General features: G+C 40.8%; 2 protein-coding genes across 5 annotated transcripts; both read right to left on the bottom strand.

The window, feature by feature from the left end:
* Window positions 1-13830: 13830 nt before the first annotated feature.
* On the bottom strand, window positions 13831-28241 carry POGLUT3 (protein O-glucosyltransferase 3). 4 transcript variants are annotated; one of them, XR_011680258.1, is made up of 9 exons: window positions 27933-28241; window positions 22973-23170; window positions 22316-22602; window positions 21320-21536; window positions 19796-19992; window positions 18608-18802; window positions 17463-17567; window positions 14990-16634; window positions 13831-14854 (listed from the first exon to the last, which is right to left on the bottom strand). XR_011680258.1 is itself a non-coding variant. In XM_071434144.1 (9 exons), exons 3-9 carry the CDS (start codon window positions 23067-23069, stop codon window positions 16509-16511), a joined length of 1224 nt encoding a protein of 407 aa, XP_071290245.1. In that variant the 5' UTR covers window positions 23070-23166; window positions 23573-23674; window positions 27933-28070; the 3' UTR covers window positions 13831-16508. The 4 variants fall into 4 exon arrangements, 3 of the variants coding, with proteins under 3 accessions (XP_071290245.1, XP_071290246.1, XP_071290244.1); XM_071434144.1 differs by adding an exon at window positions 23573-23674 and having other exon boundaries at window positions 13831-16634; window positions 22973-23166; window positions 27933-28070; XM_071434145.1 differs by adding an exon at window positions 23573-23671 and having other exon boundaries at window positions 13831-16634; window positions 22973-23166; window positions 27933-28070.
* Window positions 28242-34537: 6296 nt separating this feature from the next.
* On the bottom strand, window positions 34538-70217 carry EXPH5 (exophilin 5). The gene is made up of 7 exons (XM_071434135.1): window positions 69942-70217; window positions 52545-52702; window positions 48466-48537; window positions 48219-48363; window positions 43563-43611; window positions 41873-41999; window positions 34538-40300 (listed from the first exon to the last, which is right to left on the bottom strand). Exons 1-7 carry the CDS (start codon window positions 70058-70060, stop codon window positions 35001-35003), a joined length of 5970 nt encoding a protein of 1989 aa, XP_071290236.1. The 5' UTR covers window positions 70061-70217; the 3' UTR covers window positions 34538-35000.
* Between the last annotated feature and the right edge of the window lie 340 nt (window positions 70218-70557).

Here is a 70557-nt window from a genome sequence, read left to right as displayed (position 1 = left end):
GATTTCCCATAGAGATAGATCCTGATTTCTAGAAGACCAAATGTTTAGTTGTAGGTGTTTCTCAAGTCACTGCAGAGAAAACAGTGGCTTTGGAAACTCTATCCAAAAAGTGCTCTGTACAGAGCAGACTATATAAAATAAACAACTAGTAAGGCAGTTGTGCTTCTCATGACTCACCTGTAACGTCCAGACACCTTCCAGTCATCCTACCCCTGAGCTCACCTTTGCCTGGACACTACTGTTGGATTTGGGCCCATCAAGCCAAAGGAAAACCTGAAATTGCATAGTTGTACAATAGCTGAAGCTTGTGGTGTGCACATTCTTCAGCATACCTTCCCAAGCCACTGTTCTTTCAAGGGAATTTAACTTCATGCATTTTATCAACACAACCAGTCATTGTTAGACAGGGAGTTACATTTTTTCTTCAAGTCTCCAGCCCTGCTTCCAAGCCCTTAAACATGCCATCGAAGTTCTGGATATCACTTATCAATAATCAAGATGTTTTGCCTAAATGAATACCTCTCATGGGCAGCTCCCCAAACAAATGTTTTCATGGAGGAGAGACTCTTGGAGTGCCCTGACCTGTGTTCAGACAGCTGGCACGTCAGGACTAGACCAGTACTCCTTGGTTAAGATTTTCATTTCACAAAGTTTGCCAAGATACCTGAAATAGCTCACACATTATATAAGCCTTTAATTGAAAAGTAACATCACCTTACTCAAAAACTAAAAGTCAGTTACTCTAATCAGACATAAAAAGGAAGCAAGGTCCAACCAACCTTGCTTAGTATCTCTTACCCTGTCTTCACATTGGTTTGCATTTCCTTTTCCCCCAGACTCTCTGCACTCACAGCCCAATGTATATAAACACTGTTGAGCCAAACCCCAGGCTATCCACTGTCCCTTTTGCACCGTTTTTGAAACGAGCTCTCTGACAAACCAAAGCTGAGAAAAAGCCAAGTGGTGCTGCCTGAAGCTGAGCCCATAAAGTGGGTGATGACTGAGCAGTGTGGGGCATCAGGGGTCCAGCTTGCTTGACCCATGGCCCTTGTGCTCCCTCACCCCTTTGGTATTGAGCAATTAAGGCAAAGACTTCAGTTAAGCAAAATCCAAGGTGAACTCTATGGTTCTTTAGGGCTCAGGGCTGATGCTGCAGACAAGCCCTGTGGTTTGGCTTCATCTTCCCTAAAAGCAATACTGACTGTGACAAAACATCCCCTCACAACATCCTGTCCTGAGGAAATTCTGTGTTGTGAACTGCCAGAAGTGAAGCACACAGCCTGGGACAGGGAGAGAGAACAATCACAGTTCAGAGGAAATTACTTCACAGGCAAAACGTATTTAAGTAAATGTCACTGAAACAGGTTAAAGATTAAAAAATCCTGGTAATAAAAGCTAAAAATAAAGGACCAGTTTTTAACAACTTTTGCAGCTTTTAGTATAAAGTTTGAGCATTAATTCAGCAATTCTTCTACTGTGCAGAAGCCTTGTGCTGTGCTCTGAAGTAATGTATTCTGAAAAACTAAGTTATTGTAAATTCATTTTGAGCAGGACATTGACATTGGCATTTATAATCAGCAGAGTCCGCTATAAAAGCAGCTGACATGCTGACATTTGCTTTTTCAGTCAGGCAGTGCTTGTTTAGTCAGCTTTTCTGCTGAAATTACAACTTCACATCACAACAGAGTAGGGAAGATACAAACAAATACTAGAAAAATGACCATTTAGTGTTTGTATCCATTGGAAAAAGGTCTTTCTCAGAGAAAAAGAGAACTTACTGGTGCTACATCTGGTCCTGATACGAAATCTGTTTCTCCTTCTTGAAAGGGAGTAAAAGCTTCGGTTCCACTGAAGTTATGGTGTGGATATGGATTATATTGTGACTTAATAAACTGGAAGTCTAAACAAGAGTGGAAATGCAAGTAAATAAATAATTTACATCTTTAAAATTCCTCTATACATATACCTGCTACAAATCCTTATAACACTAACTTAAAACTTTAAAACAACCAAATAAAATCAAAGCTAGAGACAGTTCTATTTGTGCTGCAGAAATGGAGATACAAGCAAATGAAATTTCCTTAAGATGGCACATCTAACAAGGTAGTTTCTGTAATTATGAGACATATCTGATATCAATGCTCTGGGGTTTGAGTCTTTTTATTTTACTTAATAATTTCCACTTCATATTGTTCCATAGTTTAAAATAAAAAATTATTCCTCAAAAAGTAAGTTGGTTGGCAGATTTTTTCTAGACAACAGTGAGTCCTAAATCACATCAAACCATTTCAATCATCTCAGTGTAAAGGAAAGGAGAATCTGGGCCTTTATATGATTTTGTTTTGGTTTTTAGACTTGCCTCACTACCTTAATCAGTTTATTATGTTAACACACCTATGCATTGCATAATACATAAGTAGATCATACACACTAAGAGCCCCTTTGGCTATGTCAAAACACAGAAACTGATGCCCTATCAGCACACAGCTGTCCTACCAGTGTAATTAAAACCAGTTTTAAATCAATTTATTTAGGTCTGTGAAAAGCACTGTGGTTTCAAACCTCCATGTGACATACACCTCATTGTAATTATCTCTTATCTGTTCACCTTAATTCTGTCATTTACACACAAGGTCTCGTAAAGCACTGACAATACACGAGGGATTGTGTCAAGGCAGATGTTATGTACAGAAAGATAAATACAAACCTTTGAGCCTCTGCTCCTCCTCAGGATATGCAACAATTACTTCAAGCAAAAGTGTCCTGTCATCATTCAGCTCCAAATTACCAGCTTTACTTTATGTAAAACATGGAAGTCAGCTTGTGGGCTCCCTGTTTCTCACTGTTCTTCTCAACCACTTTCCTTCTCACTCCTACACTGTTTTCTGAGTCTTTGTTGTAATGGCTATAAAGTACTTTTTTTTTTTTTTTAAATTTCAAAAGCCCTTACTGAATGTGGTTCTCAGGCTGTCCCTCCCCTGCTTCACTCATTGTTTTCTGGTTTCATTGCAGCATCTGCATTACAGTTGTAGCTGAGGGGTCTTTTTATACCTTGTTGCTATGAAAGAACTACTCATCTCATAATTATAGGAATGCTTGAAGCTTTTAAAATTAAATAATGCTTTAAGAATTTGCATGTCTACAAAACAATTTTAAGGAACTAATATGATTGTATGAAAAATATTTTTACATTTCTGTTGCATTTTCCAGTTACTCTTTATTAGAAATATGAGTATCTCAGTACAGGAGTGATCCAATTGACTACACATCAAGGAGTTAAATGGATTTCTTAACTGGAGGAGGAGGCTGTTACAACATGTTCTCTATATAAAATAAGTAATTTACTTTTATTGCTGGCTGTCACAATGCATTTAACATATCCAATTTATGAATAACTCATTATTTTGATATTGGTCTTCCAAGTCTCTCTATGAGGTAACTAGAATTTACTGAAAAATGCATTCTCATCCACTCAGAAACTGCTTCCTTGTTGTAGAGTTGCTCAATATTTTATGATCTGAAAGTGATTTATCCTTGCAGATTCAAGAAAAACAGCTGGTTCCTATTAAAGATTCATTATACCACTCCCATGTATTGATGTATGGCCTTTGTCAGTTTTTTGGGGTTTTTTAACAAGAAGACATTATTTCCTAATATTGGAAGTGTTAAATAGAAAGAAAGCGCTGCAAAGGACTGCATTTGCAGTCATTGATTAATTGCGTCTCTCCAAAAAGTACAATCAGAACCAAAATAAACTTAATTCTAAAATAATTAAGTGCACAGGCAGCAGTGTTACAATCCTGCTTAACTAATCCCTATGCCAACAATAAAACACAATAAAACCAGTTAAATCCTTAGAGTAATTCAAAAGTATAGATGTGCCTAATGCTTCATTTTCCTTGTGTATAATTGAATTGAGGTATACTAATTCACTATATTGTGTGCATAACCCAAAGTTAAATAAGGAAGAAGAGGTTTGAGACAGAAATCAAATCATTATAGAAGAAAAGCAGAAATTTAGTAAAAATGCCAGACATCTGGGAAACAACCTAACTTCCTTTCAGCAATTTCAGGTGAGGCAGCCATAATACTTAGTTAAATAGCCCCAAAGCATTAGATATTTACATAGGACTATGATTTTTCATGTTATTTAAACACCAAAAATCAAGAGACAAGCATTTTATGTCTAAATCAAAGCAGACCCGTGTAGTAAGATATTTCAAGTAAAAGAACATTTAAGCACCTCATACCATTTTTCAAGTCTCCCTGTAGCACCCATGCCAGAAGCCTACAGTCCACAGGCTCCCTCTGTGGCTGCCAAAGCTGGAAAGTTTCTTCCCCAGAGAAATTTTACAAGAGCCAAGATATTAATTGCCCTGCAGAGATCCCAGTTTCTTGCTGCTGACTACAGAAAAACCTTGAACAACTCTTCCTGATGTATCTCTGCCAAGGGACCAAAGACAGGTGGAATAAATCTGGCCATCAAGAGTCTGCCATAAGAATCAGGTGTGGCTGAAATCAACAGAGAAACTAAGCTTGAGCTGGGGAAAAAAAAAAAAAAAGAACAGCTGTGATTTAGTAAAAGCAGAACCCCCACAAATCTCTAAGTCAATAACACTGCAGAGATTGAGGATTTAGGAATCTAGTTTTATCCACTTGGACTTGCTTTGCTGAACACATTTAGTGAATGCAAATGTTCTTAATGCTTTCGTGCAGTGGCAATTTTGTGCATCCAGAATGGATACCACAGAGAATTCCCCATATGGTAAAGTGATGCTCACCATACCTCAGTACCTAGCCTGATTTTGATGACAGTGTCTTATGCAACACCTAGCAACTCTGTCTGCAAGGAAAGATAATGATCTGTAATGCTTGCATCCTACAGAGAAATTAGGTCAGAAAGTATTCTACTGTGAATATTCTGCTTCAATTACTTGGCAGTACTTGCAGAAACAGGCTCTCGATCAGGTTTAGGCCCTTTAGTAGAGAAACTAGAAAACTTGCAAAGCATAGTGAGGTTTCTAGCAGGCAGACAAAGCTGCCTAAAGAACACAGCATCTTTAGTCTCCCAAGAATAAGCAAAGGAAGTCAACTTGGCCTATAAATATTTTCATAATTATCAAGCAGCTTTCAAGTGGCTTGTAAGAGATGAATTCCAGTCCATCATAATTAACTCTAAAAGACAGCTGCCTTCTGTGTGCTTAGTTTCTTCTGTTCTTCCTTCCCTTTAGTTTTGTCTTTACTTTGATGTTCAGCTTTGTTTTCCCTTGGATCACAGTTTCGGTTTTCAACCTCACAGAGCATCCGTAACTGTGGGACCCAGAAAAGACTAGGGGCAATCAAAAGTAACTGTCTGAGTTAAATTACTGTAATGAGCCTGATTTTACAACCCTATGCCACAACTATAAAGCAGTGGGACAGCCAGTAGTGGAACCCAACAGGCCACTCACTAGTAGAATGTCCCTTACTTTGCATTGGATTCCCTAACTTGTACAGCCCTCATCTCCTGAGGGTAAATGCTCCTCACCAGAAGAGGAAGATCTGTTCCTCTAACACCTGCAGGTTCTTTGCTGTAAAGGAATATATGGGCACCCTGCAGAGAAGTGCAAATATACAAAAAAAAGGTCTTTCTAACTTACTGTTGTGGAAAAAAGCTGTGAACAGATTTTCCCACTCTAACCTTAGATAATTTTAGAACTTGAAATGATCTAATAAATCACATTCATGTAAGAGAAACTGAACACATTTTTAGAACAAATATTTAATTTTTATATTAGAGTAAGCTAACAGTGAACAAGCTTTTACAGAGAAGTATGCATTGGTATAAAGTACAGTCCCACATTCACTACATAGAAAGCAGTTGAAATAGAGCATCTAGATTCCTGAATTTATTTTTCCTAAAAGTAACCACTGGGTGAAACTCAGCTCTTTTTCTCCAGCTTAGAATTTACAGAGATACTCTGAAAAATAATGTTTTAGTCCTACACAACTTTCTTTTTTAATAAAATTAGCTCATCATATCCACATCCTTTTCTAAGCTAATTCTTTTCTAGCTATAAGTAACTACTTGTGACCCTTGAAGAATCCTTTTCCTCCTCCTTTTTAAGTAGTAAGAGAGGATATGTGTATGGTTGATGAATTAGAGTCATCTGATGGACAAGCAAGCATGTAGGATAGGTCCTCACTTCTGGAAGAATGACCTCTATAAGTACATGACCCTGAATTAAAAACAAAAGACATGCACAGAAGGAAAAAAAGCAGGAATAACAAAAGGCAAAGCAGGCAGGAGCAGGTTTGTGAATGGTCTTTCACAAGAGCTGGTCCAGAAAACAGACTTGAGTACCATCAGAGAGCAAAAAGGAGATGAGAGGTGAACAGGATACCAGTGAAAGTTTGAGCAGTTCTGTGATCATCCTTGAGGTGGGATACACACAATTTCATGCTCTCAGGCACATGGCGTGACTCGTGGGGTGTCCTTTGCAGGGCCAGCAGCTGGACTCAGTGATCATTGTGGGTCCCTTCCAATTGGCAGCTTTCAAGCAGATCACAGAAAGCCATTCCTGAACAATGAAAACTATCCCCATTTTAGATTTCTGAGTCCATGTATCTTTCCACAGTGCTTGTTTTCCCCCTCAGCCTGACACTCAGATGTAAGCTGCAACATAAGCTGAAACTCGTGTCATGGCTTGACAAATTTGCTTCCCACCAGCTGGGAATGAGCAGAGAAATCCACCTTTTGCTTTGAGGATCAAGCCAGGAGGAGGGGGTGACTCACAGGGAGCTGGCACTCCCACAGCCAGCCCTGTCTGCTCCAGGCCCAGGGTGTCTCGTGGCTGCCAGGGAGTGACTCTCGGTCATTTTTTCAAAAATTTTTTATTTGTTTACTATGATACTTCTTCTCTTACTGAATAGTTCTAGATTTTAATTTAAAGTTGCATCAAGAACATTCAGGAAGGAGAGCACTGGTGAGTATCTTCCCTATCAGAGTATCCAATTACTTAAAGAATAATAAAAGAAAACAATAGCTATTGCCAACAAAGTAGATTTTGTTACTGAGTTCAATGACAGTTGTAGACATGCAATTGAATCTCCCAATAGATCAATTTTTAAATGGATGTGTATATCCATTTGTATTTTTATGTAATGTCCATCAGTTTGGTAAGTAAGCAGAATCTCTGTTTCTGAAATCAGAGATTACCAGATAAGCAAATAAATACACTGGTTTCTGGATAGCCTGTGACCAGTTGGATATAGTAGCAGCATGTGTACTACTTTGACTTCCTTTGTCAGTAATGTGAAGACCTGAGAAATAACTATCATATTCACACTGGTGATCCAGCCTCAGGTAATGGGAAATTTTAAATGTATCAGAGAAAGAAGAAACTTTATTTCATTTTAATTTATTAATCCTTCTTATCATGTAGCATATTATCCTGTATTGTTTAATTTATCACAGGCAAAAAAACCTCGAACAAACCAAACCCTAAAGTTTTTTTATTTTAAAATAAAAAAGTTATATATGGTTAGTGCTATTAGATCAGTTAGATGGATAAAACCAGGTAAATAAAAGAGGAGAATGCCTGTACTGATTAAGCGAGGAGATACTGTTCCACAAAACCTGTTGCCTTTTATATAACAGTTTCAAAATCCTTGATTGAAGAAGAGGACATAAAGCACAGGAGAAAACACACCCTAGATTTGCTGATGATATTGCAACTTCTTTTCAAAGACAAAGACTTTGAAACAGCGATCAAAAAGCTGTGAAAGTAATAGAAAGTCTGTTTGAAAGTAGGCCCAGCTACACTCACAAGATAGCTTTTGAAACTACTCAGGCCAGTTGTAAGAGACAACTCTTGCCAGAGGCCCTCATCCCCATCAGTACTCCAAATTAAAATTTATTACAGAAAGCAATTACATGTAATTTAACATTAAATTAAAATGCAAAGCTAAATCCAGACAAGTATTAGTCTGACAATATAGGGAAAACACAAATGTAGGTGCAATATTATACAAATAAGGCAGCTGTAACTATAAATATATGGCATTGTTCCATGGAAAAACAGAGAGGACCCTGTAATAAGCATTGGTTTAACTGAAAATACAAGGGCTGATTTCCCTGCTGTGAGTGAATGCTTGATCCTGGGGAAGTGCCAGGAAAGCTGTCCCTGCTCTCAGACCTTAAGATATCAGCCAAGGGAATAGCTGCTGGCTCCCTGATGGGAGCAAGTGTTCCTGTGAAGGGAAACACTAGTTTTGTAACTCATGATTTGTTTGCTTTGCTTGCTTTCTTTCCCAAAGGAAAATCTGTCTCAGCAATTAGTGAACTACTGATCATTCATGAATTGATGATTTTTTTCAAGAAGGGGAAGAGGAGAAACTTTATAGGTTCAGATTCAACTCAATATACAATATTTTGTGTGAAAGGGAGCCTTAGCTTCATTTCATTCTGTCTTCTTTTCAGGAAACCTCTTTTAAGTCTTTGAGCACTATCAGAATATATCCATGTAATCAGAAAATGCTTCTTTCCCACGCAATTGGTGAGTATGGAAAATTTTAACCATTTATTAACTTGGGATAATGTAGTATAGTGATCCACTTCAAGAAGTCTAAAATTATTAATACAGTTAATTAATACAGTTTTGCAGTAAAAGCCAGACCATTTTAAGTGAGAAGCCCCAAAAAATGTCTGAATTTTTTCTTATTAAATTGGGTTACTTAAGTGACCAGTATCATAACATATTTTCTGTTTTTGTATAGAATTAAGAATTTTTCAGGAACAGACCATTTAGTTCTCAGAAACAAGTAGGAGACTACAGTCTGATACGATGCAATTTTCAAGGGCCAGTTTGAGTTCAGTGGGTGCTGATGTTGCCTCCGTTGCCCTGAAAATCACAGTTCATCATCCACATTCATTGGGCTCTTCATATCTGGGCAGAGGTTGTTAAAATTTTACTTGATGGTGTAACCATGAGAAATAATTCTAACTGACAAGGAACTAAATTTTATCTCCATATCTTTGCCAGTTACACATATAATTTCTTATTTGCTTTAGGGTTTTAGCTGCTCTTGACTAATGATGGAGTGGTTCAAGGGAATTGATTGAGGGGACAAATTGTTAAGTTATCAAGTTCTTAGAAACAGGAAATTGCTTAGCTGGATTTAGATGTCCTGTGTCTTAACCCTAAAGATAAGCAAGTTAATTTTTCATTTGTCTACGAACAGTAGGCGCTTTTTCCTTAATTTTTCCATTGGTTCAGGTAACCTTCAAGACCTTATCTATTGTTACAAATCTGAATGCACTCAGCAAAAACCCAGTGCTGTTTACTCTAATGGGACCAGAGTCTGGCGTTTCTATGGGAACATAATTTGTATTCCCCATCAGAAGTGATTTTTTTTAATGGCCTCCTTAACAAGATAATCCATCAAGGAACTGGTGACAACTGCACCCTACTTAACAGATCCAGTTTGACAACAATTACACATTACTGCATGTCATCAAGGCAGGGTGTAACTTGATATTAAATATAGCAAACACATTTGACAGTGGACCACAGCTGCTTGAGAAGGTAGAAGGTGCTGACTTCTGAGCAGAAGAATTGTTTGGCTTTGGGGTAATACTGACTTGGGACTGGAATGGAGAAAAGATGTACTGCATATGAGGGTAGTTCGGCCATCACCAGATTCAAGTAAAGACTTGAGTTTGTGGATGGTACTCAGAGCTCTGTGCTCATGAAGGACTTCCTGAAGACTTTATTTCATTAGATTATTAGGATAGGCACATGATGGTAGAGGAGACCTAGAGAAGACCTCATTCAAACTGTAATTGGCATCTTAAGTGAACGTACTGCCTGGTCTGAGTTGATCCATTCAAGTTTAACAGGGAAAAGCCAATTTTCCCATGTCTCTCTCCATTTTGAAATAAAAGATCCGATTGATAGTGTGTGTTTCTGTGACTGGAATGGAACTGCAATGAGAGAAATATATATATATAATGCATATACCTTGCAAGAGAGTAAAGCAATAGCTATGAACAGTTCCAGTGAACAATTCACTATACAAATAGTATTATTAATGTTCAGGAAAAAGTCACAGTTTTTCTAGATCTTTGGGAATATTTTGATTTGAGACAACATTTTATCACAGGGAAATTTGCCATCCCACAGGTAATCAGAATTTGGAAACTATTTCACAAGAAATACTGAGAATCATTCTGCATCTGATCTACATACTACCTGTATTTAAGTATTGCCAAATATTTACAATTGTTAGAAAGTCATAATCTGAATGATCTCTACCAGAGAGTCATAATCTAAGTGATCTTTAAATTTTTGGTGTTTTTAAAGAGTCAAAAGTTAATTTAGTACCAATCAGGTATTTAAAATTCACACCTACATTTCAGCTTCAGTTACAGGAAGTTTGGGATCAGTCTGACTGTTACCTTACAGACACAAATAAATCTTTCAGGGAATAGAGGAAATACCAAGGTCTAAATAATATGGAACGGTTGTAGTGTGAAAAGGCATGCTGGAGTTTGTCAGTGAGGGTTAGTCCACATTTAAAGTCCCTTTGTTCCTAAGGCAGAAGAAAGCAGAATTTATTGGCAGAGATGCAGCTTCTATCAGTAACACACATTCCTGACATTTTCTAAATAACCCACCTTGCCAAAAAAGCCTAAATAAACTTCAGGACATTTGGCAGAGTGAGCTGAATCTCTTCACTACAGGATTTTGCTTGAGTGCTAATGTCAGAGGTATGTCTTCTTAATTCTTCTGTTGATTATGTTTTAGCAAATAAAATCTTATATAATCCAGGCTCTAAATTTCACTGTTTTGAATTATCTAATCTTGGCTATCACTATCAATGTACAGTAACATAGAATAGTTTGTACCTGAAATATCCCTTCAAATTAATTTTGCTTATAAAGTGCTTTGCCTTCACTACAAAGAACATACCAATGTATCTGTAACAGGCATCTTTTTTAAAAAGAGTAACAACTTTTACCTGCAGAGTGGTTTTTGTTTGGTTTGGGATAATAATGTTTCTTTTTTTCATTCATCAAATGAAATGAACTGTGCTGACAAAACTACCTTCTTCCTGAGGTAAAAGCTGATGGTCCTGAGCAAAAAAAAAAATCATTATTTGGAAGAAAACCCAGTTTTCATTCTAACTTTTTTTCACTCTGAGAGCAGATTTCCATGTAAAAATTATTAAGATACTCAAATATCTTTCTATTGCAACAGTGAAAAATTTGGTGAGAGTAACACGCAAGACGAAATCAGGTGTTGGACGTGCAGGATATGAATGTGGTAGCAACCATTTTAGTTTATCGTGGGTATCAGCCATGAGATGGCAGATCTCTGCAGCTGGAGTGATGAAAATGCTTGTCTGGGCATTTTGGGAGACAAAGAATAACTTAAAGTGTGGCTACTGTTGACCCAAAGATAGGTAAAATCATCTGCTAATGGTAAAAGACCTCTTTGAGTCACATAAGCTACAGGGAAAGCTGAGTCTGACAAGTACAACTTGAATTGATCTTCGTTCACACAGGCTCCATCCAGGAGAACATATTTTGTGGGTTTTCAGCAGGCAGGTTATCATGTCTCACCTGTCCTGAATGGGTAGGCCCTTCTGGCATTCTGCTGAGCTGACTTGAGTCTCTCCACACTATATTGCAAACCTGGGGTACAGATGGATCCTGACTGATTTTTTAGTGTTGGGAGTTGAGAGGGGAATATGTCATGCTCATTCACCAGTGGCCTACAGAGTATGCTGGCATTTAAACATATAGCTTAAAAATACATTTTAATAATACATTGGCTGCTTAAAATCAATTACTTTGATGGTTCATAACTGTATTCACAATATTTTACAATTGTCTCATACCTGTAAAGTATAAATGCAGCTTGTTGAAAGAGGTCTTGCACTCTTGTTGAAAGAGGTCTTGCACTTTCAGTCCAGGCCTGTAATGCCAAATCAATGTATCTCACTTCTGTCAAATCTTCTGTGTACTGCATGACTAGGATATATTGTGATAATGTATATTAGTAAGGTAAATTATTATATTATACATACTAATATTATAAAAGTAAAATTAATATTAATATGTAACTTCATAGCCTTACAAGCCAACACAAAAATTTGTGCAAAACTTTGTATTAGCAAGGGAGACATAACCACAAATAGTGTCAAAAGTGTCAGCACAGAAAAGCTACGTCACCTCTTGGAGACACTCGAGAGCTGGGTTCATCCTCCTGCTATGTGACTAGATAAATGCTTGTTGTGTGACTAAAAAGCAGTTCTTAGAATAATGAACATCTGGAGGTCACACAGACCAAGCTTCATCTCCTTGGGGATAGCAGTTTAGGATTCTTTTTCCCTTATCTAACTGGAATTTCCCATGATGCAGCTGGTGTCTGTTAGGATTTCTGCTGTGTCCCTCTGAGAAGTCTTCTCTCTCTAAGGCTGACCTAACCCTGCTCACTCAGCTTGTCCTCATACCCATGTGCCCTGGTGGTCCATGCAGGGTGTCAATGTATTTCTTGTACAGGGGAGTCCAAAACTGAATACAGGACTCCAGCTGCAGCCTCACAACTGCCAAGCACACCTGCCTTGACCTGCTGGCCACACTGCTGCTAGTACACCTCCTGCTTATCACTGCTCACATGATGGGACTCAAGGGATGTGCTACAGATGTTTAAAACTACTTCAAACAAACATGCAAATCATCCTTTTCCCCTTATTCTCACAGCACAACCCAAAATTAGTGCCATAACTGTCTGCAGTATAGATTTTCCTATTAACAACTCAAAAAGAAGCATTGTACTCAAAACTCAAGCATTAGTACTCATATAGCTCATTAAAATCCTATAAAACTTCTCACAGACAAGAAGATTCTCACTGTTAAATCCTGTGAACTTAAACAATATTAATATAAAATCTTGCACTTCATCACCACCCTTACAGAAAAGAAAAAATTTGCAAAACTACAGTGCTAAAGGAGCTGATAATATCATAGGTTTATATAATGCTTCTTTTCCTTATTATAGTTTCTTTGCAAGCTTCTCAGACGTGCTCCAACAGGTGATGTATGTTTTCCCTGTCAGCTCTCCTCCCTAACTAAATAATTTACTTTGTAATGTAATAAATGTTGGGTGTATGCTTCCCAGCATGGATGTTTGAATCTAACATTCCATCAGACAAGCTTTGATTATAGGGTTTTTAAAATTATGAATCTACAAGGTGGGCCTGGCACAATTCAGTCACGAAACCAGCACACTGGTGATCTTGAGGTAAATATAAAATAATACAGTCTAAAGTATACATGAAACTGTATCTCCTTTATGTATAACAGATCAGGATTTACTCAAGACAAAATTGAGGTTGGGTATTTCCGAATGTGGGTGCCTAAATATATTAGGACATACATAAGACATAAAACCAGTGTTCATTATATAAAGGTTCACTGTTAAGGTTGAAGAAATCTGAAAATAAAGAATCTTAGGTAAAGACTCTGCCTTCCCAACATTACTGGATGTTAAACCCCTCCTCTGCAGATGCCTGTGCTTGAAAACATTGGCCCTGGGACTATACATTATTATAAACTATATACTATTTCAAACAAACAAACCTGCCTCTGTCATCACTGGTAAATCCCTGACAAAAACAGGACAGATTTTATTCTCTATTTAAAAACTGAAATTACTAGAGCAAAATTTAGTACTGTGGTATGGTAGCAGTTTTCCAAAATTACCACCAACAAGAGATTTCTATACCTTTGGACAGTCACTGTTCAAGAACTACCACAGAATAATACAAAGTCCAGTCTATGTATGCCACTTAAAAACTCTATTTAATGTATGCATTACACTTCACATGCAAAAGCAGGTTTTACTCAGTATTTAGCATTTCCTGTAACACACCAGGGTGATGGGTATCATCCTCTCAGCAAACTCACATAGATCTGACATCTTTTCTGGCCTGGTGGGGCACTTGTTACGATTGTTCTTCATTACAATTTAAATTGCATATGGTAGCACCAATGGAAAGAAGAGAGACTTTGCCTTACCTTCTTTTACTTTTGGAAGAGCTATAGCTGTAAACTGAACCAGATTCTCTCAAATTACTATGGACTTGTAGTAAAAGTTCCACCATCTCTCTACTATTTTTTAACTACAGCAAGAAGATTAGTACAGTCATATTTTTCAGGATATTTCTTGCTGTGAGCTATAAAAGCAACTGTAAGGCATTCTGTTGACAAACTAGTCTTTGAAGTGATACTTGTTACAAAGGAAAGGACTTTTTTTGGCAGAGAAGAATTAAGAACAGTTTCTTCCCGTTTTTATGAGGGAAGGAAGGAAGGATAAAATATCTACATTTATTTATAATTAAAATTTTATCTGATTCTTCTTTCAGTTTGAAAGACTTCTGTTTCAAGCTAGGCAAGTTTTCCTACATAGGTATTTCCAAAGAACCATGAAGTATGTGTCATGACTCCCCCTATTCTCTCTCATTTTAAAAAATACAAATTAATCACTTTTGGACTCTTGATTTGAAATATGTGGAACACTTTGTTTTTCAACCATTTTTTATGCTCACTTGCCTTTGCTGAGCGCATCACCTCCACAAACACTGGTGAATATAAAAAGCACATGGCATAATGGGTAATTTCCCAAAATAAGATCATGTAATACAGTAAAAAATGACTGTGCACATGGAACAAAAGGAGAGCACATACTCAGTCCTGAGTGTCAGCTTCAGCAATGGAACCCTGTTCCTGAACTTCGATGTAGAAAACTTTATGTCAGATGAGTCGAACACGTATTTATAGACTGAAGTTCCAGAACTGGTTTTCATGCTAAATAAAAATACAACCACTATAAATATGAGTGTCAGAAGCAGAACAAAGAGGATTATAGGTAGAGCAACATGATACAGGTTTATTTCTTAACTGGCATAATGTAATAAATGACTGATGGACAGTTGCACTGACCTCTTTAGAAAGACATAGTTCTTTCCATATTTAGCATACTGCCTTTCTTCCTGTTCTAATGCAGAAATTTCATGCAATTTGCAGTGTAGAACCAAGAATGAAGCCTGCATAATGTGTAGTGCACCAAATCAATCCCACAAGTCTACTGTCTTGCAGACATCTCCATTCTTTTTAGTGTACGGAGAATTCAGTATCCATGAAAGCTTTTATTTGCCTGTAGTGAGTCAGAAGCTGCTCAGGCAGGCTGCACTAGCCAAGATGGAAACACAGAAATGGGTGCTTGTGGGCACTGGTCTTGGTATTGGTGTCTCCTTCCAGGACTATTTATGCATTTTGAAGTAGACAAACTTGGACAAAAATCAACAGAGGTACTTGGAGTTGCATCCAGGACTAGGATTCCTCTTCTGCCCCACCCAAAGGCAGACTTTATCACAAAGGTATGACCAGATCCTTCTGCCCTTGTGAATTTTGCATTGCTAGCTTCATGGCTGCACATGAACTTCAGCAGAAGGCCTGAAAACCTCTTCCACCCTCTGGAAAAAATGGCCTTGAATTAAACCAAGGAGGACAACCAGCTTCCCAGTTGCTTTACATGGACTCTAACTCCTAGACTATTACAAAAGAATTAAACCGAGTTGGTCTAAAACTCTGCTAAATCTAAAGCAAATTTCAGATTTCACGTAGTCCAGAATACTGTGGATGGTACTGCTGAACTAAGATACCAGTGTTTCCCATGGCATGAAATTCCCAAGTCCTTTTGTGGAACTGTGACTACATTTACAGACAGTCACAGGAAGGGAACATGTTTTCAGAGTGGTGACTTGGCACCCAAGGCACTGTGACAGCTAGAGAGTCTGTTTTAAAGCAATATTTAATTCTGGTGATTCATAGCCATAATGCTTATAAACATATTTTTCTAATCTCTCTCCCTGCTCTCCATTTTCCTCTAAAATTGATGAGTGTTATATCATGTTGTCTGTTACCTGTCATAAACCACAAAATAATCTGAAAGCATGACCAGATCCGATATCTGTAAATCTCAAATATTCAGTTTCTTTGTCTAGTTCGAAAGTTGTTTTGCATACAAGAAACAATCTAACACTGAGGTAAACTTTATGAAGAAATCATAACACTGTTTCAATGTATCACAAATGCTCCTTTAGAATAACTTGCACTGACTCATGGCAAGATCTTTTGCAGTGATTAGTTCCTCACAAAACTTCGGTAATAGGTCCCATCTGGAACATGAGCAGCTCTGTGCTCTGCTTCCTGATGACGCAGTACATCAAACAAATCTCCCAGACACTCCCCACTGCAGGCTCACTGTCTGTCTGGTGGTGGTCATGGAGCCAAAACTGTGAGAACCAACATTGCAGATCAGAATGAGCAGGAAAAATGGTATGAAAATACAAGAAGAATACATAACTAAGAATGCCTGCTACTGCAAAAGAGTCTTAGATTTCACAGCTTAATTCCTATTCCTGCATTTTAAGTGGGTAATTTTCTCCATCCAGTACAGTTATAGATCTTCCCTTAAAGGCTTTTTCCTGTGGCAGCTGCACACTGAGTCCCTGTCATCAGGCTGAGGTACAAGTTCCATTCCATCCCGTATTTCAGGTTTGCTGGCTTGGCGTTCGGCATATTTCTGAAATATGTAAACAACATTTAAGAATGCTATAAGCACCAACATATAATTCAAGAAGCAGAATTTTTCTCCTCCCTTCCACTCAGAAGCCTACCTTTATCCAGGCTGCTTATGCCATTGTTCACAGCCTCTGCACAAGGTGTCTTTGTAACACACCTACTAATGGGCTACATTGCCTCTGAAAACCTCCTGTCATGTTTCTGCCTATTATTATGGTAACTTGGATATTGTCATCATCTGTGCCTAACCACTTTACACAGATAATGCATAAAAATGTCATTTTTGTACACTGAACAGTTCCATCTTTTGTGTTAACCTGTGGCTGGTGAAGTTGACATCTAACTGCACAGCACTACAGGAAAAAGATACTTTCAGAGAGGAGAAACTTTGTTCACTAGAGATTTGCATTTTCTAAGGAAGAAATGACTACTGGGTCTGCTTCATCCCCTACACTCTACTAGTCACACTTCTGGAACTTCTTTTCCATATATTCATTGTTTTGTAGTACAGTAGCTCAGAAGTATGAAGGGAAAAAGGAAGAAAAGTGGATATACAGATTATCTCCTACAGAGATCTACTGGAAACCAAATACCAAGTGACAATGAAAACAGGGCTGATTGGGGATGGGGGCAAAAAAAAAAATCCTGATTCTGTAAAATAACCATGATGTCAGGTAGATTCTTTTATTAAGAAGCAGGGTTTAGCAAAGCTCTTCACACTGATCTATGAATAATATGTCTGCTAGTGATTTAAGTAAGGACTGAAAATGAAATTTGTAGCATCAGTAGCAGCTGGGGGGAGAGTAATAAAGTGATCTATTGTACTCACCTGGAGCACTTTATAATAGTAGCAGTAAAACCTGTGAGGCTGAAGTAATTCTCTTGCCATTAGTTGTCCTTGTTTAGCAATTTTTCTAGCTTCCTCATCATTTTCCTGGAAAATTCAGATGAAACAAATGAATAACAGAGCAACTCAAAGCCTGACTAGCATTAGAAGTTTAATTAAATGGGCTATTCAAATCTGCAAAATTAACTGCAATTACTGGTAGATTGCAAAGGCATGAATAAAATTGCAGATTTGTTTAAAAATACTGGATTGCTTTTACTGTCACTACTGCTACCTTAGGGTTATCAATAACAACTTTCATGACTAACTGTACAATTTTGAAAACTCAATTGATTACTGCTCTACCATTTTGTCGAAGCCTCAAGTCTCTTCAAAATCAATTCTGATATCTCCCAGACCTACTTAGTTTTACAGAGGACCAAAACCACAGCTCTTGTCCTCTCCAATGCAATGGAATTCAATGTCTTTTTAAAAATAAGTGCATGAATTCAGGTACTTATTCTCAAGCTTTTTAGGTCTATGTTGCAAAGCTTTTAGTACTCTCCTCTGATTCCTTAGGTAGAATTGCAGTACTCTCAGAAAAGAAACTCTTCCTGTATTTTTTTTATCGTTAACAGCACTTTGACTTAAAGCAGAAATGGTGTTTTCAATCACAGAATTGTATCTGTTTGCTTACAGGATCCCAGTCTCCCACTCTCAGCATGTTACAGAGAGCAGCAATTTTCTGTACATTCCAAACAGAACATGCAGTAACTTCTGCTCTAGTCAGGGCCTAGAAAAGCTATAGCATTAATTAAGTAGTATCTAGGAATCTGGTTGTTTCTTTCACAATTACCTTAGACAGTATGCTAAGGCTCTGACTCATGAACTCTTCTGCCCATACTTAAAATGAACACTTAAGTACTGCCCTAAATAGAGATGGTTATTTCAAATAAGGCCTTCCCATTTTATACTAACAACAAAATGTACTTCCTTTATTCCAGGATCTCAACACAGTTCATGCAATATATATATATATATATACATATATGTGTGTGTGTGTGTGTGTGTGTGTGTAAATACAAAAAAAGAGACTATTAAGATAAATTTGTTTATCACTTTAAACTTAAATCAATAATGGAACTTACCTTAGCCCATTTTATTTTGTCTAGCAAGTCCTCTAAGTTTCTCTTAACTGGAACATAATGTTTCCAAGGTTTTAATCCAATATAAAAGTGTTCATAGTACTGGGAATCTTGCTTCAACACCAGGCTGTCACCCAGCAAGAGGTATGGAAACCTGTAAGCTGCTACGGTGCCATCTACATTCACTTGGTATTTGTACTACAGCGTGAAGAGAGAGGAAAAAAGGTGAAGTGTTTTGTACCAGAATGAGAACAATGACTGTACAAATATTATTTTAACAGGCAAGAAATAATCATGTTTATTCATTTTCATCTTCAAACTCATTTCAGTGTTAAGCATGTGTAGTTTCATGGTCTTCTGGATAATATAATGGAAAAAAGGATTTGTTTTCAACATGAGGCTGACAGTCAAGAACCTTTGTGTCACATGATCTGCCTGATGGGTGTCCTATTGAAGTGTCCTGGGATAGAGCAAGGGCTACAGCAGGGAAGGAAATAAAACTAATCTTCATATTCATACTCATACTTCAATTCAAACAGAGTAAATTTATTCTGACTTAATATTATTATATAGAATAACCTGAAACATATTATTATACAAAATAAGCTGAAACATAATACTAGAAATAACCATGAATGTCATGCTTTGGCAGATGTTCTTGGCTGTTACAGCATTTCTGAAATACTGCACTTCAGAACAGAATTTCAATTGCTATATATTATAATGACTTTATACAGGATTCTGTCCCCTTAATTTTTTTTATTTCTCTTGCAGTAGAATTTGTATGTTAAAGTACAACAAAAATACTCATCTATTTTTCTAATTTGTTACTATAAAGACTCTTTCAGACATCCATAGTGTACTTGAAATGGCTGTAAATTGTGTCCGTTGTTTTCATATTACCCCAAATCAAAGAAACCCTGATGGTGAGAAATCCAGTCTATTAAAACAAAAAAATAAGCCAAGATGTCTCTCTAAAGGTCTTTCTTGGCTTTCTCTACAAGTGTGTCACATTAGGAAATGGATTACAGGTGGTTTATCTACTCTGCATGGACCTGTGCTCCTACAGCAGCATAATCGTTTTGTTTACTGAAAAGAATTAACAAAAATAAGCTTTGTCTTTTCAGCTGAAATTAATTATTTGAAATAATTAATTTCAAAATAAATCTGAAACTATAATTTGATTACTACCTTAAAGAAGTCAAAGAAGCCCATCAGCTGAGCCTTCCCCAGCTCTTTTTCTTTTTCTCTGAAGAAGAAATACCCAGTTATTCCAGCATCTAGTAGTTCTGGATTTTCCTTGGATAACTTGACAAGATGGAGACGTTCTTCTCGGCTGTCTCGACCTCTGAATAAAGCCCGCTCAGTTTTGTTTTCCCAGAAGGGGCCTATGAGCAGTGAGTGATAAGACAAAAGCAAACAGCAGTGAAATGTTTAGGATCTGTTCAAGGCAAAGAAGGAATTTGGTTTGACAGTGGTATTACACTTGGAGACGTGGTAGGACAAGCATGGTTTCCCATAACCACTTACTAATCACAGGGTTAAACTCCCAATTCTGGTTTGAATTTTGGGATGAGAAACCCGTACAAGGAAAATTGGAGAATTGCTTTTCCAGTCAACAATTTTGTATTTCAATAACTTCAACTATCTTGAAAGCTACCTAAGGGATTTAATAAAATACGTAAGGAAAATGCTAATAATTAAAGCAATTCTCCATCCATACAGTCTGCCACAATAACCTAATTTCTTTAGTAAAATCCACTTCTGTTACCCAGCAGTTTAGGAGCTCGTTGAAGAACCACTTAATGATGCCTTAAAAAAGAAAATAAATGGCTATGTTGTGTCCTCTAAATACTTAGCAAGAGTCTGAAAGATGTAATCTCTGCTTACTGCATTAACTATGCCCTTCCTCACCTTTCTGCTGAAAATTTCCCTTAAGGATCTAATAAATACTGTAGTCTCTTACTGTCTCCTAATTGGAAAAGCAGCTGTACTAAATCAGTAAACACACAATGCCTCTAACTGATCATTTAGTTGAAATATTTAATTTAAAAACTAATAAAGAGGAACTGAGAACTAATTAAATAAAAAGAAGTAACTTTTCACTCCAGTTTTACTCCTTAGGTACTGCTTATGCCATTTGTTTGATCCCTAAGAATTCTTTAATTCCCTGAGGGGGAAGAAGACACCTGTCAGTAAAGCCGACTCCTCTTTCAAAGGCAGAAAAGCAATTCAAGAGATCTTACTCTGAGGTATTTCTTCATATAGACAATGTTTTCTAATTTGAGAGAGGCTGCAGCATAGTATCAGCTTACTTCTTTCAGGATTCAAATTAAGTTTTTGTAAATAGAACACTGGGCCACAAGACAGTCAGGAAAAGGGCTAGTATTTGATTAGTGTTTGAGTCTTTACTGAGGAAAAAGGCCTTTTAATTTCATTTAGTTTTCCTTTGCCAGGTCACAGTAGGCATCTTCTGGATACCTTTAATGTAAAATTCACATTTATTGCAAACTGGACTTCTTAAATTTTGGTTCTAAATTATACACCTGCTTAGTGGCAGTGTTGAGAAGTGTTTGCAATCTGTGAAGACTAAGCTGCTTGTACTCAGAGATGTCCCAGGGCACTTGTAACTGAAGACTTCAACACATTTGAATGCAACTTGCTTCTCTGATGGAAATCACAAATTTCTTTTTAAACCCTCAGTCTCTAATTCACCTGTATGTCCTTGAATGGAAAGGAGATCATTGGTGACGCCACGCAGGGTTTCCAGAGTTGAGTGGGTTACATCATATGTTGGCAGGATGATATCTCTGGAATCCACAGAGCCACACCAGGAGATGACAGGTACAGGCCCAGGTGTATCATTAACCTTCCTGTGCTCAACTGGCCAGTCTCCAACATTGAGATAAAACTCCACGTCAGGAAGACGAACCTAGATGTGTACCCAAGAAAGGATAATAACACAGAGAAGCTGTCTGTCACTCTTACATCTGTTCCTCAGTTCTCTCATGTCACGCACTCAGTGCACCTACTGGATAGCTCATAGATTTAGCTGGGCTTAATGCATGAATTCCAAGCTTTTTTCCTGCAAGGAAGTTTGAAAGGAACACCCAGAGGCCAGGAAACAGCTCCCAGTTGGGCCTTAGCCCTTGGAGCTTTCCAAGCATTTCCATTACTGCCAGGAGCAGCCCCCACACATTACTCCTAACACCCAGTGTTGTCTTGATGGAATGTCAAATCTTACTTTAGATTTTTTTTTTATCTTTACTTTACATTTGAAGATACAACAACAATTGCAGTACTGCCATATTTAAATATGTTTAGCCTGGATAAGAGATGACTGAGAAGGGATCTTGTCAATGCTCACAAATGTCTTAAGGGCAGCTGTCAAGAGGATGGGGCCAGACTCTTTCCAATGGTGCTCAGCAACATGACAAGGGGGAGACAAGTATATACTTAAACACAGAAGTGCCATCTGAATATGAGGGAAAACTTCCTTATTGTGAGGAAGATGGGGCCATGCAACAGACTGCCCAGACAGGCTGTGGATATTCAAAACCCACCCTGGAGATGATCTTGTGCAACCAGATCTGGGTGAACCTGCTTCTGCAGGGGAGTTGGACTAGATGTTCTCCAGAGGTCCCTTCTCACCCCAACCACTCTCTGGTTCTGTGCTATTGCCTTAATGTGTGACATGATCCAAAGCGGTACCTTCCTGGCCAGTGACAGGAACATTTCATCAGAGAACATCTTGAAGTCTGTGTACTTCCCTAGGGAGCGCCGGTAGATGTGATTATCCAGGATAGTGTAATGGACAATAGCACCTCCTGTTTGGCTGAACTTGGCTGGGATTTCCTTGAGCATTCGCTGCAGGTCAATGGTGGGAAATGAAGTGAAGTCTTTTGTAATCTGAGGCTCTTGGGATGGACAGGACATCATGTCCTGCCAGACCTCAGGGTCTTCTACAGGACAGTCACAGTATTCATGATAAACTGGTTCTGTGGAAAACAAAGCACCCAGAGTCTGTATTCGTGATTCTACAGCACACATAATTTATACATTACAGTGGCTTGGCATTTTTATACCATGCTTTCTACAGTTTTCTTAGGAAATCATCCTTCCTGTAACTTCTGGAATTTTGCAGTGTAACTGAAAAATCAGCAACATTCTTCTCTTTTCAGAAATACAAGACTTTGTGTTATATGGGTGAAATTATTCTGCTAGTCCATTTCTGTGAACCTGCCAAGCACGTGGGGGACTCAGAACTGTTTGACCTGTCCACAGCTACCACAGCCCATGTACTGCAGTTTGAAATATACCCTAATTCAGAACTTTGACACATTACATTATAACAAAAAATACCCTTACCTTTCAAAATATAAGGTGATTGAGCCACATGCTGATCACCATAAAGTATCTCAATTTTCAAGCCTTTTGTGACACTTCCATACATCCGATAACGCATAAGGAATGTACCATCATTTCTATCCAAAGGCCAAGGTGTGTAAATTCTGGTGACTTCTTTTGGAGAAAGTGCTTTAATTATCACTTTAAACTGTGTTCTTCCTGGCAAGAGGAAAATAAAACCAGACAAAATCACTTTAAGCTTTTAGAATTACATCTAGTAAATAAAGGTAAGGAGCAAACTCCACTGAATTAAGACCACGGAATTTAATTTATTTTTCAGTACAATTTTTTAATTATACCAAGTTGGTAAAACTAGTTTCCAGTGATGAAATATCACCCTACCAAATATTCTTAGTCATTGCACACCTCTAAATGGAAAACCTGCAGGTGTAGATAGAAAGTTAAATATTTGATTATAAGACAGAAGGAAAAGCTAACAGTATTTTGAAGCTAAGATTAGGTTTTATTCTAAGTTTTCAAATTAGTGCTCTGAGGACCAATAATTTCCTCTAGAGTAAGAAAGACAGGAAACCAAGTTAAAGTAACAGTAGAAAAGAATACTTGCCAGCTTGTGGAAAGGCAGTTGCAGCATGCAGGAGTCACATACAAATTGTTCAGCTTTGGGCTGCTGCTGACTGTCTTGCACATTTAAAGTCCCAGCTACTGAAAAGCAGTGATAAGAGAATGATAGTAGAGATGTTCCCTGGACATCTGTCTGACCTGTGCTTAAAGATCACCAGCATTTCATCATTAATGCACTAAGATATGGAATAATTTATGGACAATATGAGTATGCATAAACATAAATCTGTTATAGTCTTTAGTTCTATCACAAGTGGTCATTGCCAACTTTATTAATTAAAAAAAAATGAGGAGGACAAATTATTCACGAAGTGTGACAGTCTAAGCATTGTGAACCAAACAAATACAATGAATGCTACCACCAAGTCATATACAGAAATAAATGAAACTGAAAAAATCCAGAAAAAAAATCAAGATCTAACTAAAATCTGAATATGTCCCAACAGCACTAAATGGTTGAGATGTCAAAGTTATATTTTGCATCCACAGAAAAATACACTGATGTGGTAAGTACCAGTCTTTTAATGATTAATCATGTCTTCCTTAGATCACTGGGTCTTGAAATTGGATTCAAGTCAAATACTGTGCAAGAATATTCAGATTAAATGACTCTCCCAAAGGAATGAACGTCTCTGCCTCTAAAGGTCACTGCAAGTAACAAACTTGCTTCAAAGTAGCTGACTTCAACCAAGTACCCTCTCCCTATGACTATCACCTAGTATTATTTGGATGAAGAAGCATTCAAATCCAGAGTATGTCATGAGGTTCACATAGAAAACTGTTTCCTGTTGGTATCACGTCTTTGTCTCCTTGTACCCATTTTATTAAACAGCATTTTTACTGGGTATAGTGATTTCCCACTGAAGAAAAGTAAGTTTTCAGCTGTCATAAAAATAAGTGAATATTGTGAAATCAAAAGTCAAATATTACTGAATTTTATATCCTTGTCCTCACCTACAGGAAGTAACTAAGTGGGTCTTTTCCCCTGCTGGTTATGCACGTCCTGCCCTAGACATGAGGAGCTCTTGATCTGCCCAGAGGATATGTTAGGTTTAGTTGGTGGCACTTCAGACATAGGAATCATTTGATAAGGGAAGTGACTGATAACAAAGCTCTCTGGGAAAAAGCTAACTCCAGTGAAAGTGAAGAAAAATGAGACTGAGTATCTCATGTAAGTACAAATAATTCATTGGAGGAAACAGACTTCTTGTTTGTAATTTACAACAGTGATTGTGTAATGGGGTCAAAGCCTCCATGGTATACTTAATCATGACATCTTTTTGCTGATTTTTATTTTTTATTTGGAGGAAGTTACCATGGTGCTTTCACTCATGGTTTTTTTTTTTTGTTTCTCACAATCCAAAGGAATTATAAAAGAAAAATGTGTCCTTGTTGAATTTGCACCACCAGTACTTCTCTGTTGCCCTGAAAACATGTCTGGGACAGTATTTTAAGTACAAAATAATTTCCCAGTACTAAAGAGAGACTAAAATATAGACACAGTCAAAATAGGATACTTTAAGAAATGCAGATAATGACACCTGCTTTACGCATTTTTTTTCTGTGTTGCAGCTTGCAAATGAGGTATGCCATGCCAACAAGTGGTGAAATGGAGGGAAAGAAGGAAAAGGTAAGAAGACACTGAATTTAGGCAAATTGCTAGAGAAGAACAAAAAAAACCTAGTCACCCTATTTCTGACATGTATGCTGAAGAGAAATTAGAAGATCTGAAGATTTTTTTTGATTCAACTGTTTTACTGGAATTGTTGCTGGTTACTTTCACAGATGGAAATCACAAAACTGACGGACTCACTAAAGGGACACACAAATTATTAGCCTATACTTTCAGAGAGCTGCAAGAGCATATACCCAGTAACAAACAAATACAGGTCTTGTGTGTGAGCATCACAAAAGCCCAGGGATCAAAGACCCAAATGGAGGTCCTGCAGTGCCCAGGTAAGAAGGTGAGTGAACTGAAATGTACAACTCTGTTTGGCAGCACTGGAACGAGAGCTGGAAGAAGCATGCCCTGCTCTTTGAAAGCATTTGCTGAAACCTGCAAGAATACCTGGGAGGCCTTGAAAAATATTTATTAGCACAGTATCATCTAAACAACAGATAACCTGAACAGATGATCAAAGATCATCTGAACAACAGTTAACAGCTGATTTTATCATGGTCAATAGTATAAAAAGACATGGTTAGCTGTTGTTAAACCAAGGATAAAACCTAGCAGAAAAGAAGGATAAGGCTTATCCAAGTAGCCAAAGGAAAAAAATCTATGCAGTTTACACTAAAAGAAAGTTCTGTATTTTCAGCAGGGATTTTCTTAATCTTTGAAATAATTTTCCTAGGGAAAGAATGAATTCTGCATCATTCAACATCCTCCTACAAGGCAGGTCAAACAGTTACAGCCTCTGGGCTGAAATTCCAGTGTAATGTGCAAGGGTGCATATCAATTCTGATGAACAGACTAGATATTCAGAAAACAATTCTGGATTTAAAATCTACTCATTATGCTATACAAGTTTTATATGCATCCCAGTAAGTCCTGACCCACTTGACCGAAATTCTAATGCACACAAAAACCAATTTAATAGATTTGAACACATTTCACAAATGTGATGCCTTAACTGTAGCTCTGCTGCTCTGATCACAGTGTTCCTGTTTTGCAATGGGGGTGATAATGTCAATTTTTTGCTATCTCAACAGGTATATTTTGAGATGTTTTTAGTTTATGTTGGAGAGTGGTGCCTGAATGAATATTGTTAATTGTAATTCTTAATGACATTTTACAGATTTGAACATTTTAAATCATTAGAGAACAGAAGTTTATACCCAGGGTCTCTATGAATACTTTAAACAGTGCTCATGCACTGAATATAATCAACTCTACCACTATTTTTTAAGGATCCTTGGCACCCTCCTAAACAGTTCTTGGCATGGGACAGCAGTTAGCACAGGCTGAGGCAGCAGCTCTTCTCTGCTGGCAGCACTCATGCTCTGTCTTTGACTGGAGGCCACAGCAGGTCATGGGATGAATGGGTCCCAAGCCAGATGGCATTGGGACTTGGAAACTATCCTGGGACACTGAATTTATTAACATAAATACGAACACACACAAACACATTGCGTGTTTCAAAACTAGTTTCTCAGTACCCATGTCCTCCCAGTTTATCTTGGAGCACTTACACCAGCATGAGAATCCAACTGAACTTCACACCTTTTCACCTTTAGCGACCTCTTGTTTGAACCCAGGGCTCTCCCTGTGCAGCTGCTATCAGCCTCTACCCCACTGGCAGCGAGCGTGCAGCTGCATTCTGGACTGCAATTACAAAACTGTGCTGACATCCAGCACCAAGCTGCAACAGCAGATGGAGATAGCCCAGACCTGAAATATCTGAAGTATCCACACTCCTGTCAGACTAAAGACATCCCCTGTATAATATATGGCTACTCCTTAATTCTGCAAGCAGCAGCTTTCTAACTGACAAGACATGAAGTGGCCGTGCATACTTGGTAGCTGCCCTCTCAGTACCATCTCTGTGAACAGTAAATAACACACAGTAAATTAAATAGCTTCTACCCCATGTAAATTAGCGACACAGGATTTCCTCTGGGGCTATCTCAGGGTTATCTTCATTATGGAATCTGTGACACCAAAGTAATTTTTATTCCAAATTTAAACTATTAATATAGAGTGTGTGGAGTTGACTTGCAGCAGCAAACAGCTGACTGCCATCATACCACTGGCCTGCAAGAACCAGCCCAATTCCCACCCTCAGGAGAAGTGTCATGGGATGGTTTGTGCTTGTGCTGAGTAAACAGAAATGAAAATTACTCCTTAACGGAACAGCAGAAGGATAACAGAGCCCAGAGGGCTCTGCTGACTGAGACACAAATTTTAAGCAACTGGTGTGTGTGCAGCATTAAAAGTAATTACGTTACCACTTCCCAGCTGTGCATTGGGAATCTACGGCCACTAACTCCAGGAAGACAGGTTCTTTCTGAGCTTACGGTTTTTTGCAGTAAATTCCAAACTGTTTAGAGCAGACTGCTGGTGAGAGCAGCGGAGGCACTGGGCAGCACCAGAAGAAAGGAGGCTCGGACCATGTGCTCTCTTGCCATCCTGGCTGTCCCGGGCGCTGCGGGACCGGGCGCGGGGGGCAGCCCGGGCACAGCCACCGCACGTAACGGGGAAAGGAAGGAAGGAAGGAAGCAAGGAGGAGGGGAAGAGGGCAAGGGCTGGGCACCTCCAGCCAGGTTCTGTAGCGAAACCGCGGCCCGGGGTAGGGTCTCCATTCCTGCCCCTGCCCACCCCGGAGCACACGAACGGTACCTGGCGGGGAGCGGGAGAAGTTCCGTCCGGCCGCGCTGACCGCCTGGATGTAGAAGTACCGCACGGGCACGGTGAGCCCCGCTTCCAGCCCGGGGCCCCACGCCAGGCTGCGCTCGGCGCTGACGGGGTCCACGGGGTCCGCCGACTCCGCCGGCTGCAGCAGCGGCCCCGCGGCGCCCAGCAGCAGCAGCGGCAGCAGCGGCTGCAGCCCGCAACCCCCCATCGCCCCGCCGGCCCCCACCGCGCCCGCTCGGAGGGGTCCGGGGCCTCCTCGGGCCCTGCGCGGCGCCCGCCCGCTCCCCGCCCCGCGGGGCGGCCCGACGGCGCCGGGGCCGGGCAGAGCCTGAGGGAGGCGAGCAGAGGGCCGGGCTTTCCCCGGGCGGCTGATTCCGCCTTTCCCCGTTCTCCTCCTCCTCCGGGCTGTCCCGCGATGTCCCCAGGGAGGTCGAGGGGTGAGAGCCCAGCTCAGCCCGTGTGCGCTGGACCGCGCCGGCGGCGGGAGCGAGCCCTGCCCGCGGGGCGCAGGAGCGGGTTCGGAACCGTGCAGTTCCCCGGAGCCGCGGGAAATACAGCACTGTGAGAGTGCTGGGAGAGCGGGGAGCGGGCTCGGGGCCGCTGGTCTGCGGCTGCCTGTCCCGAGGGGTTTTTCTTCCCTGCCTGTGGGCTCTTTGCGGGCCGCGCTGAGGAAGCAGGTGATCGGGGGTGTGTCGGCCCCCTCAAAGAACACGCTACCTGTGGTTTAGGACACAACTCAGCCGGCAGCTGAACAGCTGGCCTGGAATTTAGAGAGGAAAAAAATCGTCTTTAAAGCTTGTTACTGCCTTGTGTCAGCTGATGTAGAGGGATTGCTGTAAAAGGAAAAAAAAGCCCAAAAACTGACATAATTTGAAATTCCTCACTGTTTTTAGGATTTCCCATAGCAATTGCATTTAAAACAAAGGACAGAGCATGGACCCTGTTAAGATGCACTGACACATGGTCCCTGTCACTGGGCTCAGCTCCCAGTTCCAGAGAGGAGGCTCAGACATGCACCCATGCCCAGGTGCTCCTGAGGTCTGTGGGTGAGATGCTGCTGGTGGCCCTGATCAGTGCTGTGATGCTCGGTGAGGGGGAAAAAGGGATCACAGTATTATCCTCTAGAAAATGTAACAACAAAATAATTTCATGGATTTAAAATGTTCGGTTACAAGTAAAGAGGGTAAAACTCCCATGATTTGTCTCCTAAGGCTGTTTTATTGTTTTTACCATTTGCTGCTATTAGGAAGTATTTCAAGGTATGAGTAGATGGGAGGGCTTACAAGGCTGTAGGAGAATTAAATCAAGTTCTGGCCAAGCCTGGATTTTCACATGCAAAGCAATGAGAGCACAAATGAATTCTGCCTGGTTTTGAATAACATGAACTTCAAGTCTCTGTGCATGCAGACCATGAAAAACAGGTTCCTTGAAGGGGGAATTATCAAGTCTCATTTCCTCCTTGCTTTTGTCTTTAGTCTCTTCAATTCCCTCACTTCAGATAGCCACAGATCTCTGTGGGAACTCAGCACATCGTTCCCGATGTCCAGAGATGCCAGGAGAACCCTTGGGGGTCTCGGAAATCCTGGAATGTTGTCAAGAGTGCTTGGTGGCTTGATTTTGATCCATCCACAGAAGTGACAGCAGTTTGAGGACTTGAGAATCACTTTAGAGTGAAGGGTGTAAAAGGGACACATTTATAGGGTGAAATATAAACTTTAAGGTTTTTGGTACAGGGGGGTTATGGAGACAAGATGGAGGGATCAGGGCGTGTCTCGTCCTTCTTCTTTCTTCTTCTTGTCCTCCATCTCCTGTGGTGATGTTGGCACTTGGGGATTGGCTCATGGTGAAGGTGCACTTGCCAACATGGGTGAAAAGTATTGGAAAATAAAGGTAAATATCGTGTACGTAGATTTTAGTATAAAAAGACACGACCGCCCCGTGGGTGGTCAGAGTGCCTTTGGCTGCCTTGCAGGTCAGACCTCTGCTGGGCAGACAGAAAATTTTGTAGATAAGAAACAATAAACAATCTGAAGATCGAAAAACTGAAGAGTCCAGACTCGTCCTTTGAAACGCGGGCCACCCAAGAACCACCCTACCCGTGTCGGGGCAGAGACAGACAGCCAGACCCGACAGATCTCCACTGTCATACCATGTCTGATACTCCCAACAGGTGAGAGAAAACTTGTGTAGTGTTGCAGGGTGCAGGGCAGGGCTGAGGTCAGGTGGGGACATCAATCTGCAGATCAGGATCAGTCCCTGTGAGGGGAATTGGGGTCAGACACCACTTTGGGATAGCTGCCTGTCCTGGGGTTGTCAGCCTGCAGATAGGGCCAGGCTCAGCAGGGAGAGCAGAGGAGAGATGGAGACCAATGACGTATGCCATCAGTGGGACAGGGACTGATGGCCCCAGGCTGGCCTGAAATGGTGTCTATGGGCAGGGAGAGCAGGAGGAGTCCTGAGGAGATGGGGGGATCAGGGCCTAATGGTGCTCTTGGGTCCCTGTCCCTGTCCCTGGGAAGGAGCCACCCCTGTTCTGGTATGGGCTGGGAGCAGCTGCTGGGAGCGGCTCTGAAGGAATGGCCCTGGGGATCCTGGTGGGCATGGAGGGACAGGGGCCATCAATGGCAGTAACAGTGGCCAACAGCAGCCTGGGCTGAAGGAACAAGGGCAGAGCCAGAGGTCGAGGGGAGTCATTATCCACCTCCACTCCGTACTTGTTAGACCACATCTAGATCCTGCATCCAGCCTTGTGCTCCCCAGTACAAGACATCAATAAACTGGATCAAATCCAGGGGAAGCCACTGAGATGGCAGAGCTGGAGCACCGGCCCTGTGAGGAGAAACTGGGGCAGCTGGACTTGTTAAGCCTGTTAAGAGATACCTTCGATGAGGGGTTGGACCTCACAGGAGCCCCCAGGAAGATCACGATATGGTGTAGGGCAGAAGGATGAAAGACAACTGGCATGAGTTGAAATAAGTGATGGTCCATCTCCATGTTATAGGCTGAGGCACAGGTTGCCCAGAGAAACTGTCCAGTCTCTATTTTCTGAGATTTTCAAGCCTGAAATGGATGAAGCCTTAAAAAGCCAGCCCTGACCTTGAAGCCAATCTGCCTTGAGCAGGAGGCTGGACCATAGACTTCCTGAGGTCACACCCACCCTGACATATCCTTTGATGAAACCATGACATTTCTGTCCCTGTTGCAGTGCAATGTATTACCTTTTCTATTACCTTTTCTCAGTATCCCGGTTCTTTACCCAGGTGTACCAATAACCCCTCCCTTCCCCCTGCTAAGTGCTGTCCGTCAATCTTAACATTCCAGCAAGGGCATGGTCTGATTGGCAGAGTTCCAAAGATGCCTCTCAGCCCTGGGCACATTGGGCTATCCAGGTGTCATTTGTCCCCTGAGACTTCCCCTCCCTTACCTGGTTGGTGGGACCCCTACCCCTTCCCTTCCCCTCTCCCCGGGGTTAAAAGACACAGCAACCATGTGGGTTTTTGTTCTGTTGGAGCTGTTGCTGCGTTCAGAGGCCTGTGTGCCAGGAATAAAGCTCTGGATCAAACCCTCCAGCAGGACCCGTCTCCTTTTTCCTTCACTTCGCCTAAAGCCTTTTCACCAGAGGTAAACCCGAGTTCCTGCTTGCCTGGACTTGTCCCAAGTGCCAGCTGCAACATCCAGCCAGCCAAAGGTGTCTCTGAGGTGAGACCACCACAGCTGCCGCCCTTGGTCAAGCAGCAAGGGCCAGACGAGCCCAGGCATGTCCCATCCGGTAATATTGGGATCTAACTCCAATATGTCCCTTCTTTCAAATGTCATCAAGATGGCAGAATGCTCAAAGATCATCTAGGTACATACATGACCTACTGGGTAGACAGAGGTCTAGACAGAAAAACCACCTTAGTTCATAAATTGTGTTTCCTTCTGAAGCCAGGCTGAAGGACTGCTCAGGTACCACAAGTACTGGCTGTAGTAATTAAGGCTGAAAGACTGTGATTAGTCTCACACATTTACACGCACGTGGCAGCCAGGTTTCACTCAGGCCTAATTGCAGCTGAAGGCATCTTCACGTGGAGCTCATCACCTTGTAAAACTACTCATCAAACACTACCCTTGGCCCCTATGTGGAGTACAGGCACCTCAAGGCAAGTTGCAGGCATATGCCTCTCAAAGGGTTTAATATACCTACAGTAAAGGTTCTACCATGGATGGAAAACTATTTTGTGTGCTGGAGACTCATCAGCTGGCAGGACAAGAGAAGGCAGCACATCCTGCCTGGGCCCAGCAGCTGATGTGACTGCTGGCTACAGCTGTGAGGTAGACCAAGGCTGCCTGCCCTTCTCAATCCATGGCTTTGTTGGCCATCAGCACCCTGATGATGTTGGCAACCATATTAAGATGCTGGATTTTTTTTTTAAATAATCTACTGCATTCACAGCATGTGAAAAAGAAATACAGTACCAATACATTTTTTCATGTAAATGAAGAATTTATTTCAAAGAAATAGTTTTAAATGTGAAAATCCTGTAAATTATCAATATTTATAGAATATATTTTTGCCAAAGAAAATCTTGGAAGAGTGGAAGTGTCAAAATTTGGCTCTGCTAAACTGAATGGAGCTGATTGCTATTCAAAAGGTATTTCTCCCTATGTTTTCATGCAGTTGACTGTTAGAATACTGTTGTTCGGTGTAAATTTTAGTTTACAGATCCTCAACAGGCTGCAGTCTTCCACAACTAATTTACAATCAAAAGCAGTTTTTACTTGCTTACATTAAATCAAGCCACCTGATTTCCTGTCATACACAGCATAGGAAATGAAAAAAAATTATGTCTGCAAGGTGAGCACTTAATCCAACTACTGTTGAATGGTTAGAAAATATTTACAAATAAAATTGTTCTAAACCACATCTAGTCAAGAAAAACTGTATGACCATTTACTTCCTTTGTACACATTTCTTTTACTATTCTTTACATTATGTAGGCTAGTGACCCAAATTTTTGGATTAATTTATTTTGCAGAAATGTACAACAACAGAAATTCCACACAGATACTCAGCTGGTTATATTGTCTTACTCTACAGAATCCTGTACACACAGAGAATAGAGACATTTACAGAAAAACATAATCTCTCCTTAGAATACCACTTTTTACAAGACTGCAATTATACAGTAGTCATCTCCTTCCAGCATTGCCTATGTCAGCATATTCTTTTATCCTGGTGAAAAGGCATGTGGTAGAGATCAGTTCTATCTATAAATATACAGTTTATGTTAGTCCTTCTATGTACAACAAAAGACAAATTACCCCAGCAAAAAGTAATGATACTTATCTTATATCAATACAGATTTGAACTACAGACCCACTTCTTTAACGAAGCTTACAGTATGAAAAAATAAGGATACCTCTTACCTACTGTAATATTTTCATCTTTTAGTTTCTTGTGGAGTAGTCAGCGATACAAGCATTGCTTGTTTTGTGTAAAATATATTATTTTAAAATACCAGTATACTGTCCTTCAAGTTAGAAAAATATAATTATGTTCTACAGAAATTTTATTGGATTAAAAAGCATATAAAAATAAGGACCATAATTTCAGACCATATATGAAATTAGAAATAAAGTAGAAGAAAATGTATAATTATTTTAAAATATATCTTCTGGCTCAGTGAGCCACTTCTGATTTTTCATAAAAAGAGAACAAAGCTTAGTTAGAAATTTTATGGCCAGGGACAAGTTTTGGCTACTCAGTAATAATACTACATTGTTGTTGTGGGTGAAGAAGGACCAATGGAACATGTTTACACCCATTCAGTTTAGAGGATAAAGAGTACTGTGGTCACAGCAGGAACAGCTGAAAAATACCAAAAGGGTATTGTAGTTTGACAAAGAGCAAAGAGCCCTTCTTACTGGTTTTATTTAATTTGCCTGTAGGAAGCCACCAGTCTGATAGGTGCAGTGGTGCCCCAGCCAAGTGCCCTCTCAGGCTGCCCCAGGTGCTGCTGCCCTGAAGGAGCCCAGTGGCTGCAGGTGCCTCATCCTGAGACCAGCCAAGCAGAGGCAGCTACAGAACTCTAGGACCTCACAAACTGTTTTGGTTATTTTCTCACTGCTAGGACAACTAAAGATTCAACCTATGAGGTTAATACAGGAAACCAACAAGCTAAATCTTTTTATATTTTGAATTGTTTAAAGTGTATGTCTTTTAATCCAAATTAACCTGTTTCTAAGACCAGAAATCTGGCCAGTCATGTCAACTGTAACCAAAGCTGTGCTGGTTATGAATCTTCCATGTCTGGAAAGCAGATTTCCATGCTCAGCTTTCTTTCTTTTGGTAAGTTTCCCAGTGCTGTGCCCTGCGTTGAGCTTTTTCTCCTACACTAGAAGTATTTCTGCAACTCACATTGCTCACTGCTCTTGCAATGCTGGAAAGTCCTGGTGTGGAATCTGCCTCAACAGCATAGCAGAACAAATGCCACCAGGGACATTGTTGCTATGCTTCCCAGGAATGCAGAAAAAGAACATTCATGCAGAATATGCTGTAAAGATTTAAGAGGTTTCATTTTGTGAGGATATTAGTTCAGTGGGAAGGATTAACCTTATCATGCTTGATAATGAGGAAGACTGGAGAAACAACAAATCATCAGTAAAATAACTTCTTGGTTTTCTGTTAAGTTCTGTAAGAAAAAGCAGCTCAAGCTAGAATTTATCCATTCCAGCACTGTGTAGCTGGCAGGAACCTAACTACTGCTTTCTGACTCAGAGGAAAGCCATCCCCAGACTTACAGTGCCCAAAGCTCAACAGCTGTTTACCTTCTCTTATTTGGGGAAGGGATTTTTTAACATTGTTTTTCCCTGCTAAGGGAGACAGGAAAGGTGAATCCATACATTTAATACAAAAGTCAAATGCTCAGCTAATATACTATACTAACTCCCTTGAAACTAAGGAAGCTGTACCAATTTATAGCAGCACAAGAACGGGCTCTGCGTATTTGACATGTTTTTGCCAGCCCAGAAACTACCATGCTATTGTGCCCTCTTAGTACCACAGTCCCTTCATAGCTCTGATTCTTTGTCTATCTCATCTAGGTAATATTCATCATCAGTGGTGGTATCACTGTCTGAGTCTGAGTAAGCAGCTGGGTCTTCCCCGTAGGTATCAGTCAGCTCTCGGGGGGACGAGGCAGCTGATGACATTTTGCTCCCGGCAGAACTTGAGCTCAGAAGCTCAGCCCTGTTTATAGAAGAGCTCTCTGTATCTCTGAAAGCACCAGGGTTATTCAGAAGACACGGTCTCCATAATCGCCCTTCTGTGAGTGACCTCTTGATATTTTCCAGGAAAGCCAGTTGTTGCTCTTTGCCAAATATACCAAATTCCACAGACGGATACATTAAATTTCTGGTGCTGTAACATTTCTCATCGTCTGATGCCCAGTTTTCATTCTCATCACAAGACAACAGCTCTGAGTAAGATTTAAATCTCTTGCCATGTATGCCATCTTTGGGTAGAATATTGCTTCCTGAGGCAGAGATCTCAAGGCAATCTCGAGCACAAATGCCCTCGGAGAGGTGACGCTCACGCTGACTTTTTGCACGGCTCTTGCACAACTGATAGCTATTGAGGTTAGCGTTTTCTAAGCCAGCAGGCTGAGAGGTATTTTGATGCTGACCAAGCACTGTCTGGGAAGTCAGGTTTTGCTCTGGACATGTGTCTGCCTGCAAGCAGCTATTTACATAGGTGTTGGAGTTTTTGTCAGTTAAAAGTGGCGAGGGAGGAGCACAGGTATGACTGCTAGCTCTTCCTTTCTCTTCATCCAGTGGGTATGAGGTAGTAGCACTGGGAGAGATGGGCTGGCTTTTGCTTTCTAACCCAAGATCAAGCACTTGGGAATTCTTATTTCTTGTGGTTACTGATTTATCTGGAAATAGGGTTGTGAGTCTTGGCCTATTTTCCACTTTTGCTGCAGTTTTTTGAGGACTGATGGCTTCCTTCTGGGTATATGAACTTGTAAATGGCCCCCTTTTGCTGTTAACAAGCAAAGAGGGATCATTCTGATTTTCAGTCTTCTTATTATCAGCTGTTCTTGGTCTTGGAGTATTCTTGTCAGAGTTCAGACTGTGATTCTGATTTTCATTGTCCAACTCCAGGAATGGCTGGTGGGAATCCATTGAAATCAATGAGTCAAGGGACATGTTGACCTCTAAAGAAGTAGCACTTCCATCATTCTGTGAAAAAATGTTACTTATGTGTGGTTTGGGGGGTAGATTTTTACTTGAAAATTTACGACTTGTTTTGTAAACAGCTGCTAATTTATTTTTAATTGAAGGTCTATTTTTTCTTTTCTCTATATCTTTGACTTTGTCTCTTGTGCAGTCAGAGAGAAGCTTGTTCTCCTCTTCTGCACTCTGTGTTATGTTCTGATTTTGTGTAACCTTGGGGACTTTATTTGTAATGTTCAGGTTGCCCTCAATATGCCTCTCTGATTCCTGAAAACCACTGTAAACTTTACCCATATGAGAAGTCTGTGAGTTTTGTTCTTTTTTAATTTTTGAATTCTTTACTTCATCTGTGCTAGCCACTTTGTCTAGCTGAAGAAATGGATCAGCACTGGAAGCTGTGCTTACCTCAGATGCTTTTCTTGGAGACTCTGGAAGCACTTTGCTACAAAAGTTTGAACCATTCTCTTTTTTTCTTGAACTTTCAGCCCTTAATTGCAGTCCACTAAATTTATTATTACACAGAGGGGTAGTTCGGTGTAGGACATCTACTCTCTGTTTAACTTGGGCACTATCCCTGTACATACCTACCACAGGAGTAAGTGGCACATCAGCATGCTCTGTGTTACCACTCCTTCCAAGGGAACTCTTCTCCCTGGAGCGGATGAATAAACTGTTCAGATTTTTCTTGTTCATTTTTGGGGGCTGTGAACAAGTTTCAGAGCTTCCCTTCTTTACAGTATTTTTATTTGTTGAATTAGAATATAAAGGCTTCTCTAAATGTCTGGCTGGCTTGGGAGGGGTTGATAAAGTAGACATTAGTGGTGTGGCTCTTTGTAAAATTTCCTTCTTTTCTTTTACATGTATTTCTGCCTTCTGGCTGCTTGAAGCATCAGAAATGGCCTTACCTGACTTAGTCACTATTGCAGTGGATTGTGGGCCACCAAAAGAAATTTCTTTTGTCACCACATCAGAAAGTACATTTTCTGCTAATGGAAGACATGCTGAATTATCTTTCTTGTTAGGTACCACACTCACTGACTTCTCAGAGCTAGGGGATAAATGAGAATTCTCTTCCTCACTATCAACAGCAATTCTTAAATTCTGAGGTGTGACCAGAACTGAAGATACTTGGTCGGAAGAATATGAAGGCACCTCTTTTTCTGAAGTAGTAGGGAAAAAAACATTTGCTAAACTCACATGACCTTCATTTTTCTTGTTTTGTATTCTTGGTGACTGAGCAGTTTCTTTGGGACAAGGTAAATCTGCATCCTCTGAATTATCTCTGAAGAGACTACAGAATGTTTTTGAATGCCTCCGTGGTAGTGTGTAATAAATTGAAACTAGTTCATGATACTTGACATGATCTTCATCAACACAAACTGTAAATGTGCTTGTGGTTTTATATTTCTGCAAAAAATTTCCCCCTTCCTTATAATCTGAAAACACAGAGGATTCTCTTCTACTTAGATGTTTACATCTGTCTGTCAGATCAACTGATGTACTGCTACTTACTGAATCATTACTATTTTTGGTTAAAGGAGTGTGGTAATCTTTTTTAGTTGTGGCAGCATTTAGTGATGCTGATGTTAGAAAGGAACATTTTGGATCTAAACAAGACACATCTCCTTGATTAGAATAACAGGTGTCAGCTCTATGCAGAGTTTCAGACCTTAAACAATCATATGTTGCTCTGCTTTCTCTAGGTAAAGAGATGGGTGTCTCTGACATAATACTACCAGCAATGCTAGCTGATTTTCTAGGCAAAGTGTAATAAATAACAAGGGGGTCAGAAGATTTGGAGCTGTTTCTGCCAGGGGAGCCGGTAATGCTACAGCTACTGCTATGTCTTGGCGAGCTGTCTTGCTTGTGAAACCTTCTGATACAAGGTGAAGTACTCCTCATTTTTTCAGTTCCTTTTTCAAGGCAAAAATAACTTAAACTATTTTCAGAGGTATTGGGTTCTCCATCAAAGCCACGCATATAAATATTTCCAGAATTTCCATTTCGTGGGGAACTAGTAGTGAATTGTCCATTATAGTCCTTAGTAACTAAAGTGCTTGCATTTTGCAGTGTTTTCTGTGAAATCTCTTTGCTAACACTTGTCCTACTCACTTCAGCTGTTGTCCCCCCTTCTGCTTGAGATTCAGTAACAGTGCTATTTACCGAAGAGCTAGTTAGTGTTCCGAAGCATTTAGCATTGTCTTTATGAGAAAGTGCTCGGGGAGAGTTTTGTGAGAAACTAGATGAGAGCTCAGGAGGACAGGACAACATGCCTTGACAGTTTGCTAATTTTTCAGTGGATAGAGCAGAGGTAACATTCAGTAATGAGGAGTGTCTCTTTGGAGTAGCTTTGTTAAGGGCTTCTGCACTCCAACTATCCTGTTTGCTGCTCTCTCTTTGTGCTGCATAATGCAGATGATGTTCCCATTCTTTCTGACATGGAAGAAAAGGTTCCTTCCTGCTCCCATCAGCTGGCAAAATACAGGGAGGCTGACTGAATGCACTATTGGGTGGGCAATCATTTTCCTTCATTTCTACATTTCTTTTATCACCATTTGATGTATACATTTTTGCAGTATCTCCTCTGGCAGTGGCTTGTCTCTTTGATGTCATTGTGCTATAGAGAGATACATCTCTTTGCCACATGGCAGAAGCAGGGCTGTTAGGGGAAAAACTCCGTGCGTTGATGTAGCTTGTATCTGCTTGTTGAGGAACTGACTGTAACAGCGTGTCTTCATCTGCCTGTTTCATACCTTCAGCCTTTTCCAGGTGTGTAAAGTCTGCCTTTGTACTTCTTTGGGTAACAACAACTGAATTCCTGTTCAGTCTTGTAGGTTCTGGTTGGTTCTTTGAATTGGGAAAGACTGACTCATCCGTTCTGATACCAGATGAAGAAACAGAAGAGGTACAACTTAGCCAAGGCTGACAGCCCTCAGTGAATTCTGAAAAATTTCTGTTTGCACTTCTTGTCATCCTTTTGATACTTGTATTTTCTGGAGAGTACATGTGAAAATCATTCTGCAGGCGCTGTGAACCAAACTTGGCATTCTTTTTATGTGCCCACTGCTGGTCATTTAAATTAGCCATAAATGCTTCAAAGCTGGCATCAGGGGAAATAAACACATCATCGCTGTAACACTGAGGAATATCAGCCCAAGAAGGATAGCTGTCTTTTCTTCCATAAGAATTTTTTTGGTTTGCATACAGCTTCCCATGAGAAGAGATGTCTCTATAGAAGGATCTAGAGAGATTATTTTCTGATTTGTATACAGGATAGTTTTCCCAGTTATCAAAGGGCAATGGAGAAGTAGCTTTGTCAGGGCAACTAACTCTGCTAAAGCAATTACTGCTTGAAATGGATCTGTAGTGGTGTTTTGGGTGGTAACTTGGGTATTTCTTAGTTTCTTGTAAAGACCTGGGATATCTACCATGGTCTGTAGCATGAAATTCCATCAGTGATTGAGTTCTAAACATTGTTTCTGGAGCTTGTTCTGAAGAGTCTGGTGTGTTGTTCCATACAATGGAAGACAGAGGAATTCTCTTTGGGTTCTGTCGACCAAACCTTGGTACAAAACCATTCTTGCTCTCCCTTGCCAATGGATGCTGCAAACTAGATGCTGAGAGCTGATCAGAAGATACTGATGATGGACATCTCCGAAGGGAGCACACAGAGTAACTTCTGCCAGCTGTATCCCTGTTCATACAAGCCTTGTGCCTAAACCCGCTGTTGTGCGTTACGGAAGGGGGATATAAGCTCCCCTCGGAAGACCGCCCGAAGGACACTGCGGACAGCCTCCTGCGGTGCAGACGGGGATTCCCATCCACTGCATCACCATAACTGCAATCCTCTTGAAAGGCTGTTTGGTGCCAGTTTATATATGCACTCTGTAACTTCCTTGGTCTGATGAAAATCTTGTGCTCATCTTTGGCCCTTAGTGTTCTCATTCCATCTGGGAAAAATGTGCTAGGCATGTCACTCCAGTCATTTCTCTGTTGCCCCCTGCTAACAGTCTGCCTCTTTGAAGTAGGGAATGCGCTACTACTTTGGACATTGGATGCACTGCTTGTAGAAATGATCCTGTCCAAAGGGTCTTGGGCTTGTTCCTGGGCCAGTTGGTCATCCAGATCACTTAAAACTGCACAGGGAAAAAAAAAAAAAGATACTTGGTTTTGTTTTCTTTAATAATCTTCTGACTGCTTATGTTAAAATGTTTCACGAACTACATTAATAATCAGAACTGGCTTTAAAAGGAGTCAGCTTCTCAGCATTCAAAACCCTTCCCAAACCACACATTCTTCCTCCATAGGACTTTTCAGCAGTGATCCATTATGACTACAAGAAAAAAAATGTTCTCCTCCATGACTGTTCTTCATGTAAATGTTAGTCTTTATGCTATTTAAAAGAAGAACAAAACAATTTGAAGTCTGAGTTCTCACTCACTGTATTTGTGTGTGTGTGTGTGTGTAAACCTTCTAAATATAGTCTGTAAGCAAAAAAAATCCCTGAAAAGAATTCACTAGGCAAACACGGACCTTTCTGCGTGTTCACAAAGCACAGTTATGACATAACTATAAGAAAACAGAATCCTGCAAACCATCAAACAAACATATTCAGCAGTCTGGCATGTCCACTGTTTATTTCATTCATAAAATAAGTTCTCTTCTGAATTGTATGAGCACTGAAAATGGCATTTTCTGGATAAGAAAGGGTAATTAAATAGTTAGGAAGCTGTGATTCAATCTAGCAACAAATATGTATTTATATAAACATATATAGGCAACCTCATGAAATGGAATTAAACACTATGTAGCTCAATTAACCAAGATATTCAGTCAGAAGACTGATAGCAATGTATTAAAACTAATTTTATTGTCAAAAGCAATTATTCCTTTGCTAATTGTATTCTGCTACTTTCAAAATATTACGCATAATATACAATGGATATGATTGTTTTGTTACAGAATTTCCTAATCAACTTAAATACATAAGACTGAGTGATCAGTCACTACAGACCTGTGCTAACACTACAAAAGCATTAAGAAAGCATTGATAAATATGTATAGTAGGAATAAAATGTGATCCAAAGGTACTAAAATTCTCCGTTTTTCCTAAGTTTCTCTTCAGCACACAAAATAGAAGACTCCTGAGAAATCCATCTTAGAACAAGAAAAAAGATGAGTTGTTTCTGAGTCTTCCAATGGGAGGACATGAGCCAAGCTGAAAAAGAACCTGCAACTCTTGACTGGGGGTATAAAAGGCTCCCAGAAAAGTAACTGAATGCCATAATGCCTCTTGATTCTGTGGTTTGTGGCTTTACAGTTTATAAAACCAGGCCAAATAATTCATCATGATCCAAATTATTCATGCAGGAAACGGATAGAATTCTCACGTAATCATGTCTGCAGCTAAAGGGTGCAGTGCGGGCTCCCAGCAGAGACAGCAGAGAGAACTGTGCACAGTTACATGGGATTCTTCTGAACTGTATCAGTATGAGATGAAATGCACTCTTAGAGTGATTGATCACTGACATCTCCTGAAATCAGTGTTGGAGTAGACATTCTGCTGTCAGACAAAGACAACAAAAAGTAGCCACTCTGCTATAAATGAGCCATTTTTTACAGCTGTGCTTTTGCAGAAAATTCTCCCAAACCACAGTAACTTCTGGTAACAATACTATCAAACAATACCGAAATAAGGACACACTTACCACTGAAAATCTCCTTCTCTAGCTGTTCATTCCATTCCAGTGTACTTTTCTCCACTGTTTCATTTTGGTTTGTATCAAAAGATTGACCACTTGTTTCAGTTGACATTGGGGAATTACACATTTCAGCCTGTTAAAAATTGTAAAGTAACCTCGTTTCAGTTCATGTGGGTTCAAATCACATTTCACATATCACATCACAACCCGTGTCACAAATTCCAGAGGTGAGCAAGCTCTGTCACTCCATTAAATAATGTATTATTAAAATACACAACTGAGGGTTGTAAAATTGCATGCAGTTTATAGAGTTCTACACATATAATAAGGAGAATTACTCATCTTGTCCTCATCCTGTAGCATTTTTTGGATAAGGGCATAGTTTACTTAATTTATCCTAATGCATCCTTATTGCATTGTACCTCTCAATTTAGTTTTCCACAATCACATCTTCCTTGATCAGTGTATTTTAAAATTCACCCACTGACCTCCCAACAGATATTTAATAATTTAACACTACAGTCCATTTTCTTATAGAAAGACAGCACTTAGTGATAAAAGTGGGGAAAATGTCATCCTATTCCCCATCTGTTTTTTGATTACATGTTAAACTGAGAGGTTCTATCCCACCCAGTTTAGTTTCACTAAACTCACAGTCTCAGATGGTGGAAGTGCAGACAATTGTTTAATTGCTGAATTATTTTAGCTGAAACTCTTCCTCCTTTTTTCAAAAAAAAACCACACTACTACTTTTTTTTTGTTTGCCATATTCATAATATTTTACTCATCTAGCTATAATATAGCTTTATATAATATGTTTCTATAACAGACAAGATTCCCTGATAAGATCTTTGCTCAGTCATATATTAATATAGATTTCTCTTTGTTTTTGAAATATGAGAGAAGGGAGGTGGCCAGTTTACATCCTCTGTGCCTTTGATTATACACTGTATACCTTCTTAGTCCCCTCTGTGGTTATGTCACCCAATTGAAGATGAGGAAAAACATGTTAGTAATACAGGGGAATGAAATAATTAAGATAGAAAACATAATCCTTGGAAGAAAATCTGATATTTCAACAGCATGCACTTAAATTACATCAGAAATAAATCTGTTTTATCCTTAAAATGAGATTGTGCTTATAAAATGGAACATCCATCCATCCATCCATCCATCCATCCATCCATCCATCCATCCATAAAAAAAAAAAAAAGTTCCTACTTCAAAATTTACATTTACATGGTAACTCTGTGCATGGAAACGTTGCACAAGAGGTTCTAGATTACTGCCTGCCCAGGCCAGCTACTCTTTTTCATCCTTGTACAAATGAAATGAAACAAAGTAAATATACTAGATTATGATTTAGTGTGAGTTTTGATCTATTTACAGGTTGGTTACAGTTGCGAAGATATGTGAAGGTCCTGACCTAGGAAAATATCCATGCAGTTATTATGAGAGAACTGAAATCTGGCAGAGCTAGATGTAGGGCCTAGCTAGGAAAGCTTTGGATTTTAACAGACAAGATCAGTCTGCTACCTGCAACAAGTTCACAACAAAGACATTTTACTCAGCATTTAAAATAAGAACTGCAAGAATACTATTTAAACACGTTAAAGCAACAGCCTAGAGCAAGGGGACTAGTTTTTGAAAAATCTGTATTTAAACATTGCAGACAAGAAATTGATAAACTACTTACCGTTGCCATTTCTTCCACTTTTGAGGGTGGGCTAGCAGAACTGTCATATCTGTAGGCAGAGGGATTTAAATGTTGGTTTTGAAAAGGAACTTGCTGCAATTTCATCAAATAGGAAATATCCAGCAGCTTCTCATTTTAACAACTATTGAGAAGCATCTGAAAAAAAACTTGCTCTATGAAGAATTTATCCTTACCTCCCCCCCTGCCAATATCCTGCAAAAATAAAGTGCTCGGAAAATGTACCATTCAGTTTGGCCTTGTCAGCTTGCAAACTTCATAACTGCACAGCCAAGAATGAACTCAACATACTGACATCTCAGTGCCTGCAACAGAATTGCTTCAATCCAGCATTATGGTAAGATGGTATTTGTTCTTTTTCCAAACAGCTATAATTTAATAGGTACTAGTCATAGCCTAAGTTATATACTTGTTAAGTTCTGACTGGTTTGCTTCTGCAGTTCTATTGTTTTTCTCTTCCGTTTCACCCTACTCAGATGCAGAGCTGTGCTCTGTCCCTGCAAAGGAGGAGAGTCAGACAGCAGATTGGCTTTGGTGTGAACTTTGGAACTTGCTGCTATTCACCCCAAACTGTTTTGGGTGAATAGCAGCAATTTTTATTTACCAATTTTTAAGACACGGTAGAAGGCTGATCTGCTTTCCTAAGCTATTTAAGGCTGCAAGAGCTTGGCAAAGAGCTGGCTCGAGCATCCGTGAGTAATGCAGTGGTTAGAACAAGCCGAGAAGCCCTGAACATAAAAAGTACTCTGTCTGATGGGGTGACTTGCAGACAAATACAAAATAAATGAGAGAAACAAGAACAGGACTAGACATCACTGAGTCTATTCAAGTCTGCAGATCCTTGTTTTACGACTAAGCAAAGACAGTCCTTTCAAAAGCCCCGAAGGAAATGTTGCTCAGCCTGTGCTGATTGCCAATTCTTCCTTGTCTCAGAAACTGTTTTTTTCCCAGGAAGTTAATTTTTGGGAGAAAATGAAGTAGGGAAAGATGGTTCTGCTCAGTCCTGTTTGTCTCAAAGTCTTTTTGAATCACCTTGTTCTTAGGCTCTTAAAGCCTCCCTGTGCTCAGGTAGACTACTTTATTGTGCTTCAACAGCAAGTATAAACCGGCTTGTTGGCAAGTTCTTTGTGGCCCAGCCTTTCCTCCTGAAGTGCTTTGTCATTTGTTTGCAATGTGCTTGCAGGCAGGGAAGAACAGTTGAAAGGTGCAATTTGTTTTTGCTTCTGTAATTGTGAACTGTAAAACCAGGATTCCTCTCTGACATGGGGTCCAACTGAAACCAAACAAGCCTGTTGACTTCAGCGGGCTTAGGATTTGGCTAGACAGTCTGAATCTAAATTCTCTAATTTTTCCTTGTAGCTCTGAATAAAAACAGCCATTAAACCGGGGCTTAACTCCCCCTTTGAATGAAGTTTACAGAACCAGAACCCAGAAATCTATGTAGCTTTTCCTTTAAACTTAAATAAAGTTGTGTTTTAATGCTTCTAAAACAAACTAAGAACGAAACTTAGGTTTCAGAGCTTTTACAATGATTTCCTGCAAATTAAGTTCAGTAAAATCCTGTGGCTTAGCAAGTTACCTTAGTTTTACTTATATGCATAACAAAAATGCAAAAGCTTTGTTAGAAGCTTTCTTCTTCAGCTTTACTGTGCAAAGCCACTCTTTGGCAAAGCCCAAGAGCACAAAGCTCTCCCCACTTGATGTTGTATTAATTGCTCCTTGCAATGAACGTACATGAAGTAGACATGTTAGAAATGTCAGTTAGAAATGTCTTCTGATAGTCTAGGCAAAATTTAAATTTTCATTTGCACCTCTGGCACTATTCTAAATTCATCTGTGTCTTTATTGTCACTATTCTCTCAGAAATAACTGGTCATTGCATCCTGCTTTGTTTTTCTCCCTGCTAACTTACACTGACGAGGTTATTTTAATATTTTTCCTATGCCAATCTCTCAATTTCCCAAACTGCCTTATTAGTTTCTATGAACTGTCTTAAATTTTCCAGCATTTCAAAGTTAAAGTTTTTCTTACTTTCAGAGAAATATTGCCTAATTTTAGGAAACAGTAATTCAGTTTCTTTTTTGGTTAACGACACTGAGCAATGTTTACATTATTTTGCACACAATGCATATGCACATATACTTGTAAATATTGTCTATTATTCATAAACAGGAAAGAAGCTAAATTGATGTTCAAGTTCAGAAATATTTGCCATCTGGAAAATACTCCTCTGTATAGAAAATGAGAAAATATATTTTCTACTTTTCCATTTCCATATATATATATCTTTTTAATGACAATCAAATGTAAAATTAAAAGTAAAAGATGACTATCACAACTGGTAACAATAATAAAAATCCATGAATTAAAATCTGCCGTGAATTAGTGTTTCCACAGAGGCAAGGCACCTGTCTTCCCCAGGCTACCACCAAGCTCTCTAATGTCAGTATAATCCATTTTCTTCAAGACTATTCTTATCAGTACTAAGAAGTAACTAAAAAACAAACACATAAATCACATATGCTGAAAACACAATTAAATAGCATTTTGATCCCGGATGAATCACACTTATACATATAGAAAAGAGTAAAGAATGAATTCAAGAACTGACACCTTTGAACCAAAAGTGATCAAACTGCCTTCAGACTACAGTTACAAACCTTTTATTAGCATCTTCTGTATGTCCATGTGAGTGCACTCCTTCCTGCAGCATCCATAACTTATTCTCAGAGTAGAACACCACCACAGCTGCCAAAACTCCCTCTCCAGAACTGAAAGGACCCTCTAACCAGCCATTAATGTTCAGCCATTGAAAAGCTTCTGCCAGTTAGGCTTACTTACAGGATTTACAGTGCTGCGTCCTACAGCGTTTCACTAGCTCTCCCAAATAACTCTACCTGGTGAGAGGCAGATTATTTCAGTGCTTTGCCTATGCATAAAGCAAACCACATGCCACGGCAACACCTAGAAGAGGGTGGGGGAAGTTTTCAACAGAGAGGCGTGACTAGAAAATGTAGCAATCAGCTCAGTTACACGTCAGGATTGACTTGTTTATTTTTCAAGTTAAGCTCGGTCAGAAATCAAAGGCATCTGAGCCTGAGATACGATAGATTTTCCATGGAAAAGCCAGATAAACACACACAAGAAAAGCTGATCTAATGAGTAGGCACAGTTTGGGTTTTTTGCCTTCTTAAATTAAGAAATCATTTTGGTGCTTAGATTCTACAGCAAAGCCTCGACCTTCGTGTGTGCATTGGCTACCTCACTGTGCACCAGGATAAAGCACCCTTGAAATCTGATTCTCAGTTACACAAGTGTCCCTTTATTCTTCAAGGAAGACTGTGGCCCAGTGTTTCTGTGTTCCAGGATAAGGGGCATTACCAGGTCACAAGAAAGAGGAAGGAGAAGATGACAGGTATGGAGCAGTGTTAACACTGCATATTCTTTTTCTATGTTGTGTTGTTATGTAAGAGAATTGTTACCAGTGAAAATCCACAAAGCTAACCTCAAAGCCTCAACTTAAACCTCTCCTTAAATCTCCTGCTTTCATACAAACACTCCACAATAGCAAGCTGCTCTGTTACAAAACCTACGTATCAGACTAATAATAATTTCTTTAGAGGCTTGCATTCCCTGTCATTGTTTATTACAGCTGTTTTATTACATCATGCCAGCAGGGAGCCCCAGGCACAGACCAGAATACCAACGTGAGACGCACTGAGCAAAAATCAGCTTTTTGTACCAAAGATCTCGCATCTTTGTACTTGGATTTCACAGCACTGCACGATGCAGCTCTACCTGTGATTGCCAGTCCCAAGCATTACCCTAAGATGCACACAAGAATAGTAAGACTTCATGCATGTGTTGCTGACATACAGCCACACGGGACAAAAGTTAAGAGAGATCAGGCAGCCTAACCAGCCTGACTGTAGCTTCCCCCACCCCTTTTCCTCTGAACAACAGCTTCAACCCTGGGAATGGCAAAGGAGAAGGATGCTCTTCAAACAGCAGCTCCTGAGCTGTGTATGAGACCAACTTTGGTTCAGATTCAAAAACCAAAGTAAACCAAAGCAAACCCAAGTACTGAACCCAAAGCACTGACAAAGCCCAGAAGGCAAAAGGACCAAGAGCTGTCCGGTTTGCCTGGCTGGAGCTAAAGCTGCAGGGCTGCCTCTAAGCTGCCTCTGGGCTAGAAATGGTGGGAACTGATGCAGCAGAGCTGCCTGGGGCCGGTACTCTCTGCCATGACTTCCTATTGTATGACAGCCATAGGGCACCAGATCCCCATGCACCTCACACCGTGTCCTCTTGAGAGGGAATGAAACGATGCAGCTGCTCAAAGTCTACAGTCCTTCATATACTTTTAATCTTTATGCAAAACCTGAGCAAAAAAAGGTTTAGCCAAGAGACTCTACCTACTACTTGTGACTTAGTCTTCTTTCTTCTGACATAATATAGATAATCTCTTCATTACAGGACCAAGTAAAATCACAATCTTCCCAATGAGGTAAAAAGCAAGAGACTGAAAAAAATAATTCAACAAAATTTTCTAAAACTTTAGAACTTTGTTCTATACCACAGAACAATTCATATACTTTTTAAAAGCTGGAAATAATGTATGTTCTCATTATAGCTCACCGTGGTTGCTTCTGAGTCTGGGTTTTCCTTGATCTTCTAAAGGAGGAAAGCCAAGCAAAAGGTGATCTGAACCCCAAAAAGGAAGCTGAAGTGTTCTTTTGTGCTTGAGGATTCATGCGGGATGACATTTTTATTTCTTTATGATCTAAAAATGTGATAAAAAGTAGATTTGTTTTGAGTTCTTAATAAATGCAGTATTAAAATATACATAAATGTTTTATCTTAATAAAAAATTTCTTTTGCTTACCTTTTATGTCAGGTAAATCCAGTTTTGACATTTTTGGACAGACTATGTGACATACTGGTTTATAATGACTAACTAGAAGACAGAGAAAGATAAACAGGTCTAAAGTTTCAAAATGTATTATTTGTTTTGGGTGATGCATGTGAGCTACATGAGGCTGATTTTCACAAAGTAATCAGAACTCAATTACTTGAAAATCATACCTGTTTTAAAAATACAGGCAAATCAAACATTTGAAAATTGAGGCCCTCACAATCATTACTCACTTTCTTTTTACGTTTGTAAGAAATATAATTGTGACAACCCAGAACATACAATGACCTAACTGACCGTAATGTAACTCCATAACACTAACTCAGACTAATGTATCCTCTGTATCATAGATTTCCTTACATTGGGATTCCTGTGGCCACTAGAGTACCTTTTTTTTCTGCTACAAACTGCATATCACATCTGTATTTTCAATGCAAGATATCGTGGATGATTTCTTTGGGAAGATTATGACTTGTTTTCTTCAAACAGAACATTAACTCAGTCTGCCTGTAAAAGCAGCTGGCATTTGGTGGGAAGATGAGTATCACTTATAGAAAAGGCAAAGAAATGGCAGGATCTGCACCACACCACAGAGAACTGGAGGATATAAGGAAACAAGATGCCACTCAGGAATAAGGCATTACTTTTTTTTTTCCATTTAAAGCAACACATGCCTGACACAATACAACAGCCTGAAAATGGCTTATCCAATGACTGTAGGAGAAAGCAAACCCAGAAATTAGGACAAAGCGTCATTTATAACAACAGCAAGGGGCAGCGTTTTGGACATTGTCCAAAATGAAGTAAATAATTCATGTCATGTGATTTAAGTCTTGTGTGTAATACATGGCTTCACCTTCAGTGACAATCTCTGTGTACTTCAAAATGCTTCATTCTTTACCCCTTTCAGAGCCTATTCTCTTGGTGGCATTGACTTGACAATGCAGGTAACATCAAGAGAGTCCGAATAGCACTGCCATAGCCAAGATGGTCTAGGGATGTAGACACAGCAAGGCTTGCAGGAAGAAGTAGGATCTTTTATTTAGTCAGCTTATACCGTTGGAAATATCAGACAAGCCTCGGAGGCACACAAGCCCTTCTTCAGATCTGAAATAGAAACAGGTGCTTTCAAAGTTAAATGCCAGAGAACAATTACACAGAGTTTAGTCAATGAGACCATCTCTGAAGGAGAAAAATAGTAGGTAGCTGAGGACTGGAGGGGATGTTGGGGATAAAAGGTCAGGAAAGACTGAGATCTATTCTGTGCAGGTCTGTAGTATGAGGAAAATGTTTAAGGTTTCACTTATCTTTTGAAATCCATGACTCTATTTCCAGTTGCTATGAAGCACAAATAGGAGGAGCTCAATGAAAAACATGCAGAAGTGTGAATGGAATAAAAGCATATATTGTGCATGAGAACTATCTGGATAGAAGATGAAAGACAGTGCAGAGTACTTTTTTATAGAGAGTATGCTTTTTATAGAGACACCATGTTTCTTGTGCATGTTCATTTTGGATGGGCATCAGAACCTGTGAAATGAGATCTCAAGAAATTGCTTCCTGGTCAGGCCAACTTTTCAGGCTTTGACTCTCACCCTTATAATAAGCACTAGCATGCCTTTAGCCCAGTGTTACCAGAAAAAGTTTTCACTAGTATAGTCAAACCTTTTTCATCCAAACTCATCTACTTATTCCAAATGTCATTTAGGTGCTTTTAGTTTTTTAAGAAAACTAGGCAAAATGAAAATTTTTTGTGCTGGTTTTGGCTGGTATAGTTAATTTTTTTCCATAGCTGCTTGCATGGGCTATGCCCTGGATTTGTGCTGGAAGCAGTGTCAGTAACACAGGGATGCTTTAGTCACTGCTGAGCAGCACTTACACAGAGTTAAGGCCTCTCCTGCCTCTCACCCCACCCTACAAGCCAGTAGCTCAGTGTGCACAAGGAGCTGGGAGGGGACACAGCTGGGACAGCTGACCCCAGCTGGTCCAAGGGACATTCCCGACCATACAGCACCGTGCTCAGCGTGGAAAGCTGGGGGGGAAAGAAGGAAGGGAGGATGTTCAGAGTGATAGTGTTTGTGTTCCCAAGCAACCATTGTGTGTGCTGGAGCCCAGGTTTCCTGGGGAAAGCTGAACACCTGCCTGCCCACAAGGAGTGGTGACTTAATTCTTTGGTTTGCTTCCTCATGTGCAAGGTTTATCCTTTATCTATGAAACTGTGTTTATCTCAACTCATGAGTTCTCTCACTTTTAGCCTCTTGCTCATCCTGATGGCGGTCAAGTGAATGAGCCACTGGGGGGTGCTTAGTTGATGGCTGGGGTTAAACCACAAGAGTTCTTTGGGATACCCAATGTAAAGCTCAAAGTGTTTGAGATAATGACAGATTTCAGTGGAATGTGCTAGACTGAATTTATCACTTTTCATGCTGTTTAGCTATTAATTGACAGGCTCCAGTGCTTGCCATGGGGCTTGCTTGCCAGGCTGTAAGTTAGAGCCTAGTGCTCCTTGGTGCAATGGTTACATGCCACGGTTATGGTGCATCTCTGAAGGGATTGTGACCAAGAGTAAGTCCGTAGAAGGTACACACCTCGAAGAATCTGTGGCTGTGCATGTGGTCATGCTGGAGAACCTCAAAGTGAGTGGCCATGACTCCCCCACAGAGACTGCAGCCACAGGTAAAGCCATATTGGAGTAGGTACATTTCTGAAGGCATTGTGGCCCATGGAGGAGGTTGTGCTGGAAAAGGTGCACCTCAGATGGACTGGGGCTGTGGATAACTCCATGCTGCAGCAAGTACATCCCTGGAGAGACTGTGACTCTACTTGGAGCAGGTATACCCCTGAGACACTGCAGTATATGAGTAAGGCTAAGCTGGAGAGCAGAGGCAAGGTGAAGGCAGTGGGGTGGTTAATGGGGATACACTGAAGAGTGTGGGACCTGAGTGTGATGTAAATGGCATGGAATAAGGAGTAAAGAATGTGCTGGGTTTGGCTGTGATGATTAATTATTTCTATAGTAGCTAAAATGGGGCTGTGTTCTGGATTTGTGCTGAGAACAGTCATTGGTAATTCAGGGATGTTTTCCTTACTGCTGAGCAGGGTTTACATAGAGCCAAGGCTTTTCTGCTTCTCAGCCCATCCCATCAGCGAGTGGATTGGGGGTGTACAAGGAGGCAGGAGGGGACAGCTGGGGCCAGCATACCTGATGAATATCCCATACCATACAGCATCATACTCAGCATATAAAATCTAGGGAAAGAAGAGGGAAGGGGGGACATTCACAGTGATGGCATTTGTCTCCTCAAGTCACTGTTACATGTGATGGAGCCCTGGAGATGCTGAACACCTGCCTGACCATGGGGAGTGGTGAATGAATGCTTGCTTTGCTTTGCTTGTGTGCATGGCTTTTGCTTTATCTATAAACTGTCATTACATCAATTCACTGTTAGCCCTCCAATTCTCATCCCCTCCCATGGTGGGGGAGCGAGTGGCTGTGTAGTGCTTTGCTGCCAGCTGGGGTTAAACCACAACCTTTTTGTACAATACAGACATCACTGCTTTGATTGGGAAACTATCACTGTATTTACTATAATTATAGCAATTTCATTTTGATTAATAAAGACATTTTTTTTACAGTGAGAACAATTAATCACTGGAACAGCCTCCTCAGGGCCATGGTAGAGTCCCCATCACTAGAGGTTTAGAGATGTGACTGCAAACGGTGCCAAATAATGTCATTCAGGTTCCCCTTCCTATGAAAAACTGACCTGGAGATCTTCTGATGTCCTTCCAACCTGGGCCATACTATGATTCTAACTATAGCATAAAAATATCAGGGATTTTCTGTTGTGAATCCCAGCTCTGCTTTTAACAGAACCTGCTCAAAGAAACATACCCATTTTGAAAATACATCTTTAGTAAAACTATGATTTGAGAAGAAGCTCAGTGCAATTTCAGAAACTCCTTAACTATTACACTTTGATATGCCATAAGACATTGGTTTGGTGATCACTATTATATAGATGAGGAGATGGACAAATGTAACTCACTGGTGTTTTTGCTCTTCCTTAGCTGATGCTCTAATGGTGGTTTTAACATTCTATTGACATCAATGTAATTCTGATATTTTCTTCTTTTTATTTCTTCAAACCATTCTCCAGTCACTCCCTGCAGCCCTTTTTCAGACTTCTTTCTCTTCAGAAGTTTGCTAAAAAGGAAAAAAAAAAAGCCATTTTAGATATAACAGGGTTATCATTAGGAACTCTCCCTGTTTTTCTTTAAAGTATTTACAGTATATCTCTACATATAATGACTTTTACAAAGGCAGTGAGACATGATACATTCATAGCAATCACATAAAAGTTTTAGTGACAGCAGCATTCTCCTGTTTAACAGATGAGATTTAAATGAGATTATGGGACCAGGTTGAGTGAATGACTCATATGCTTGCATTATTCTCTTCCTTGAGGAAGTGCATCTTTTTTCCTTGCAAGAATAAGGCAATCCATACTCATCCTAAAACAAATTGAAAGTAAGATTAAGTTGATCCGATAATCAAATTAGAATAAATAACACTCTGAATAAAGCAAACTTTGAGATATTTATTCACTCATTTAAATAGAAGGAATAACAAGATTATTTTTATTTTCTAGGGGTAGATCACTGATGCCCTGACAATGAGGTGCCCACTACACATCTTCCATGCAAAGGAGAACAGTAAATTGAGAATTCATATTCATGAAACATGCTCAACAAGTTTATCACATTTTCCTCTTTCCTTGATGCATAGTGATTCTGCTTGTGTTCAATATGGAAGGAGGCAGCTAATAATGAATATGAATGTTCTGCCACACTGAAGTGCAGCCTGAGCAAGCTACACGCATGTGGCTGCAACTGAAGAAGATATTTAGTATCAAGTTTAGATTTCAGACCAAGAGGTCATAGGAATGAATTGTTTAGTTGGACAGAAAAGAACAAGGTGCAATTGCAAAGGAGTGGGAATAGTGCAAGGGACGTGGAAAATTACTTGTTTTCAAATTACATTACACTAGTGTCGAAAGTATAGATGCAAATACAGCAAATCCACACCCCCAGCTGATTCTGATGGCAACAAAACAAGACATCGTGCACAGCCTGGAGATGTAATACCAATGTTTGAGCGAGGCTTTCATGTAAATCTGCCTCCTTAATCAGTGGTAAAAATCTGTGTCCAGGAATACAGATGCTCTCAGAGAACGTAAGTTGCTTCAGTTATCAATTTAAGTAAAAACTCATCTGAGACAATACTACTTCACAGAACAAACTTAAAATTAAACATCTAGTCTGGAAATGGATATATTTTGACCTGGAATTTATAGAATTCATTGTCCATACTAGCCCCTACCATGCATCTGGTGGCATCTGCTGGACAGGAAGGCTGGAGGGAGACATTTTTGGGAAATGAGTATTTCCCTTGAAGAAGATTACACAGCCACATGCACGAGTACTAGCCATTCCAAATAAACTTATTACAAAGGCAAAAATGTTACTCATCGCAGATATTACCGCACCATGGGAGTGACTAAACACCGTAAATGCATTGTGCAGCCTGGAACGCAGCCTAGCACTGATGTGAAACAGGAGGGGATGAACAACGTGCTCTCAATAGCCAACTCCATGACCTCACTCCTGCGGTAAAGGGGATCCAAAGGGGATCCAAGATACTGGGAGGAGTAAAAGCACGGAGAGGAGGGCATGAGCTCCTTGGGGAGTAGCTGCAGCCACGGCGACTGCTCGGGATACAAGCCCTGGGCAGTTCTGCTGAAGTCCCAAAAGCGGAGAGCATCTGTTAGGATCCATCCCCGCGGGGTTTTAGATCCCACCGTGCCGAATCGCTTCTCCCGCGGGAGGCGGCGCTGGGATCGCCGCTCCCGGGCAGCGGCGGGCGGGGCCCTGGCGCCCCCCGGCGGCGGCCGCCGGCAGCACCGCCCAGCGCCCGCTCCCGGCGCGTCCCGGGGCAGCGCCGCCGCCCCAGCGCCCGCGGCCGGGAAGCGACAGGGCGGACAGAGAAACAGCTGTTTGCCGCACATTTACGCATTCCACAGCAAAGGGAACTATAAACCCCCCACAATCACTCTATAATAGACCACACCAGACACGGCACGAACGCGCCTTGCACAGAGAAATGGAGTTAAAGTAGTGCACAAACACTGACTTCATTGCTTAAACACTGTAAAGTCTGTACTGGTACATGCTTGGCATTATATGTAGTCCTTATCTGTGAATATGCTGCTTTTGAATTGTGCTGTCATGTCCAACTCATCAAATAAATCCTTTAAACTGCCTGTGTATATTTATATTTACACACACAGAGAGGCATATATGTAACCCTATATATGTAGTTATTTGAGTAACAAATAATAGTTAATGAGTATGATACACGATACATAGTCGCAGTATTGCACGACTGTTAAGTATTTCTCCTTCGTGATGACTCCCAGCCAAACCACATCATTTCCCTACATATCTGCTCTGTCAAGTTTACTGCCCCCTCACGACACTAATGAACACTGGTTGTGAGCCAGGAGGAAAGCCCATCTCAAGAAACAATTACAGCAGGAGATGCTATCTGCACTCAGTATTGCAATGAACCTGCCTCTGAGGCAGCACTATTGTTACTTGGGTAACACATTATGTGTTGAGACACTGCACCTTAGGAGTGTCAAAACACCTATTGCCCTCTAAACCAAATGTACTAATCCTGCTTCCAAGTCTGCTCCATCCATCCTTACTCCTCATTTGCCTACAGCTATTTTGTACACTTGGAGCCACTACCTTTTGAGAGGAGAAAACATCATTGTGACTGGGAAAAGTATCTATAAACTATTGTGGGATTGAAGGCAAATCCATTCCCAGGATTACTAACAGGAGACTGCTCCACAAACCAGTGCAGGCAGCAACCCTAAATGACCTCACAGGCTCATTATCTTTTCCCATCTATTATTCTATACAGCGCCTAAACCAATGAATCACTCAGGAGCAACTTCTTTGCACTGTTTTTAAAAACATCTCTTCCTTATTGGCACAAGGATGTCCCAGTATTTCTTACAGACATCTCCAGGGAAAAGTTACCCTAAATGTTTGTGTGCTCTAGACTTTCATGTGGGTTACCATAAATACTGTCCATAGATGTGCAGCCTCCCCTGCCACTTCCTGTTAGGATAATAAGGAGCTTTAATTGCTACTGTAAGAAGAAAGGCATTTTCCTTACCATCTTCACTCTGAATATAAAGAGGAACATGTGTTCAGGGTAGTAGAAACTGGGTTGCCAAATAGGACATTTGGGGACAGCACTTGTTTGCAGAGGACAGAGTATTCAATCCCAGTTTTGCTAAAAGCAGAAATTATTATTCCTATTGAATTTAGCAGAGCAGGATTTGACCCTAAAGACTCTTACCACACACTTCATAAGAGAACAGATAAGCAGCAACTACAAAGAATGAAAAATTGCACCAGGTGAAGAATAAACAGATCAAATTCGCTCATTGGATCAAAGCTCTCAGTGTCTGAAAATACAAGACTGAAAGGATTGCAAAAAAAAAAATACTGTTGAAAGCATTAGACAAAAAATATAGCAGGGCAGATAACTTGCAGTAACCTAAACCAAGCTTTTCTCTTTACTCTGTTCATATTCCTTGCTTTGTCAGGAAGAAAAGGCTAGAGATCAATTAAAAATCAATGCTAAAGAATCTGTTGTTTCCCAATTTTTTTTTTTACTTCAACTTACCTCCTTCCTACCACTTTATACATTATGCTGCACTGGTGAACTGTACAACTCCATCACTTCTATGACCAGCTATTTTTCTAGAAAACTCTGTCTGTTTTCACAGCCTCAAGTAGCTCTAAAACGCTGTCCTGGGGCAACCCTATGATGCTGGATTGTATCCCCATTTGTCTGTTTAGCCCAGAAATACGTTCTGCACCTCTCAAACTAGATCTGACAGCAAAGAAGGGGAGAAGGAAAAACAGTGGATTTTTTTTTCACAACTGTGTTCAAAACACAGAGGTAAGCAGTGCTCTCAGAGTTCTCTGCTCTGCAGACAGATGGGGAGTTTTCCCTTGCTATTTTTGCTGGTTTTTCCTCTCGTTAGCTGAAGCCAGAAGGGTTTTTTTGGAATGGTTTGGCCATTGTTCGGCCCAGGAACAGCAGGACTATGATCCAGGGGTCCCCCAAGCTGCACTGCGGCCAGGACACCGGACCCGAGCCCTGGAGAGACTGAGAGAAAGCCAAGGACACACCCACAGAAAGGACTCTGAACTACAAAGGACCCTCTCTGAATCTGCCATCTCTTCAGAACAGCGACAGGTTCCATCGTTTAATATCTTTCATTTTCTCATGTTTGTGAATACTTTGCTTGTTAAAGAAACAGACTTTTCTACTTTTCTCAAAGGCCGTTTATCACCTGAATACATGGGGGGGAAGAGCTGCTGAATTTTGCCCTTTAGGGAACATCCTTTTGGGAGTTCCCTTCCAAATTTGTCCCAAACCAGGACAAATGCATACACAAGTATATTTTCTTACTTATAGTTCCTTTTAATTTTATGAAAACAATTTAAAGACATGCTTCCAAGTTATCATTTTATTTAGAAAATAAAAGGGAAATGAAGTATTACTGAGAAAGGCAAAGGCTACCACATGTGAAATAATTTGAAAAAAATTATTATCTGTCATTTCCTAGAAACGTATAATAGCAATAACAACAACATTTTGGTTTCCAAGGTGCCAGAGAAGCTCCTGTGGCAGGTTAATCCTACCAGGAAGAAAAACAATGTGTCAACACACTCTTTCCTAGCACGTCAGACACACAACAGGTCTGTTTTCTAAAGTAGTCTTTATTCTTAGTAGCTGGTATACTTTTACTCAGGTTAAAGCATGTTTTGTTTATTTTTCTTTCTTACTGTTGTCTCTAATAAAAATGAACCAAGTCAGCCTCATTATTACCTATAAGACATTATGCACAAGTAGATGAATCACAGAGGAAAAAGACTCCCATGTTTTGGTTGTACATATTACAAGACAATGTAAAAAGATCTAACTGAAAATTCACTTATTTTTTAATTTGATATATGTAAAATGAAGCATTTCTGCAGTAATTCTCTGAAAAGTCAAGGTCTCCTGTATTTTGATGAACAAAATGTGTTGCCAATCAATAATGGTTGAATCTAACCTGCTAGGTTGTTGCTGCTCAAATTTAATTTTCTCTTCCCCTGAAATACTAGTTTTCTAAGTGTTCATCCTTTTCATCCTTCTGTCATTTTTGTCATTATGTATTCATTTTATAATGCTCACTAACCCACTAAGTTGCTCTCAGATGTATTTATCTGAGTATGTGACCAACAGAACTAAAGATGTGCATGGGCACCGAGCATGTGGCACAACAATGCAGAATAAAGAGTGTGGGTTCAGTGTCTGTGACTGACCAGGACCCAGACACAAATAAATGTAATGGAAGAACTTCAACTCTCCTGAAGAGGCACCAGGTCAGGCTGCGGGAGGGAGAGTCCCCTAGTGGTGACACCCCTGCGTGGAAAGCAGCAACTGGAAATGCCAAGAAATATTCACCTGAAGGCCTGTACTGTATGGCATATGTTTTCAATTCCACTTTAATGGTCGCATGACGTTGCCAGCTCATAATTATCCCTAAGTAGCTAAATTCCAGTAATGTGCAAAACCAACAGGCAGAAGGCAGAGGAAAGTGGAAAAGTAATTAATCTTCTCTAGTTTTTCATCCCAGACTACATTTAATAGGCAGAAGTACTTAAAACACAAAGATATCACTTCTGCACATGAATTTGATATGCAGTCAGAAGTATCCTTTAAACAGCAAGTAGGGCTACAGAAACAGATACTTGCAAACAGAAACATAATTTTGTCCTTAGAACACTTTTTTTGAGAACAGGTATCAGATTTATACATTAAGGCCTGCTCTGTGTGTCAGGGATACAGTCAGAGAATATGTGAGTTTAAGGTAGAACATCTTTTCTGCCCTTACTGAAGTTCTACCTTGTCTGCTTATGGGGAAAACTCTTCCACTTCCACCTCTCCTCTTCCTCATTAAAAAGTAGAATAAATCACAAAATCTGACATTATTACACTATCTCTATTCAACAAATTTATTCATTTAAATTAAAGCTGATCACCTGCTTTGAGATAGCCTAATCCAGTGGCACTGTGTGCATTCATTACACACAATCCACAAAGACAGTGAGACTATGAGCATACATGAAACATTGGAGTCCCAATGGACATTCAATACTTCTACTCTATAAACCACGATGACTTTTGTGTCTACAATTCTTTAACTTTGGCAGCATCTGTACAGTGACCAAAAGTTACCTGTGTTTTCTCCAAAACATTAGCTTCTCATATTAAATGATGTGAAATTAATATACTGACTTACACTAGCTGCTGTTTTCCTTCATCAAGTCAAACACTCCTTTCACCTTGCAGCTTTTGTCTGCTTTCCTGAGCAAGAGCAAAGAATGACACTTTCCTTTGAAATGGAAAACTAGGAAATGTTGTAAGGGCAAGAACAAAGGTTAATTCTCATGCTGACTACATAACTCCTCTCTGTTCTGGCAGCTCAGGAATCAGAAGCTCTCAGTTAAAGCCCTGAAATGAGAAGCTCAATGACTGCCTTCAAAAAGTTAAGTTTTCAAAACAGAGCATTGAAACCTGAGATCACGGGAGCTGAGGGTGATTAATCATGCATCTCAAGGTGTAACAATGCCTCAAGACATTACTTTTAACATTTAACTCTTTCTTCAGCAGCTACCCCGGGTTTACAGTGAAAACATAATTTCAGCTCTGCTGGAACAAACAGAAAAGTCTGTAAGTACAGATCTTTTAGCAGTTATACATACTTAGAAAATGAAAGCTTTTAGTCCTTTGGGCAGCTGGTCACTAAGAGCAAATGAGGTGGAATACCACTAGGAATGTCACAGCTGTTGGTGACTCTCCAGCTTGGGCTGACTCTCCGCAGTTCCTTTCACAATGCATGCAATACAGGGGAAAGCTCTATTCTGTGAATGTTTTATCGATTAGTTACAATGTCTCTGTAGGCTACAAATGACAGTCTAGAAAAAAAGGGTGTTACATTGCAAGCTACCTACCAATATTGTATGGTAATAACAAAACAAACCCATGATGCAACGGAAAGAAAACCCACTTATCATCTTTAAAGTGTGTCACATAGCTTCTGAATGGTAGTAATTAATGTCTCTAATGAGATTACTTCATTAATAGGAATTTCTATTAATATTAATACATGCTAATAGAGGCAATGGATATAATTCTCCACATAAAGACTCTGATTTATTTGCAGTCATAGACGTAGTCTCAGTCCAAAAACACTGGAATAAGTTGTGAGCTCCTGAATTTCTGTCCCAGAAATCTTACATGGAAATGTAAGATGTATACCATGTGTAGCACATGATGGGTTGGAAGGCTGAGGATCAGGTCTCTCAATAAATCTGAAGCTAATGATTAACAGAGACATATTTACTCTGCCAGGGTAGAGCTGCTAGTTGATTACAATGAACTTTTATAAATATTGATAGCATGCAAAGAGACAGTCATCTATTGCAAGTAATTTACAGCTCAGTCATGTATTGTAAAGTTAACTGCCTTCCAAAGACATAAAATGCAGACACTATTCTTCATCTTATTGTTTGACTTTCTTTATGAAAAACCTTTCCTAATAAACAATATAAGAAAAAAACCCCAAAACCAGAAACAAAACACAGGCTAGGTGAGAATTCTGTAGGAGGGGAATCGGTTTCAAATTAAGCACAAATCCTCATCTCTACAAGCAGGTTTGTGTACGATGGCCCATGGGTCTGGACAGAGTTCTGAAATGGAGAGGCTCCAAAAAGGCCATTTGCCTGTACAGAGCTAAGCCTGAAGCCAAGGGCTCTCGAAATGCACCTTTGCAATCTCAGATAATTGTGCAGAGTCCCACATCGAGCAGAGTTCACAGCTCTGGACAGGTCAGTGTACCTGCACACAGTTTATGTGTTACTGTAACACTACAAAAGCCTCATTTACATTGCTTTAAACTAAGGAAATAGGTCATAAGAATTAATGAAAGCTTTAAAAGTTGACACAGTGGGTGTTTTTCATCTGGAAATGTAATGCTTATATACATGTATGTAATATATACTTACACAGAGATTCTCTCCTATAGTACCTTAGACTCTCATAATTTATCACAACTCTTCCACTGGAAATGGAAATATTTTAGTATAATAATGCTTTAAAATATTATATTTACATGTGTACAATTTTGCATATATTAAAAACACACAAATATACACATATAAATATGTATTTAAGAACACACAAGTCTCTAATGAAGAAAGAGACTGCAGAGCACCCCAGACACAGTGCTACAGCTTTTCCTGACTGCAGCTTTCTCCACTCAGACCCCTGCTGATCTAAAAATCCAAAGATATGGCCAGTAGAAGAGTTACAGTTCCTTGATTATTCCAATAACAATGTAAATTCAATGTAATTTATGTGCCATAAAGTGTAAACATACTGTACTTTTCATAACTTACTCTTGGCTATTGTGGTTTTGAAGCATTTGTTCACAGTTAATATGGTACCAGTATATGGATTTATTTATTTCTGAGGTAAGACTGAGAAAAAGAAGATAGTTTCAGTTAAGAGTTTAAAATTCAGACATTTAAATACAGTTTATTATAGTTAACAGTGTAAACATAATAATTTAGCTGCAGAGAAGGATTGGGAATAAATTTCCTGTGAACTTTTATATGCACATGTCCTCAGAACAAATCCCATTTTTCTCTACCTGCTTTAATGAATTTCCTGCATTAAATACTTAAGTAGTGCATTTTTTCAGACTGTAAGCTCCAAGGAAATATGTAATTTGTCAATTTAAAACAAGTACAAGAAAGACCAAACAGAGGTCAGGCCTTAGTTTAGATAGTCCTGTGTTAAATTTCTGGAACAGAAAAGAAAATGAGGTCTCTGTGCCCAAAATTCAAAACTCCAGTGGGCCAGACACCACTTGATTTGAAAACTAGATCCAGAGAGAAAAAAGATTTTAAAGGATAATTAAATTCACTACACACAAACCACTGGCAAAACCTAAATTTAAGAGAAGAAAAAGAGACAGATAGTCACAACAATTTTCAAATGCCATCAAAACAGTATCTGACAGAAAGCATTGAACATCAGCTGGAGTCCTGACACACAGCCCAAGCAGCTTTGCCCCCAGCTGTTAGCCAGGCCGAGAGCCACATCTGTGGGAGGTGCAAGTGCTGCATGTCTGGATGGATGTGGGAGTTGGAAGTACATCAGGGGCCAAATCCAGCAAAACTCCAGATCCTTGGGCTACACTAGGGAAAGAAGGTGCTGCAGCCTTTGTGATACACAGGCCTATGAGACACATGTCACCTGAGCACACCACCAGAGCACAGCTGTGCCAGTAGGCACAGGGAGATCGCCAGACACTCTGAACGTGAATCAGATGTGCTGCTGCAAAACACTTTTTTGAATTACGGGCACAACCAATTTATTATTTCTGAAATACATGCAAGGACTTGAAGGCATTGGGACACTGTGTAGAAGTTGTCAACATGAGAAAGTCATTCTCTTCTCATCATAGAGGCACCTCAATGACTCTCTGCTAGCCTAGTAGGGAAAGCTGTCTTCCATCTAACGGTAATTTCTAATTCCAATTAATGTCAATTGTTAATTTAACTTCTGCACTTGAATTGTGGAGGAGACAGAGGGTGTTGAGAATATAGAGACATTACTGTTGGAAAGTCAAACCTGGGAAGTGTGCAGACTTCCTACAAGGTGCACAAGACTGTAATTGGATCAAGATCATACAAAACCTAAAAAAATTGGACTGTTCTGCATTAGCTATTCCAGAATAACTCCCCATATTGACTGTCTACTCAATAGTTAGTGCTTGCTTGTTCTGCTGTGTCTGACCTATTTATTCTTGAAGGCTGGTCAATTTATCTATATAGACAGAGTTCAATGAATTCTGTTTTTACCATTAAGCTTGGACTTGGTAACTGTCTGCCTATGACTTAACAGTAAGTCTTTGCTTAAATCTCATCAGTTTCAGCACCATCTTACTTTTGGCAGCCCTAGTGACATCAGAAAGTGAGCTCAATAATAACAATAATAATCTTTGTGATTTTCACTTTTACACTGTTTGGTCACATGAAAATGCAAACATTAGTCTCAACAGTCTGAAAGACAAGGCAGAAAGCCTGTGTTTGAATGAGCACGGGTGAAAGTGCCCTGAGAATGTCCTTCCTGCTCCTGTGGGTTTGGCTGCCTGGGCCCTGGACCAGCCTAGGCAGAGCAGGGCTGGGTGTCCTTAGACAAAGGTGTTGTGAAGAAAACAGCCACAGGCTCAGCAGAGTGAGCTCTCCTTCCCAGGAGCTGCCTTTCAGCGCAGGCTGTCCCGCTGGGCCATGCTCCACTTACAGCCCCAGGTGCATCCCCAGCTCCATCTGTGCATGGCCTCTGCCCTGACCCCTAGGCTGACACCCAACTCGGCCTCCTGCCCGGCCCCTCACCCCTGGCCTGCCTGGCTGTCATGGGGCCATGGCCGACCCCAGTCACTGTCACCAGGTCTGACCCTATCCTGACTGCTCAGCTTGAACATGACCCTGCACCATGATTCCAGGCCTGCCCTGTGAGCAGCAGGCTGTGGTGAGCAGGCCTGACCCCAGCCCTGAGTGTGACTCAGCCCCACGGCCTGGCCCGGGCCCCAGCCCTGCCATGACACCACGGCCATCACTGCAGTGCCCGTCTGTGTCACCGGGGACAGGCCCTGGTGGCCAGGCCCTGCCCTGCCAGCCCTGTGGGGAGCCACCATGGACCCAGTAACCTGAAAAAAGAAGAAATACATTCAGTGCCCTGCTGACAGGCTATTCCAAATGTTATACACCTCAAAAGGTTCTCCTTCTGCCACCACACACACCATAGGAAACCCCCTGCCCTCAAACACCAAGTGCAAATCTTTAGAGGAAAGGACTGACACTGAAATTAATTCATTATGAAAGGACAAGACCAGTGAGCTGGCAGCAAGGCTGGTCCAGACTCTGCTCTGTAGGCATAAAACTGGAGTTACATCACAGACTTTGGTCTAGTTAGTCCAGATGGACAGAGTAAAAACCAACAGAGAAAATGGCACACACAGTGCCTACTTGCCCCTGGCCATTTCTACTTCTCCTTCTCAGCCTGTGTGAAGCCCCAGTCTGCGAGTCTAGACCCCACCACAAGATAGGACTATTAAAAAACACAATGAGGAAAAAACTTGGTATGCAACTTACCAATTGCATTTGGCTACAGTACCCCCACTCAAACAAGGGAAGTCTCAAAATGGGATTCTTATGATAGCAATTGTTTACCAAAGCAAGTAAAGGTTTTTAAGTCCCGGTCTTCCCTGCCATTTTTGCTTCTACTGGCACTTCTTTAGCATATTAGCCCTTCAGGGCTTCAAAGGCCTATTTTCATTAGTGTTTACAAACCACTAAACACACAGGTGGCACAGTATCAGTGGTAAGTAATAATAGTATCTCCTCCACATCGAGACACAATAGAACACTTGCTCCCTGAAACATTCCTGGGTGGAGTATCTCTTATGAAAGAATTTCTTTATTAATGCTTTGTTCAGGAGGGGAGTTCCACTGGAACAACAATATACCCAAGTAATGCTGTCCTGGTATCCTGTCTGCTCTCCCCATCCAAGCAGCTCATGTACTTTGGAGCTGATTTTTAAAAATTCTTTGTAATTATGAGGAGTTGAGCCCCAAATCTATATCTCTAACACCCAAGAAGTTATTCTTGATCTCCAAGAAGGTAAAGAGGACTACTTCTGTGAATATGACAAAATAAAGCCTGCAATGGCAGACTCCTCAAACTGTAAGCAAGAAAATGTGATTGAAGCACCAAGCACGAATATGTTCAAATACATACAAAACTGAGTATGTCTGCACTTCTGCAACAAATGTCTTCCCAAAAGAAGAAGGTGAAAAAATACATTTCCAACACAGGATTGTATTCCCCTGCTATTGCCAGACCTGTGAGAATAAATGGCAGTCAGGAGAATACAGTAAGGAATTACTTGCAACAAATGAACTCAGTAAATGATCTGCATGAGGCAGTAAGAACAGCTGTGTGCCTGTAACAAGTAACTATGTCCAAATGATTTAATTTAGAGACTGTCTAGAACAGTCAAAGGATGGGACTCATCTTTCCCACGACACTCAAATGTTGTTAATGGGTCAGCAAGAGTGGAGCACTGAGTGGTGCTGACTGTACCTCCCAATTAATTTCATGCGCTTTTCATCTTCAAATTTGAGGGTAAATTAAAATAAACCTTTGTTTTGCTCCTGTCTATTCTCATAGTCATCTGTAAAATAAATCTCCTAAACCCCCTCCCCCCCCCCCCCCAAGAGCATAAACCAACCTGTAAAAGAGCAAAACAAATTAAACCAAATGGAATGAGTGCTCTCCTCTCCCACAAACTCCATTTCCCTTTCCTCTTTTTTTCAGTTTCTATTCAGAGACAGTGACTGAGGTGCCAGATATGTTCTAGAGCTGGCAATTATTTTTTTTGCCATTCTTCCTGATGAAAAAAAGAGAACAAATCCTTAAATAATACATGCATACTTAGTTCTCAAAACATGATCTAGAAAGTAAATTGCTGCTAGGGCAGGTAGCTTCATTTCCCTATTCTGTGGCTCAGTCTCTCAGTTATTTTCAGTATCTCTTTTGTAAGTGAAGATAACAGTATTTCCCTTTTTCTCAAGGATTAATGAACGAAACCAGCCCAAGACTATTGCATGCAATTGTAATAGGAGCATTACATAAAACAGCAAAGTCTCCTAAATAAAATTATTAAAGGATACAGAGCTTTTGTGCCCTTTTACATGCATTTTCTATTTATCCATAACTCTTCTACTCTGTCTTCCAACTGTTCACTTTTCGGACAACCCGCAACTGTACCAGCTACCTGTTCCCATGCCCCATCCCCTACCTGCTGCCTCTTTTAAGTAGCTGGCTCCATGTCTCCTGGCTCTTCTCATCTCAGCTGCTTTCTCTGGGCCTTGATGCAGTTCCAGGGGTGGAGGTGCATCTCAACACCCAGTGTTCAGACTATGAGACATCAGAGATGCAAACTTGACTGGAATGACACCTGCTTGGGCACTGTCTGCCTCTCTACACTCTGCAGAGGGAGGAGCTGCCTTGGAGATAAAAGGCATTAGCTCCACCTCTGTATCCCATAGCTTCATGCCCTAATGCTGCTGAGACTTCCTACAGGGACTGCCAGTTCCTCTGCTACCTGCCAGGCTCTGCTGTCCTGAAGAGATGGAAGGCAGTCAGCCTCTCTTCATCCTGCCCATTTGCTTCATCAATAAAGGACAGAAAAGAGAAGCACCTTCAGGTTTGTTTGGCCTTTGGGACCTGGAGGTCCCTGTACAAGTATTAGCTGTCAGTTCTTTTTTTTTCATTTCTGTCCCCAGTAGCTGCAGAACAAAGCTTAAGAAGATGAGCTGGGTGCACTCTGAAGTCTTGAAACCATTAGTCAAATATGTGATTTTCAGGCCTATTTCATTACATACAGAAAGTTGATCTGTGATATTAATACCTGTGCAAGTATTCATTGCACTCTTACAGAAACTGAATTTTTGGAGAGCCATCTGAACAGGATACTGCACTGCGAACATGCTGTATTCCTCCCTGCCTTCTCCTGGGCATCTAATTGTAACTGAAGTATTTGTGACAAGGAACCTCCTTCCACAAGCTTCTGTAAAATCATCAGTTTCACTAACCAGGCTTATTAAGTAGCATTTAATGACTTGAGTTGGACTTCTGCCTTAATACTGCAAATACTGTAATGGAACAACGCATGTATATTTATATAAAAACACTAAATTCCATCTCTCTTCTGCACTAGCATGTAAATGAAATTTTCTTTGAATTGGTATTATGAATGAAACTGGATTGGATGAGCAAAGAACTCTGAAGGGAAGTGTTATCCAAGTTCAAAATGAGTAAGGTTTTTTTTCCTTTTAAATTATTATATACGTGATTAATAAGTTTCTGAAATATTTTCGGTGTATATAGCAGTGAGCAGCCATATGAGTTATACCAAAGCTGACTGTTGCTGCTTCTCTGAACTTATTTCAAGGAGAAGGAGGCAGGTAGGGCTGGTTTGTGGTGGCTGTTCAAAGGCACAGCTGAGAGGAGCCACGAGAGGGCACTGGAAGGAGAGAACCGCCCAAAAAATGCACTCCTGGGAACCAGCAGGCCGGGACACAGCAAGAGCTCTGCTCCGTGCTCATAGCAAGAATAAATTAAGATCCAACAGGGCATACCATTCATACTGGCCTGGGACACCTCTCAGGGACACCTGAGAGGTGTCCCAGGCCAGGCTTAGAGGTCTGAAAGCTTCCAAGGGAGCCAAGAAAGGGCCAACGGTTCCCAAAGAATGTGCTGGGGCATCAGGAGCAACAGGAGGGGAAGCACCAACAGAGCTGAGAGCTACACAAATGTGCACAGTTGACAACCTAACTCACACGTTCCTGCTCTACACAAAGGCTACAAAGAGAAAGGGAGATGAGAGGCTGTGTAAAACAAACTGTTCCCCAGAAAATCTCCCCATTAAACACTTCATTTCACAAAGGCATGGGCTGACTGGATGAAGAGAGATCCAGTTCTACCCAGTGCAGGTAAGCAACAAGGAAATAAATGTACTTGTCAGGAAATAATTGCAAGCTCGATATATTTGATGAAGTCACAATAAACCACAGAGAATGTCAGAATTAATATTTTGATTTTATTACTTATTTCATCTTTCAAAATTAATTGGTGCTAACATTTTTCAGTATAACAAATGTAGCTTGTTCCTGCTTTTTTGGATTCTAGATCCCACTTTATAAGTGGGAATGAATTTCAATTTTTCATTGATCTTTTAAGAGCCTGGCAGACAGCTATGTGCTTGCTTGTATGACACCAAACAGTATGGACAAGATCAGTGCAGTCATTGGAACCTGACTTTGGTCTGCCAGCAAATGCTTCATTCCCTCTGTCACTCCAGTCTAGATTGGTCTATACAGGAACCTGCTGTATTGTAAATACAGATGGTCACTGAAAACACTTTACCAATTTGTTACTGACCACTGGTTGTTATTGATTTGCTCCCTGGCCCTGCCCAGCTTCAACTAGCTCTTTCCAAAACCATGCCCAAGACCAGTTTGAAGGGCAACTCACTTCACTAACTTTGTGCAAAAAGAGTAGTCCTAAAGAAATTGTTCCTTGCATTCCACAGTGTCTCCTATATGCCTTGTTTGATTGACAGCATCATGATTGATGATTGATTGATCAAATAGCTTCAAAATCACACTTTGAAAATATCCTAGGAGTGGGCTGCCACAGTTCTCAGGCATTCTTTAAAAACTTTTATACTGAAAAAATGTCTATGAAGTTAATAATCAAAATAATAGTAATAAGAATGGCAAGGAGGCAGGCATATGGGACAAAGGGGAACAAATGCAATTTTGTTTAGAGCCTCTGAAGCTCACTGTGGTCATATAGGAACTGCAAGATTTGGCCCTCCAGGGTGATCACTGTTATTACTTTGATTATAGTAGCACAGGGCAACACCACACACACAGACTGGAACCTGTCTGCTCCTGATGAGAGTCTTCTGGCCCAAAGAGCTTACAGTCTAAATAGGACCAGGTAGACAAGTGGAGTGAGAAAGAAAGTACTTTTATTAGGTCCAAGAGAGATTAGGAAACTTGCCCAAGGACACATACCTTTGACAGATCCAGGGTTTAACCTAGATTTTCAGTATGGCACCTTGGTCATAAATACTTCACCTACCTTCTGCTCAACTAGTAAATGCCTCTTCAGCTGAGACTTAAACAGACTACATCTCAGTAAAGCATCACCAGAAACATCCTGTTATACCATGTTTATTTTGACAGCTTTCACATACATAACATTTTCTATTGACAAAGTCCTAAGTGCACAGACAAAGAAAAAATATGAATTTGGGGGTAGGTGAAAGCCTCAAGCTCAAAAGCAGGCTACTGCTTCACAAGGCTCTCTATGGCACTGGAAGTTTCAATGCATTTGCTTCAGCTTTAGTCCCAAAAACTCTAGTTTTAAACTTATAGCACTCCAGCTATGTAATTCCCTATATCCAGCAAAATATTTTTCCTTTTTGGGAGGGTAATAATAATAAGACACATGGAACAGAAATTAATCAGAAAAAGAAAAGTAATACCAAGTTATGGAAGGAAAAAATTGCCAAACAACTCAGTCCAGGTGCACATGCCACAGAAAACCAAGACAAGTTTCAGATGTAAGTCATTGTTGACACATAATATTTAACCATGCTCATCATAAAATCCACTTTACTGAAATCAAAAATACACAGTACAAATATCCACTTGAAGCAAATGTTACTCATTAACATTCCCTCTATATCTCACATGAAAGCATTACTTGTGAAAAGTGACCACTTGCAAATCTGAGAGGACACTGCCTCTTACTTCACAATGTGCCAAAATTCATACCTCCGGGAAGAAATTATAACCTTTAATAATAAACGGCTCATTTTCCAGCATAATTTCTATTAATTCCTCGACCTTTGCTTTCACTATCAACACAAATAGCTTTGATGATTGCACAAAGGAGAAAAACGAGCTAGAAACAAGGTCGAGGTGTCCTATATCTTGATAAGGAGGAGAGAATTCAATTAAGTCACTTTCAAGAGTCTTGTGCACTAACTTTCAGGCAGGTGAGCGCCTGCCTTTGTTTCCAAAAGCTGCCAGGATCGACTCAAAAGCCGCAGAGTTGCTACGTTTCCCTGCAAGGTCCGGCACAACTTCCCCGTCGCCGTGGTCTCCCGGGTACCGGTGTTTAGCCCACACCCCATGCCAGCGGCACGGTAAAGCACAGAAGCGGCCTCCTCCTCCTCCCCGGGGAAGGAGAGGTGCCACGGGGAGCCGCAGCCGTGACTCAGAGCCGTCTCTGTCACAACACGCATTTCCCAAACGTCCCGATGCTCCAGGTGCCCGGCCGGACGGCTCCGGCGGCAGCCAGCGCTGGCGGGAGCCACTGGCGCTCCCCGCTGCCCCGGCAGCACCGGGGGAGCTCAGCCCTCCCTGCCGCGCAGCCCCGCAGCCCCACGCCGCCTTGGCCGGCGCAGACCCTTCCCCGAGGGGCGCACCCCCGCCACCCCCTTTCCCGCTCCCCACCTCCTTTCCCGCTCTCCCCGTCGGGATGAGCGTCTCCCCGCACCGCCGGGCTGGGGCCGTGCGCCCTCCGCAAACCCCGTTCCGCGCCCTCCACCTCCGCACGGGCGCGATGGGCACGGCGGGACGGGGCTGAAAGCCGGTACCTGACTCTGTCCTTCTCTGCCCGCCGGAGCTCCGCGTCCCTCTGCAGCACCTGGAAAATCGCCCTGGCTTCCTCCTCGTTCAGAAAGCTGAGATCTGGCCCCTGGGGGGCTGCGGTCATGGCTTGGCTTATCGGCGGGCGGGCGGGCGGAGGCGGGCGGGCAGCGCTGAGCCCCGCGGAGCGTGCAGCCGCACCAGCATGGCCGAGCGCCGGGCGGACCGGCACGCCGGCACCGCGGGACACGCGTGTCCCTGAACGGCGACAGCCGGCGCGGCGAGCGCTCCGGACCGCCCTGGCCCGGGCTGGGCAACTCCCTCCGCAGCGATCGCAGCGCAGCCCGGCGGGGCGGGGCGGGGCAGGGAGGAGCGGGGAGGCGGCACCGCCGTCGGGGCCGAAGCCCGAGGCGGAACCGGAGTGGGCGTTGGTGTTGGTGTGGCCGCTCGCCCCGTGCTCGTGTCCCCCGGTTCAGTCGGGTGATGGATGCGCTGAGCGCTCGGCGCGGTGTTCGCGGTGGCACTGCCCCGGGAGCGCACGCCCGCACGGCGGGGCCGCTGCGGTTCCCCCCTGGCGCTGACGGCACCGTTCCCGCCGGGCAAGCCCCGCCACGTCTCTGCCCG

The sequence above is a fragment of the Agelaius tricolor genome, unplaced genomic scaffold (assembly GCF_023055355.1).
Source record: "Agelaius tricolor isolate 1412-34295 unplaced genomic scaffold, bAgeTri1.0.p SCAF_9, whole genome shotgun sequence".
Taxonomy (NCBI): domain Eukaryota; kingdom Metazoa; phylum Chordata; class Aves; order Passeriformes; family Icteridae; genus Agelaius; species Agelaius tricolor.
Note: the sequence above shows the minus strand (reverse complement) of the source record. Positions and strands in the feature narration are given on the sequence as shown.

What these genes read in the sequence shown, in the direction of transcription:
- POGLUT3 (XM_071434143.1), bottom strand. Translation starts at nt 28,155, where the DNA reads ATGGGGGGTTGCGGGCTGCAGCCGCTGCTGCCGCTGCTGCTGCTGGGC. An exon ending in CTTCTCCCGCTCCCCGCCAG is followed by an intron (nt 23,171 to 27,932) that starts GTACCGTTCGTG and finishes TCCTCTTGCCAG; the next exon opens with GAAGAACACAGTTTAAAGTG. An exon ending in ACTATTATAAAGTGCTCCAG is followed by an intron (nt 16,635 to 17,462) that starts GTGAGTACAATA and finishes TACATATTTCAG; the next exon opens with AAATATGCCGAACGCCAAGC.
- EXPH5 (XM_071434135.1), bottom strand. Translation starts at nt 70,060, where the DNA reads ATGACCGCAGCCCCCCAGGGGCCAGATCTCAGCTTTCTGAACGAGGAG. An exon ending in CAGACTCAGAAGCAACCACG is followed by an intron (nt 43,612 to 48,218) that starts GTGAGCTATAAT and finishes CTCTGCCTACAG; the next exon opens with ATATGACAGTTCTGCTAGCC. An exon ending in AGAGAAGGAGATTTTCAGTG is followed by an intron (nt 40,301 to 41,872) that starts GTAAGTGTGTCC and finishes TTCCCTGTGCAG; the next exon opens with TTTTAAGTGATCTGGATGAC.